The sequence below is a fragment of the Puma concolor genome, chromosome C1, assembly GCF_028749965.1.
Source record: "Puma concolor isolate L17-30 chromosome C1, mPumCon1.1.hap2, whole genome shotgun sequence".
In the NCBI taxonomy this organism is placed as follows: domain Eukaryota; kingdom Metazoa; phylum Chordata; class Mammalia; order Carnivora; family Felidae; genus Puma; species Puma concolor.
The window spans coordinates 14690122-14760213 of record NC_141674.1 but is presented as its reverse complement, the minus strand read 5'-3'; the positions used below and the strand labels follow the sequence as shown (position 1 = coordinate 14760213).

At 52.4% G+C, this 70092-nt stretch overlaps 3 protein-coding genes across 3 annotated transcripts in view; 1 reads left to right on the top strand and 2 right to left on the bottom strand.

The window, feature by feature from the left end:
• Nucleotides 1-19870: 19870 nt before the first annotated feature.
• On the bottom strand, nt 19871-21461 carry UBXN10 (UBX domain protein 10). Its single transcript, XM_025912698.2, has one exon. The coding sequence runs from the start codon at nt 21153-21155 to the stop codon at nt 20307-20309; it is 849 nt and encodes a 282-aa protein (XP_025768483.1). The 5' UTR covers nt 21156-21461; the 3' UTR covers nt 19871-20306.
• A 4741-nt stretch (nt 21462-26202) lies between these two features.
• Nucleotides 26203-46321, top strand: PLA2G2C (phospholipase A2 group IIC). Its single transcript, XM_025925334.2, is given in 5 exon segments — nt 26203-26325; nt 35088-35154; nt 35157-35220; nt 36889-36992; nt 44877-46321. Coding segments are annotated over 5 exon segments (525 nt in total). The 3' UTR covers nt 45044-46321.
• Nucleotides 46322-59659: 13338 nt separating this feature from the next.
• The window catches only part of PLA2G2F (phospholipase A2 group IIF), an 11286-nt gene continuing 853 nt past the window's right edge, over nt 59660-70092 (bottom strand). Inside the window, exons 2-5 of the mRNA XM_086715864.1 lie at nt 70006-70058; nt 67271-67415; nt 66258-66367; nt 59660-63975 (exon numbers count right to left, since the gene is read on the bottom strand). Of these exons, the coding sequence (XP_086571990.1) occupies nt 63764-63975; nt 66258-66367; nt 67271-67415; nt 70006-70058 (520 nt within the window). The 3' untranslated portion in view covers nt 59660-63763. The remainder of the gene's footprint in view (nt 63976-66257; nt 66368-67270; nt 67416-70005; nt 70059-70092) is intronic.

The window sequence follows — 70092 nt, the reverse complement described above, 5'->3', positions numbered from 1 at the left end:
CTCAAATGGCGCTCCAGCGCAGAGCCTGCACCAGAATCCTCTGGGACCTTGTCCTGGCAAAAACAGGGTACACACGTGGCAACCCCAGGCGATGCTGTGGAGTTCAGAGTCCAGGACCTGCCTTGCCTGCCCAACCTTCACCAGAGCTTTATGCCTTTAAAACCAAACGGCTTTTTGGAATATAAGCTCCAGTCCAGTTCCCGCTCTGCCCTGATTCAACCTGCAAAGTCCAATTGCACTGTCTCTGCCTGGTCCCGGAAGAGCTGCTACTACCTTTGCCTTTGCTGGGCTGGCCAAGGTGGGGTGGTGGGGGACCTGCTGAGCCAGTAATACTAATACCCGCGGGACTACTCCAGGTCCTGCCGGCCGCAGTCGAAGGCACAGTGCCATCTAGTGGCAAAAAGGAAAAAGCCCCCTCTGTTGCCTTTCTTTCTTTTTTTTTTTTAATTAGTGGAGCATCGTTGAAATAGTCCAAAGAATCAGCTGTCCTCATTTGATACCAAAGAAGCTGGAGAAACAGAGAAGGAAATAGATTTCCCAAATGTCACACAGCCAGCTAGAGGCAGCTTTGACATTACAGAACCCCATCAGTTGAGCCTTGGTTCAGCACTGTTGGCTCAATATATCCCACAATAAAGAAACCAGAAGGTGATAGAGCTTCCAGCTTCTGTTGAATGCCGTTTCAGACCTCTACTGATGTGGAGGCGAACGCAGGCAGGGGAACTCCATTATTTACTGTCCTATAGAATGCCTTGGCCAGACTCTCTCAGTGACGAGTGCAAGGCGAGAGCAAACTCGGCTGTCCGTCTTGCCACCCCCCTTCCCAAATCCGCCCTGAAACTCTGCACAGGATAAGGCCACATTCACGACACTGTGTCAGGGAGCAGGAGACGCCACTGGTTACCTGCGCCCTGAGGAGAAGAGAAATAGATGTGGGCTGCCGGCCCCAGCCGCTCCTGTGCTCTTTCCCTGTCTCCTCTTTGGAGAGCCAAGGTAAAGGTTGTGCCTCTGATCTCAAGCCTACTTCCTTCTCCCACCTTTTGGAAATTCCCCGCGAATCTAAGTTCCCGGTCCCCAGGGGCACAGGCTACCTGGATCCCAGCAAGAGGGGTGGGGTGGGGGAGGCGCTCGGCACCCTCGTTTCGTGCGTTCTGGGGACCGCCTGACCTTGATGAGAGCAGATTGCCGGGAGGAACCAAGCACCATGTGGGTTTCTCAGCCCATCTACAGCTAAAAGGCATATACACCGTGTAGACTGTTACCCGCGATTGTGGAAAAGGCACGCTGCATTATTCAGTGTCAGTTTGAGGGATGGAGGGAAAGGTGAATGCCAATGCCTAACTTCATTCCCTCAAAATAAAATCCTAAATGTTGACTCGAAACATATGGCTATGCTTTGGGATAATTGTCAGATTAGTTTCTCATGGGTTTCCTAAAACAGCAAAAGGATTTCTTGAGTGCACTCTCTTCCTTCTGAGTCCGGGCCTTCCCTTGACTCCGGGACCGGCACTCTGGCCAGAAGGTCGAGCCCACCATGCCCCAGAGCGAAGCTTGCTGGTGGAGTCCTAAGCTGTGAGCATGAGTAGGAAGTTGTGTGCTGTTAACCTTGACACATCCTCCTTTCATTTAATATTTTCAAAGCTGATTAGAGCAGGGGAACTTTTAATGCCACTTGCTTTTCTAACCCAGGGAATCTGGATGGGGGACTCTTGTGGATTGGAATGTCCTGAACTGGTCAGGATCTGACAAAACCTTCAGTGCCCAGAGCCTGATTTATCCCCAGGCCAAACATTCAGAGGTCTCTGGGTGACAGAACACCTACGGATGCCGAGTGCTGAAGGCCTGCTGTCTGGAAGCCCCCTGCCCCCCAGAAAGCCCTCCCCACAGTGAGGTCCTGCTTCCACCTGCTTCTAGAACCTCTCTGCCGTCACTGTCCTGCCCCCTAAAGTTAATTCTCCTCCAAAGCACTTGGCTAAAACCGGCCTTTGCTGCAGTGCCCAGGAGACTGTAGAAGCATAGATGGCCTTGCTTTTCAGCCCAACACGTCCCTGGAAAAGAGGCTAGAAAGAGGACCTTCACGACGCAGGTTGTATTTTCCCACAGGAAGCGTTATAATTGGGGTGCACTGTGCACCGGAGACCGGGCACCGAATGAATCCCAGTGACACCCGGCGGCATGTCATAAAAGGCAAACCACTGTAATCATCTGTCAGAAGAAAGGCTCGGGCCCTTGTCTCTTGATTCTGGCAGGGCCTCGGCTCATTACTCAGTGTTCCTGAACTAAACTGCCCCTCCCCGGCTGCACATGCTGGAGCCCCTTTCTTTCCTCTCCTGGCCTTGATCTTGAGGCTGTGAGCCCGCTAGTTGTTCCGCACGGGCCAGCTCCTCTTTCTTCACTGAATCCCTTTAACTAAAAGGCCTTTGAACAATTCACAATTTCCTATGCCTTCTTTTCCCTCCAGGCCCCACATCGACAATAGTGCGTGCTGTGACAGGGCTGTGACAGGCAGTGCTCCAGACGGTCATAACAGTGTCCCTCCTCCGGTTGTTGAATCCGGACTGTAATTAGCATGTAAAGAAAGTTCCCATTTAATGCACTTGTAGGTCAGAGCCCTAAAACGGCCTGATACATCCCAAATCCACGATGCCCCAAGGCATACCTTAGCCTTAAGGTAAATAGGGCATTCATTTATTCCAAAGATATGATGGGTTTCTTTCTAGATGCCAGGCATTTTCCAAGGCACTCGGGATATAGCTGTGAATACAACAGATAAAAACCCACATGGAGCCCTAGAGGGAGAAGTGGTATCTGTCTAAGGAGTAGAAAGACCGTTGGCTGGGGAGTCCGGGAGTCTGAGCCAGTCCACGTGCGTCCACTAACCAGCCAGTCCTCTCCTCCCTCTCTGATCTAGTCTCCTCATCTGGAGAATGGCAACACTGGGCTTGGTCCCAGGTAAGGACACGTACCTGAGACCATCTGAAGGCAGTTTGCTTTGCGACCCTCCTTATACTATACAACTTTTGGCTTCCCAGTCAAGAGCATAGAGAGCTCCCCTGCCTCTCCGTAAGTGAGGCATTCACACCAACTTCCCTCTCTGCCCTCACAGGTCTTGTCTGCTTTGATTGGTCTTAAGAAAGCAGAGAGCCTCTCCATCAAGTTAACCTGCCTGCCTTCCCCTCTTATCGCCCCCTGCATTCTCTCTGCCACCATTGCCATGTGGTCCCAAACGTCTTTCAAGAACGGTCGCATGAGCCCCTCTTCGAAGACGGGTTTTGTGGGTGGGATGCCTCTTTGGGGTCACTGTGATGCCTTTGGGGGCATCTGTTCCCCTAAGCATGCTCAAGGAAGCCAGTGAAGAGATCACAGGGAGGGATTCAGTACAGTTGGTGCAACAGAACCACTGGAAACCAATTAACAGGCTGAAAGCCAGAGAAAGGATGGGGGCCAATGAACAGGCGCCCCGTGGTTAACAATTACCAATGTGAGAAGGGACGGCCATGTAGGTCAGCTCTCAGCCAGGAAATCGTTTTACAAGTGCAAAATGTGAATCCCTTCTGGAAGCAGAATCTAGGTAAAGGTTTTCTTTCTATATTTGGGCTGATGACCACCTGGTTGCCTTGAAATTCCCCCTTGGTCTCTGAGACAGCTGGTCTTGCCTTCTACTTCCTCTCCAAAAGAAAATGGCTCAGGGGCCTTCTAAACCTTGACCTTCTAGTTGATGATCATGAGAGAGGGCTAGATTTTGCTTTATAAACTAGGTCTGGACAGGGTGCCCATATTGTACTCCCATATTTTACCAACACTGGATGTTTTCTGGCACAAGTGTGGTGGATCCTTTTGAGTTTGTTTTGGAGAGCATATCTTTTAGCATCCATGGTGCTGTAAAGATTTACCAGTTGGAGAACCCTAAAATTAACACCAACACCCAAGGTTTGAGGACTATTCTGGCAGGGATTTGGTGAAGCAGAAACAGGAGACTCCGGGGTTCAGATCCAGTTGGGTGTAAGATCCAGTCCCATAAGCCCTTCGGTGTCCATATGCAGAGGCTTAGGTGGGTAGGGTCACCGAGACATTTAACCTCCTAACTTGGCGTGGGCATAGGCTTTTTCTGTGTACAAAGTGCTTCTGCATTTACTAGCTCTTTGATTCCTCAGACCCATTCTGGAAAGTGGGCAGGGTAAGTGTTCACATCATCTCTACCGGGTAGAGGAGACGGAGGTTCACAAAGGCTCCAAGCATGCGTTTGCTGAGCTGGTATGTGAGTCAGACCTGGGGTGTGGGGGAGTCTCCCAGTGCTGAGGCCAAGGGTCCTTCTGCCACACCGTAGCGAGTTGGGGTGTCTTCTGAGAGCCCTGGGTCAGGCAAGGCGGTAGTACTTATGACAGCATGTTTCTCCTATCTCTCGTTAACCTCATTCTAGGCAATTCTTCAGGTTTACCAGTAACTCGTGGAGGCTGATCTTGATACACTGGGAGAGGCCTGTGGCCCACGGATAACCGCTTTCCTTCAGAGGCCAGAGCCACCGAACTCTGAAGGGCATTTTTCTTGGCAGTTCCTGACTCTGCTTCAAGGCCGGAGGGGAAACTGCATCTCTGAAATATCCATGGCTTCTCGGGGAAGCCACAGCTGCCATATGTCAACAGCTTGGGAGGCTGTCCTCTCTGGTCCCCACTCTCACGCAGCTTTGCACTGAGGCTGTTTTCCTCACTGACACCCTTGGCCTCTAGATCACGTGCAGCTATTACCAACCCTCAAGATCCTCTCTTTCTCAGGCACTGCACGGGGCAGCTCTCTGGCTTACGGCCCTAGCGACGGCTGGACTTTCTGTTGGCCTTCTCGTACAAGAACAAAGAACTGTTCTCCTTCCCCAACTTAGCAACACAAATCTGCCCGTGGAGACACCTGCTCACAGAGAGTCACTGCAGCATTTCTTAAAATGGTACACAAGAAAGTTCGCAAAAGCAGTTGTTCAGAATCCTTCTGCTCCTAGTTAACTTTGCCAGCGGAGTGGTCTTCCTAAGTTAATAACAGTAGAATCCTACATGGACTCATCTCCAACTGGTTGGACTTCCTGTAGCTCACACCTGCCCCCCCCACCCAAATATTGTCTCGTGCAGTAAATGCTTGGCATGAGCCAGTTCACTTCCAAGGCACTCTCTAGGGCCTCCTTAGAGAGGGGGGTAGATGTTAGGGGGCAAGGAATTCACCGATGTCTATTTATTTATTTATTCTAATGTTTATTTATTTTTGAGACAGAGAGAGACAGAGCATGAGTGGGGGAGGGGCAGCGAGAGAGGGAGACACAGAATCCGAAGCAGGCTCCAGGCTCTGAGCTGTCAGCACAGAGCCCGACACGGGGCTCAAACTCACAGACCGCAAGATCATGACCTGAGCTGAAGTCGGACGCTTAACCCACGGAGCCGCCCAGACGCCCCGAGTTTAATGTCTTTTTAAAACTATGGATGAGGAGTGTAACTGATAAGCACATTGTAAAAGCCACAGACCACCTCATTCAACGTTAGAGTCATTTCTCAGGTTGAGTTGAAATGAGAATCCCCAAAGAAAGGCCACTTTTATTTTTCAGTGTGATAAATACTCAGCAGACATTTTGATAAATAAAGAGCATTTATCAGCAGCCTTCCAAAAAGAAAAACCACCCTGATTTCTGGTGGGACGTGGAGGGGTGAGAGAGGTGGGGAGGAAGAAGAGATTTCTCTACATGATGTTCTTCGTTATCAAAATAGAGCAGCTGGTTTGGGATTTCAGGGTTCAGATGATTCTGCACCGTTCATCCCTTCTCTGCAAGGACCTTCTGTCATTCTGGCATTTGCTTACCCTTCCAGAGCTCCCCCCACCCATCGCCACCCTGCTAGGCTTGTCATGAGGTTGAAAGAGGGACTTCACAGAAAGCTTGTGATTCAGCGGGGTGCCTGGGTGGCTCAGTCAGTTAACCAACCGACTTTGGCTCAGCTCATGATCTCATGGTTCATGGGTTCAAGCCTTGCATCGGGCTCTGTGCTGACAGCTCAGAGCCTGGAGCCTGCTTCCGAGTCTGTGTCTCCTTCTCTCTCTGCCCTTCCCCCCTCTCAAAAATAAATAAACATTAAAAAAAGAAATAAAGAAAGCTTGTGCTTCAGCGCGCCTGGCACACCGCGCCTGTTGAGGGTATCCGTTGCCTGTGTTATTTGCAATATCAGCAGTAGAGGGGATGTGTCTCTTTCTGTGAACGGGGGAACAGAGGCAGAGGTCTGGGGGGATGGCTGCCCCCATGGCAATGGAAGAAGGCCTCCCTGCACTCAGGCTCATCACAAGGGACAATGGTAGAGAAACCCGGGCTGCAGGGTTGGGGGGGTGGAGGGGTTGCCGCTGGCCAAGGTCCAAGTTCTCATTAGTTCCACTGAGGCCCCCACCTCTTCTCCGTGCAAGCTGGAAATCTGGGCTGTGCTAAGACAGCGATGCTGACCCACCAGCATGATTGTAAATGCAAAAAGCCCCACACTGCCCTTTATAAAGAAACTTAGGAGCTGCCTCGTGGCTTGGAGGGAGGCCATGCTTTATGCTGCCACAGCCTTAGCTCAGGCCTCCCAAGCTGATGTTCCTGCTTCCGGTCTGTCTTCTCCTCGCCACCCTCCATACAACCACCAAGAGGCCTTTCCAGAACCGGCTTCTGGTCTGGTGCACGATACACCCCTGTTTTAAAGGACAGGCTCTCTTTTGCCCGGAGTGTGGTCCAGTCCACACTCCTTAGCATGACCTGCAGGGTCCTTTACAATGACCTCATCAGACACTGTCTCAGAAGGACACTCCAGTCACTGTGCAATTCCTTCACAGCAGGGCAGGCCCTTCCCCCCCCCCCCCCCCAGCTCCAAACTTCAGCACAGGCCCCTCCCACTGCCTGAGGCTGTTCCCTACCTGCTTCTCTGCCGGAATCATTCAAGACTCTGCTGCAGGGGGCACTCCTCTGTGTGGCCCTCCCTGACTTTCAAGCAGAGGTCCACACTCCTTGGGGAGCAAGAACCTCCTGCCTGGTGAAGGCACATACGTTTTTGGTTATTCACTCAGGAGCTGCCCCTCCCGCTCCGCACGACCAGCATTTCTGCACAGGACTTGGGTGCTGCCGAACGGTGGAGGCTGGCCGTGGAGAACCTTCTTCCAGATCTGGCACGTGCTCTCTGTTTCAGCCTCTTTGGGAGACATCGTGAACCATGGCACCAGAAATCATCCTAGCCATGGAAATTGGGGAATTGATGAGGAGATCTTAAATGCCATTCATCATTGCTGCGATCACAAAATGGAGAAATACCCAGAAATGGAAATGGTCTCTGAACTCCAGCAAGGGGTTCCCAGCTGGCAGTAAGACCGCAGAAGGTGTTTCTTCCTACACAGATTAGAGACGGGGGTCCCCTCTCCCCAGAGCCCACCCACGTGTCTGCCACCCCCGTGCTGGTCGTCACTGAGCATCAGACACCCGCGTGCTGGAAGGTCACTCTTCCTTTCTGAACCTCCACTTGCCTGGTCATCACATGCCTGCTGTGGAGGAACATCCTGAAGACCGGGGTTGGGGGGGGGGGTCTGCCTGTGAACTTCTTAGTAGACACGAAACACAAGTCAGTTCCATCCTCCGTCCACGCCCCCCTTCCGCTGGCAGCTCGCCCCGGGCTGGGCAGCAGCCACAGAAGATAAATTTTCAGCCGTGGCACAGAGAGGGGTCAGGCCAGGGTGGGGAGGGGAGGGCAGGAGCGAAATGCTCTCCTTCTCCTCTTAATTTTGCTGCCCAGGGAAAGCATCTGCCCACAGACACTTCGTAGCAAAGGGATCCATGGATGTCAACTCCCACGGTGTTCCAGTAGGATTTGCAGAGGTGGGGCCTTTGCTATACATTTCCGGTCAATGCCCAAGTGTCTGCTTGATTTAGTCACTGGGTGTGTCCTGGCCTGGGACTGGCCCCCGCTAGGTGGTGCCCATGGAGTGACAGAAGGGTCTGCAGGGTGGGACTGAGAGGGGGCACCATGGGAGGGGGACAAGCAGACCCCTGGGGATGGACTGAGAGCCCTGCTCGGGAGTGTACCCTCTGACTCCCACATGGCATTTCAGCTCAGGCCAGAGACTCTCCACCTGTGTTTCTTGCTGTTGACAAGGGTCACCGGGTGCCACATTCAATTCTAGGCACTTCATTCTCACCACCCTGGGAGCTCAGGACACTAACTACCCTAACTAAAAACTCTGGGAAACTGAGGCACAGAGGGGTGACCTGGCTGGCAGATGGGAGGCTTCAGATTGAGCCCAGGTGATCTGGCCCCAGGGGACATGTGCTTCAACACAGCTCATTTTGCCCCAGCAGCTTAACTAACTGTACATGGCTCAGATTATCCCTGCTTGTTTGAGGTTAAGTCAGCAGAACTGGCGCACAGAAGATATTCCCAGGAAGCTGGGGACTCCACTTCCTCTTAGACAATGCGCCTTCCGGTCGCCATTTTCAGGAGGCCAAACCCCAATGGGCCAGGGGTGTGCTCTGGGCGTGGAACATCCATTCACGTATTCAATATATGTTTAGCAGCCAGACAGTGGGGACCAGAGGCACAGACAGGCAAGGTCCCAGACCTAGTACCGGGGTTGGGAAAACAGCTAACAAACAAATCCATAAATAAGACAAATTCAGGTAATCATAAAAAATAAAGAGTAAAGTCAGGTTAATAGGGTAGAGATTGAACAGTATTGGGTGGGGAGGGAGGGAGAGGAGAGGGAGATGAATAAGCTTGTATAGGAGGCGGATCATACTGTATGAATTTTGACCTAAATACTTCCTAATTCTGTGATCTCCTTCAGGCTGAGAAAGTATCCTACGCACACCCGCCCGCCCGCCCATACAGCCACCTCTCCTGTTGTAACATCAGTTTGGCCACAGGCTATGCATTAAATAAGAGAAGACTCGTACCCGGGGGCGCCTGGGTGGCTCAGTCGGTTGAGCGGCTGACTTCGGCTCAGGTCATGATCTCACGGCTTGTGAGTTTGAGCCCCGCGTCGGGCTCTGTACTGCCTGGAGCCTGGAGCCTGCTTCGGATTCTGTGTCTCCCTCTCTCTCTGCCTCTGTCTCTCTCTCTCTCAAAAATAAATAAATAAACATTAAAAAAAATAAGAGAGAGAAAGAGAGAAGACTCGTACCGCAAAGATTCTGGGGCTTGGTCAGGCCATCTGTGCGCCTGGCTTGCTCCCCTGGCCCCAGATGCAAATGGCGCAGAAACGCAGTCCCATTCAGGCTGGGTAGCTGGCCACGTCAGAGGGCTCGACGGCAATGATCGGACTTAAACATCAGATCTGAGATTCTTGCAGAAAGGACCCTTGTTCATGCTTACAGCTTGGCAGCCGCACTTGCTTTTAGCAAACTCTCCAGTTACAAGTAATAAAGACCCAACCCCCGGTGCGCGGTGGAGTCAGAGAATTGAAAGGGTGCTGAGAGATTGCCTGGCCTCTGTCTTCAAACAGGGAATGTGTAAACCACCCGGGGCCCAAGGCCCCATTTCTATTCTTGGATAGATTCAAGGACAGGGATCGGGGCGGGGGGGAAACCCCAAAGTCATCAGGGTTACAGCTTTGTCTCGGGTCAATTCTCTGAGCCCAGGTCACGGTATTTTCATTCAGAAGCGGAGTCCCTGAAAGAGGCCTGAGCAAGGGCCAGTAGAGAATCTGATTACTTAAACGGTGGCCGTCTCAGCCGCAGACTGGGCCTCTGTTTTCGTGAGAATGTAAAATATTTCGAGAACAGGAGCCTACCTGCCTCCACAGCCCTCCCTGCTAAGAGAATATTATCTTAATGAAGGCAAGGAGACATGCGTTCTGCAATACGAGGACCAAGCCGACCGACTGAACCAATCTCTGTCTGCCAGCGCCACATGGAGCACTTGTGACACTGGGCCAAGTTCACTGGGGACGGCCTCGTTGTGGGACCTGTCGCTGTAAGCTGGCCAAGGGGCTTGGGTGACCCAAATGACTCGAGTTAGTTTTATGCCTTTGATGCTAAGCAGTGGTTTTGTTTTGAAAGCGGGATCTTTTTCATTTGGGGGAGGTCGGCACCTGCCACGTGTGGGGGCCCACTGCTCGGCGCCCAGAGCGGCCGGAGGATGAAGGAGTCACACTGATGTCCACAGGCCTTGCGGCTTGGAAAAACTGCTCCTTCCTTGGCTGCCTCTCTCCTCCTCGGCCCTCTGAGGCTTGGCTCCCACATCCCTTTCCAGAACCTTCCCCCATCCTCAGTCTGCGATCCCTTAACATCTAGTGCATCCGTTAGCTCCACACTCACTCATTGAGCACCTACTGTGTGCCAGGCACTGTTTAGACAGTAGCACTAATCCCACCATATTATAGTTCTCTGGGTACGATCTGCCTCTCCCCGCTGGACAGGGGCTCCTGGGGCCCAGTGAGCACATGTTCATTCTTGCTCCCCCAGGCCCTGGCCCAAAGCAGCTGCTCAGTAAATGGGGGAACAAATGAAGAGAGAAAGAATAGCAATAGAAGATGGGTAGTTATATTTATACATATTTTTGCAGATGCCAGACATGCTCAGTAAACATGACTTCAGCTGATTCTTGACAACAGCCCCTCGGGAAGCAAGTGTTTCCATTTGTGGGTGGGAAGGCTGAGGCAAAGTACGGCCCACTCAGTAGAACACGGGACTTTGGGTACCAGGTCCTGTGCTCTTTGTCCTCCACGTAGGACTGTTTCTTCTGTGAGAACTGGAGGGGGATAATGAGCTGGGGAAGCTCAGAGCAGAGAGAGAGGACTTCCTTAGAAGCTGGGGCTCACCCTGGAACCAGGCGGGTCCTGACAAGCGGGGCCCGTGAGGAGGAAGCCCCAGCGGAGATTTGAGAGAGGGTCTCAGGTTCAGAGGCCAGTCACTGGTCTGGCCCAGTGAGACAGGGGAAGAGACTCATAGACCACAGGTGTTGGAAGGGACCTTGAACTGACCTAGCCCAGCCCAGCAGTTCTCAGCCCGGCTGACCCTTAACATCCCCTGGGGGAGGCGAGGAAGTGGGGGCGTTCTAAACCCGTGGTTCCCAGGCTCCAACCCCAGAGACTTTAATTCCGAAGATCTAAAGTAGATCTTTTTAAAAAGCTTCAGAGGCTTTTGAATGCTGAGGCACCCCTTTTAAAAATCTGTTACTCGGAGGCACCTGGGTGGCTCTATCGGTTAAGCGTCCAACTCTTGATCTCAGCTCAGGTCTTGATCTCAAGGTGATGAGTTCAAGTCCCATGTTGGGCTCTGCGTTGGGTGTGGAGCCTATTTAAAAAAGAATTTAAATCTATCATTCAGTGTTTGCCTATTGGACACCGTCTTAGTGTTCAAAGGCAGTTTGAGAGGCATTTCCGGCCACGCGGAGTCACAGGTCTGTTGGTGATGGTCTGCCTTTGCCCGATGCTTTTCTGCCATCTGCACCTGTCCTGTCCCATCTGACATGCTTCTCTGCCTGAAAATGAAGGGATGGCCTCCAGGGTCGACTGTGAATGCGTGTGTTCATTTCTTCTCTCATGAACAGGCGTCTGTGGCTCATACCTTGACTTTCTAGAGGATGGGACTGAGGAATCTAGACTGGTTGATAACAGACGGCTTGGCTGGCCCAGCCCGGTGGGGAATGATCTGAACAGCATAGCACAGCCTGGACAGCAAGGACGCAGTTCAAGAGCATTTCAGAAATTCCCAGGGGTGTCTCCTCAGTGGTCCCCTTTCCAGTATAAATGGCAGTGGAGGCAAACGCTCTCAGTAGAGCGGACAGATTCCCTGCACTCACAGACTGGCCTTTGCCTCAGTCTGCCTCTCACATCTCTCCTGCCTCCTTCTAAAACCCAAATGAAAAGGCATTAGGAGACAGAGGCTTGGTAGCCCGGGTCCTCAGACTGAATGCTCATGGCTTTGACCAGGCTCCTGTGAGGCTAAGCATTCTAATATTCTTCCCAGACTACTTGTTGTAAATCAGTATGACTCTTTTCCGCCAGTTGGTTTCAGACTATTGCCAAATGAGATAAAAGACTGGTGTAATACTTACCACACATGGTATTTTTTTATTATTATTACTCACATGACTCTTCCCACTAGTAAGAACGAAGAAATTTATCTCTCCATCCTCCATCAATCTCCACGTGCTTTGGCTTTAATTGACGTGGAGTGACCCAGATTATGACAGCAAATGAACTGTACTTTAGGCTTTTTACTTTAACATTAAAAATAGGCTGAAAGACATGTAAACATTTTAATATTTAATAGCAATAAAAGACATGCAAAATTAGAACAAAACTTTGTTTTTATTCTCAACCAACAAAAGTACGGAAAGTTCTATCAAAAGCAGTAGCCTCGCAATTGTCAACGCTGCATTGGGACTTGAGATGCTTGCTATATAATCCTTTGGAAAGCAAAGCAAAATCCACAAGTTAGTTTGTTTGTTTTTTTACATAATTTGACCTACCAATCTCACTTCTGGAAATTGTCCTAAAGAAATCATTCAGGGGCGCCTGGGTGGCGCAGTCGGTTGAGCGTCCGACTTCAGCCAGGTCACGATCTTGCGGTCCGTGGGTTCGAGCCCCGCGTCGGGCTCTGGGCTGACGGCTCGGAGCCTGGGGCCTGTTTCCGATTCTGTGTCTCCCTCTCTCTCTGCCCCTCCCCTGTTCATGCTGTCTCTCTCTGTCCCAAAAATAAATAAACGTTGAAAAAAAATTTAAAAAAAATCATTCAAAGATGCACAAAGCTACATAAATAAAGATTCAAGCATTGGCTTCTATAGCAAAGTCTAGAAACACAGACATGTTCCAGAAAAGGGAAATAGGTTAAGAAATTACAGTACATCAACACGTTGGAATATTACTCAGCCTTAAAATAATCACGAGGACTGGAGAAATTTGGAAAGAAAAGATCTAAACCACTGTGTTTGTTAGGATTGCAAATGTTAAATGCACGTGTGTGCCTACTGGCAAGACAGTAATGTGCAAAACGATTTAATCTTTAAGAAAGAAATAACATATGTCAAGATATTAATAACAATTATGTCTGACTGAAAAGATTATGGATGATTTTTATTTTCCTCTTCAATCTTTTCTATATTTTCTAAGTTTTCCTTTTTAAAAAAATGTTTATTTATTTTTGAGAGAGAGACAGAGACAGAGTGTGAGTGGGGGAGGGGCAGAATGTAGAGGGAGACAGAATCTGAAACAGGCTCCAGTCTCTGAGCTGTCAACACAGAGCCTGGCGCGGGGCTCGAACCCATGAACTGTGAGATCATGACCAGAGCTGAAGTCAGTTGCCCAACCGACTGAGCCACCAGGCGCCCCTAAGTTTTCCTTAAAAAAAAAAAGGCAGGGGCACGGGGGGTGGCTCAGTCGGTTGTGTCCACCTTTGGTTCTGGTCATGATCTCACAGTTCATGAGTTTGAGCCCCGCATCCAGCTCTGTGCTGACAGTTCAGAGCCTGGAGCCTGCTTCAGATTCTGCGTCTCCTTCTGTCTCTCTCTGTTCCTTCTCTGCTCACACTCTGTCTCGCTCTCTGTCAAAAATAAATAAGCATTAAAAATTAAAAAAAAAAAAGGCACATGTTTTGTTTTGGGGACAGAGCACAATGGATTCCGTAAGAGTGAGCCTCTCCTGCGTGGAAAATTGATCAACGATGACGGTGAAGCAAGTTATGGGTTAGCATTTACTTTAATACTGTTTTTACAATGAAAGTGAGTGCTACTTTTTAAAATAGTAAATGGAGGATATCCCCAGAAGCTGACCGCTTCTCATGACAGCTGTGGCCACCACTCTGGTCTCCATCTTTTACTTGGATTATGGAAATCATAGCTTCTACTTGGGTTTCCATCTTGTAACTCTGCCTGTTTTCAGCACGGCAGCCAGATCGCTGATCGGAACACATGTGTCAGGTACGACTCCTCTGCTCAGCCCCCACAGTGGTTTCCCTGTATGTCCAGTGACAGCAGGTCCCGTGTGATCTGTCTCCCCACCCTGGTGTCTGATGGCTCTACCCTCCCTCACTCCAGCCGCCCTGCCTGGAAGGTACTAAGAGGCTGGATGTACTCGCTCCTTCTGACCTCTGCATCCCCTCTGCCAGGGACAGGCTTCCCCCACCGATCTCACTACCCCCTCACCTCCTTCAAGCTCTCCGCCCAGAGGCTCGTGTCAATTCCGTCTGCCTTGACCACCATATGATGTCTCATCCTCCACACACACACCCCATGCTCTCCAGATCCCCCTTAGCCTGCTGTTTTTCCATTTTCCATCACATGTAGTCCTTTCCATCACACTGTATAATTTGTGATGCTCATTGTTCTTTTTCTGTCTCCCCACGTGAGAATGTAACCTCCCTAAGGGCAGGGATTTTTGGTCTGCTCTGTTCATTGATAGACCTAACAGGTACCTGGCATAGAGGTTCTTAATATGTATTTGTTGAGTGAAACTGTCACAGATGACTTGAATGAGATGAGGGCCTGAGGGGAACTCCGTTAAGAAGGCAAAGAGCAAGGCTGGGCCCCGGGTGGCTCAATGGGTTGAGCGTCGGACTTTGGCACAGATCATGATCTCACGGTTCATGAGTTCGAGCCCCGTATTGGGCTCTGTGCTGTCAGTGCAGAGCCTGCTTGGGATTCTCTGTCTCTTTCCCTCTCTCTCTGGCCCTCCCCCACTTGTATTCTCTGTCTCTCTCAAAATAAATAAATAAGTTTAAAGAGCACACATTAAAAAAGAAGAAGAAGAAACAAGGCCCAGGCCGGATTGGGGAAACTAATAAACGCTCTGTAGAGTCTAGATCCAGAGGCTCTGAGTCAGGGTTCCCATAAGTCTGGGCTAGGCTGACCCTGTAGCACCCCAAGGCTGGGGACAGGGCTGGAATGGGGGCGGCAGGTGATTCCCAGGCTGAACCTCCCAGTTGGGAGAACGAAAGTTACCACCACTCTCCCACAGTTTGTCTGCAGGTGGCCGACCACTCTGGTCGACAGGGGCTGGGACTTGAGCCGACCCGGGGTGTCCATCAGAGCAGAGTCGTGACCCCTACCTCTCTGTTAAGGGGGCAGATGTCAGAAGGTGCAGTTCTCAGCCGGTCATAGAGAGGACCAAGGCCCCGCCGCACAGATCTTCTTGTTGTAAAGAACAGGGGGGGCGTGAAACTCATGAAATTGGGAAGCTTTGTTAATTAGGTCAAAGGACAGTGGTTTTATTTGCCCTCCTAAGAAAAGATGCATCCCCAATCAGCTGCTGGATTTGAATGAACGGAATCGAGGCAGCAGAAAGGGAGAAGGGGCATATGAACAATCTGTTAACTGGAGCAAGGATTTCTTTCCTTTTTTTTTTTTTAAACGTTTATTTATTATTGACAGATAGAGAGACTCAGAGCATGAGCAGGGAAGGGGTAGAGAGAGAGCGGAGACACCGAATCCGAAGCAGACTCCAGGCTCCGAGCCGTCAGCACAGAGCCCAACGCGGGGCTCAAACTCACGGAGTGTAAGATCATGAACTGAGCTGAAGTCAGTTGCCCAACCGACTGAGCCACCCAGGTGCCCCTGGAGCAAGGATTTCTTTTCTTTTTTTTTTTTTTTTTAACGTTTATTTATTTTTGAGACAGAGAGAGACAGAGCATGAACGGGGGAGGGGCAGAGAGAGAGGGAGACACAGAATCGGAAACAGGCTCCAGGCTCTGAGCCGTCAGCCCAGAGCTCGACGCGGGGCTCGAACTCCCGGACTGTGAGATCGTGACCTGAGCTGAAGTCGGATGCTTAACCGACTGAGCCACCCAGGCGCCCCGCAAGGATTTCTTAAGTAACCTTGGTCAGTAATCAGGTCCTGAGGGTCAGATGGTAATGAACTGATTTTGTTGAACCTACGCATTAAGTGAAATAGTGACATTTTTCGTTGCCCCCCGTCTCAATTAAAGCAATTAATGGCTTTGGGATTCTCTGTACATTTTATCCCAAAGCGTTCATGCACTTCCTTCCTATGGACATTGCCACTGGTCAGGATTTATCCCTGCCCGTCATGTGTTTGTTGCTGACATGTTTGTTTGCTTGGTTTTTTTTTTTTTTTTTTTTTTTTTTTGCAGGAACAATCCACAGTGGTGAGGTGGTCAAGTGACATCCACTTGGGTAAATCCCAACCTGCCAAACTGTCTTGCCCTTTTCTCCCCCCTTAACTGCTATGTGTCCAGAATCTGACACCTCTGGTGACATCTGTGGCTACTGTTCTGGCCCAAGTCAACATCATCTCTCCCCTGGTGCCTGTCCATGGCCATAGATCGTGTCCCCTCTTCCACCCTAGCCCCTGCAGTCTGCTCCTAACACAGAGCCACAGTGCTCCCCAGAGCACAGCAGACCTTTGGAGCCAGGCTTGCTTGACTGCACCCGCCGGCATGTCTCATCTGTTGTTCAACCTCCTCGGATAGGATTCAAGTGCATCCAAAAATATCTCCAGAGACTTGATCTTCCACATAAATTGTTCAGGAGCACCGCTGCTTCCTCTATGGTTTGAAGGTAGAGGAACACAGACGGACGTCAGAAGGGGCTGCCAGAAACTGCCCTAATCGGGAAAGGAAAATGTCACATCACCAGTGTAGACGCAAAACAAAACACCCAATTTTATTTTTATAATGTGAGTTGCCGTCTTGCGTGTTAGTGAGTCACCCGAAGTCGGCTCCGCTTGGATTCTGTCAACTCCTCCGCGGTGGCCTCTGACCTTCGCTGGGTTTGGGTTAGTTCAGGCTCGGGGCGAGGGTGAACGGGCTCCAAACTTTTCACTTCCTGGCGGGGTACTGCTCAGTAGACTACGGAAACAGATGTTCCTGTCTGCTTCTCAGACGGACTCCGAACAAAGTAAAATCATCTAGTTTTCTTCGCAGTTCTGTTTAAAAGGTAGGAACGTGGATCACCTTGCCATCTAAAACACTCATCTAAAACACACCTCAAACTATGGGAAGCTGTGCCTCTTTTTATCTTAACTTCTTGTGAAGACCTTAAAAAAACTGGAAACGGGAACTTTTTTTTGCCTCTTGGGCAGCATGGCTTCATTTGACTCCAGAAACCCACTGGAGATCGTGGCAAGAGCACGGATGAAAGCAGAGCTTAGTTCCTGGAATGCCCACTTCTGTACCGCATGGCGGGGATAGTGATTTATGCTTAGACGTCACGGTTTTTCATTGAAATGGAAACCACAAGGCTGGTGTCAACCTTTTTGTGGAGTGTTTTGTGTGGGATCTCTGGGGTGACTGCCGGCCCGTAGTCATGCTCATGTACATATCTCTTCATCAGGACTTCCCTGGCTTGCCGGCTGTTGGCCAGATCCCCAGGTACTTTCAGGGCAAGGACTGTTGTGTTAAAACCACCTGCCATCTGTTGGTGAAAATTTTTTGGACTCTAAATGATGAGTCACTGATTTCTCCTGCTGTTCCTTCTGCTGCCAGGACTGATTTACCTCTTGGACTACATCAGGAGAAACGCTGGGAAAACTGGCCCTGAAGCTTTGTCCTATGCAAAGTTCATGTCCCTGATGACCAGACTTGCTGGTGCCATCACCAGAAAGGTGGGGAGGACCTCCCTTTGCACTTCCACGAGGTGGCAAGGAGACAGCAACAACTGGTCTGGTCCTCACTCCAGGGTCTTTCACGGGGAAAGCTAACAGCCAGCAACTTCAGCCGGGTTGGGCTGGAGTTGAGAGTCAGAGGCCGTTCCACATTTCCTTGCCAATGCTCTCTTGATAGGGCACCTAATGCCTGTCACCCAAGGGTTGGCACAAGGTAGGTCCTCAGTGACCACTGGTTAAACCAATGAGTGAGGTCTGTGACCACAAAGTGGTCACCCAAAGTGCCAAGCCACCAGAAGTAGGGCGCTGGACCCAGTTTAGCCCACTAGGCCAGGGTGCCCAAGTGGCAGTGCCATCGGCAGAACCACCACTCTGAAATTCTGATACAGTGTCTGCTCTTGCCAGCCTCAAGAGGAGAGTACTTGGAATGATTTGCAGGAGAAGTTCAGGAAGACTTCTCATACAAAGCTTAGTGCTAGATCATATAAACGGAAAGGAAAGGCTACAGGAAGGGTGGGCACCCAGGGTGCCTGGGGATGAGGACTTGGATTTCACAGCGGAACCCAGTCGTTTCCCAAGAAGCTCAGGTTAACGAACCCCTCTGTCCACTAGAGCGTGGTAGCCCAAGTCCTGTGCTAAAACAGAAGATACGCTTCTCTGCTGACTCAGTTTCACACAAATCGATTTTTATTGTAGCCTTTCATCCAAAAAAAAAAAAAAAAGTTGATTAAGGTGTCTCAGATCTAGCTTTATTCACATGTCCTAAAATACCCTAAAATATTTCTGTTTCATGCCTTCCACTTTGTTTTTGCCACCCCCAAATTCTAGCTAAATAGCAGCACACCCCTAAGTGCAGAAGATTCTAACTCCCTCGAGCATGCTCCGTCTCACTGAAGTTTTCCAAAGATTTCCTGCCTGGAGAAATTACCGAGTCCCAGGTGGGTGGGATTTTATTCTTACACACAGAGTAGGTGTGATTTTGTGGGAGGCTCTTCTCCCAGCCTCCTAGATCAGAGGCAGATATGTGCCTGAGTCCTGGGTGGGAGGTGAAAGTCCCGTACTTTCCTGTACTGTGATTACCAGGCTTGAGCCGCCAGTCCCTTCTGCCACGGTCGGTGATTGGGAGAGGGGACCAGTTGCGTGGGCCTGCCCAAGGCCCTGAAAGCCCCAGCTGACCTTTGCAGCCGAGACGGGATTGGGAAATTTTACCCCGTGTTCAGAAATAACCCACTCTCCGGTGATCTGGGTGGTGTGGGATGCAGTTAGGACAAGGCGAGCCTTCTTGAGAGGAAACGGCGTTGGTGCTAATCTCCGTGGCTGAGTAGCGATTTGCTGGAAGTAACGAATCCAGCCACGTTCCTTATCTAGGCACAAGATGCACTTGTTGCTGAGGCCGAAACACTGATATGCTTCTAGAACTCCTGCCTTCTCTGTGGACCCAGGAGCAGAGGGAGCACATCAGTACTCGGGGCTTCATGATGGCTGAGCTCTTGAGGGACATGTTTCCCTGCTCTGAAGGGTGATTTGGCCGTAAAGAGGATCCAGATGAGAGGTGGAAGTCTCGCTAAGCTCCCAATACAAGAGAACTTTGGCAAATTGTCCGCGTTACCACTTGAGAGTTGGAAAACCAACACTCTATGCTCTAGAGCACAGCTACGGGCTGAGGCATTCAGATGCACTTCATGCCAATCAGACAGACCCTTAGGCACGTGGTCTCTCGGAACAGGTGCAATACAGTGACACCCGCCTGAGGCACCCTTGTCCCCTGGAGGTTACCAGATCACAGAACAGGGGCACCGCTGTCCTCGCTCTAGGGAGTCTCCATGTTTGAAGTAGATGAGACACCCGGGAGATAAAAATCTGTATCCACACCCAGATAAGCCAAGGGGGCCTTCAGCGCAAACATGCACAGACTTGTAGATTTATATGATTTAAAAACAAAAGATTCCGCGAGTGACAAAAAGGGAAATCAGAAAGGGAAATCTGAAAGGGCAATCAGATTACACTGGCCTTTCTGTTTGGGAAGAGTTTTGCATACATAGAGTAGTTACCAATATTTGCAAACCTACTTAGTCTCTATTTAAAAGTAGCTACTGAGCTAATCCATGGTTGTGGACGCAATTTACTTTCTAGCTCCAAGACTATTTCAGAAATGCCGATGTGTTGGGGGATTTGTATTAGCAAGTCTTTCCTCTGAAGCCACATCACACAAACAGTAATCCCCAAGAAACTCTAGCCACCCGATCCCAGCACAGTTGCTGCTTCTAAGATAGCATCAACTGCCAGTTTCTTAAAGATGCTTGCAAGAAATACAAATGCCAGTTCGACATTTCCTGAGCCCTGGTTATTTACCAGACTAGAAGCCTCTCTGGGAAGTGTTTAATCCTGCATCAAATACAGAAAGGCAAACCACTGGCTTCAAGAGAGGGAGGGTTCGTTGGGAAGGCAGGCAGGTGCTCCTGAAAGGACCCAGAACTCTGGGGAGGAGGAGGCCTGGTCACAGCAGTTTCAGGAACGTCCCTGGCAACCTGCCGGTTCACTCCAGGGGTGGGAAGGATTGAAGAACTGGAGGAGAACCTTCTCAGTGCCCCGGGTGCATGTACAAATTTCGCTGCTTCCAAAGGAGATGCCGTGGAGAGGGAGCCCCAACGATCACAGCGGCAGCAGGTTCACGTGGCACTTGGAACCGAGCTGCCTGGGAGGTCACAGCACCCAAGCGTGCCCGTTACTCAGAGCCCCAGGGCCCCAGCTGGGTGGCTGTGGGCTCAGGGCCACTCCTCCCCTTCTTCCTGTGAGATGCCCAGCACCGACTTGTGGGGGATCCTGCACTCCTGCAGAGACTTGGTGAGGTCAGAGAAACGTCTCCGGGGCACCTCCATCGTTTCAATGCTGCAGTGGTGGTAGGCAGCCTGGTCCTCGTGTTCAGCCACGGCCACAACGCTGGATAAGTCATCAGTTGGCCGGAAATAGCGAACGAACCTTCGGCCCGACGGCAACCTGACCGCAAGCAGCAGCCGTGGCTCCCCTTCTGATGGCTCCTTCAGGTCTCCAGCCCTGGAGGAGGCCTGTCTCCTGGCTCGGCCAATGGCTTTCCTCTCTGGGGAACAAGATGGAGCTCTGGGACCTTCTTCACTTGTCTTCACAGTGCCGGTCTCCTCCTTTCGGTACAGAGCCTGGGTGTTGCTCAGCTGCAGGGAGCTGGCCTTTCGAGCGACAGTCTCCATGGCCCCCTCCTCCAGCGTCTTCCTGTGGATGGAAGGAAGGACTGGGTATTTATTGAGGGAAGAGGAAGCCGCCAGGGGCACCTGTTGCAGCAGCTCAGGGATCTCATCGGGAGCTCCCGGGCTTGGAGATCTGGGTGCACAGGCTCCTGGCTTCTGGCTGCTTGGCGACTCACAGCGAATGGCTGGAGGCAGAGAAGCCGGCGCGCGGTGAGAGCACAGCGCCGCGTCCTGCGGTTTGTGCCGACTCGGCCGCGTCCGTCCCTTGGCGGATTTGGGCCTGGTGAGGTGCATGTTTATGGAGTCTGGCTGCCAGATGAAGCTGTCAGCTGCTGTGCGGCCAACAGCGTTGCGTTCAGGGGGAGTTATGTTCACCGGGGCTTCCGTGGCCATTGCTTCTCAAGACCCCTAAGGAAGCAGGAGAAAAGAAAAGAGAAGCCGTGGATGAAACTTCCTGGGGCTCCCCGATCCAAGCCATTCACACCACCACCCCCTTCCCCCGGGTGCCAGAATTAGTGCCAACTGGCTGGGAGTTAGCTGCTTCCCTCTGGATTTCTGGCATGGGAAGAGGGGCACTGGCTGCAATTCAGTCATTCATTCATTCATTCATTTCAATTACTTGGAAAAAAAACCATCAGTGAACCAAGAGTGACGGAAGACAGGTGTTGAGCCTACAAGTAAATAGATATTTTCAATGAGTAATAGTTGCCGTGAAGAAAATAAACAAGTGTGCACTAGATGGTAACTAGGGTGGGAGACGAATTCTTATTCTTATGGGGTTGGGGGGTGGGGTGTGGACTTTAAGCTGAGAGACCAGACTGATGAGAAGCAACAGGTCATGTCACAATCTACAGCAGGGCTGGCTAACTTGTTTGGGAAATGTTTTTGGCTTTGGGGGCCACGTGATCTGTGTTCCAATGACTCAACCTTGCCATTTTAGCCACTGACCCGTTTCCCCTTGCTCCCGTAGTCCTGACTTTTTTCCTGTCTACCCACAGCTTGACCTTACTTCAGTTTCCTTCCTCTTGCCTTTTCTTTCAACCTTGCCAGGTGGCTGTGCACAAATCAATGTAAAAAAAAATCCTCCCTCCACTGCCCTCACTTTGTCACCAGGTGGGGAGGGAGAGGGGAGGGAAAAGGAAGAACAGTGCTCCCACGCACCCACCCCCAGCACCCCCTGCCCCCGAACCTCCCCACCTTGCTGATCCACCCATTGGCTAGAATTCACAGGGAGGTACGTGGGTTCTAGACCAGAGGTCAGCAAACCTTTTCTGTAAATGTCCAAACAGCCAATATTTTCAGTGTTGCCCACCATAGGGTCTGTCACAACTATGCAAATCTGCCCTCTTAGTGGGACAGCCACCACAGAGAGGATGTAAATGAATGGGCGTGGCTCTGTTCCCATAAAACTTCATTTATGGACGCTGAACTTAGAATTTCATATAATTTTCATGGGGCACAGGATATTCTTCTTGGTTTAGTTTTTTCAATCACTTCAAAGTATAAAACCTAGTCTCGGCTCGTGAGCCACACAAAAACAGGCAGCGGGCCAGATCTGGCTCGTGGGCCATCATTTACCAAGCCCTGTCCTAGACCAACTCCCCAGGGGACTCTGGGCACTTGCAAATTCTACAGGTGCATGAGCCAGAAAGGCAGAGCAATTGCCCTAGGGTCACAAAGCAGAGCCTGAAATAGAACCCAGGTCTTGTGACACCTGGTCCTGTTCTGGAGGACCAGGCTTCGCCTTCTGTCTTCCTAGCTACCTTGTAACACTTTGAGGGCCTCAGTGTCTGGGTCTCCCGCTAGGGGTGCTCGTGAGTGCTTAGCAAAACCACACAGAAGGTGGGTTCCCCAGAGGCACGGGCATTTCTGTGTGCGGGCCCGAATTGCCAGGTCAGGTGTCCTTCCTCACCATCTTGGCGGCCCCTTCATTAACACAGTTACCACCACCTGGTTACATCCTTCCCAGGACACTTGGATGTCTCAGACTCCCCTCCTCCCTCCGAATCCTGACCACCACCAACCACACTGCTGTTCTGTGCCCACAGGCTGACCAGGTCTCTCTCCACCCTCTAAAGACCGTCCGGTAACTGCCCAGGGCCTCACGGTCCCCAAGAAGCAACGTGTTTGGATGCAAAGGACACAGGACCTGGTACAGTAAGACCTGGGTTCTATTTCAGGCTCTGCAGAGTTAGCTGTGTAGCCAGGGGACAGACATTCTCCCTTTCCGATACATCTCTTTCTAATCTATAGAATTCGCCATCTGAGTTTGAAGACATTGTGTAAATACCTCTAACATCAGTCCCTTTATCTACAACACGATGACAGTAATATGAGATAATGTAACCACGGCTGTAGGCACCGGGCTTGGCGTATGCACGGTAAAGGCTTACTAGGTGGGAAGGTTCTTTTGCTTGTGTTTTTGGTTTTCTGTCTGTCCAGTGCTTTCTCTTATTTTAGGTCCAAATGCCTTACCTGTTGCTTCAGAGCTTTTTCCCCAGGGGGCCCTTGGTGGTTCTACTCCTAGTCACCTCTAACCCACTGGGCAGATCATGGAACCCACACCCGCCCCGCCCACCGCCCAGAAATACTGGAAGGTTGATTTCAATGAGCTGCTGCCTATGAACTTGCCTCAAAAATGCAAAATAATGCCTTTCTAATACATGCCTTCTGATTCCACACTCTAATTGCATCCTTAGCTCAAACTCACTCAGAGCTACCTTCGTCACACGATCCTGAACGATGCAATGCCCGCCCCGCAGTTTTCCATTCTAACGTTACCGTTCTGTGCATGTTACCAATATTGCCAAATTTTAGAAAGAATCCTCTCCCTCTCCGGCAAAACCAAAACCAGACAAAACACAGTCTTCCTGTATATTCCTGAAGCTCTACTCAGTTCAAAATCTGCCCTCTCTCTCTTAATGTAAAGGCCTCTGTGTTTGTTCTAGTCTATCCACAGACTGGGTCTCTCCACACTTCTAGCTAGGTTTTCACACCCAATCTGGCTGCCGGGAGTTCAGGAACCTTCTCCCCGGCACCAAAAAAGTCTGCCCATCTCCTTGTTAATTTAATCTATTTTCTGATCAACTGTGAAGCGTGTGTGGTCCCTCCCTCCACCCCCCCCCCACCCCCCACCCATTCGCTTAGTTCTGAAGTCTTTCCCTTGCAATTAAGCAGCTCTGCCCTTGAACTCAGGATGACAGAGGGGGTCATAACTGTCCAACTGTTCTGCCCGAGATAAACTCCAGCGAGGAACCAACTCCCCTTCTCGGCCCACCCTCCCCCCTCGAGGAGTGGCTATTAATTTGCCACAGCTTCTACAGAATTATCACAGACTTGGCTTCTCACTCCCACACATGCCTCGGGAAGGTTTAACTGTCAGTAAGTTTGGTAACTTAGAAACCTCTTCCTTAACAACTTTGATGAGGAAAAGTCATGTGTTCTCCCAGGCTCCTTGCTGGATTATTTTTAACAGTATGTGCATGCACTTTCTATACCTTTTGGTACTATATAATTATCCATGTTCGGGGGGGGGGGTGTCATATTCAAGACACCCTGGTCATAAGATAACATGACTGCGAGCTATCTCAGAGAAAAACCTCAATTATGACTAATTCCTATAAGCCCACTCATGGTTATTTAGAGACTAACACCTCCTTCAGGTAAAACCGTTCCATCGAACCTGCTTTCATAACCCACTGCCTCCTCCCGAGTGCAGGGACCATCTGTTACATGGAGGGAACACCAACTCTCCCCAGCATCTACCCCATGGAGAAGGAAAGTGGGGGAAACAGGTGTTTGGGGACCTGGTCCAACCTTGCCTTTGTTCCCACACTTTGTGCCATAGTCCCGGGCTCTGCCCACCCCCCTCGGTCCAGGAAGGTTTGTGCAGCCCCCGTCATTACGCCTGCTCAGCTCCTTTCCCCACCTCTAGTCCTGGCAGATTCTCAACCACAAAGTGATTTGACAAGATCTAGGCGTAGGCATCCGTCAAGCTGCCAGCTGAATAGGCAAGGGGCCTGTTTACTTAAACAGAATAGCTGCGCCCCAGAGGCCAGCGAGGAGTCAGGAAAACAAACACTGATAACTGTTTCCAGGGAATTGCCAAAGAGCAGGCGCCCATTCCTTGAGACTAATCGCCAAATCAACGGGAAACAAAGAACGTGTGATGGGAAAGGCGGAGGCCATATTCCTGCTTTCCAAGGGAGCCGGCCTCGCATCACAGGGTCAGACCACCTCCTATCACTCACAACCCAAATCGAAACCCACAGTAAAGGCAATAAAATATAACCACCCACATACCATCTGCTGATACCCATCAAGGATGCATACATTTGAATTGGTCTTTTAAAAATGTTTATCAGTTAATAGTATCCCCTGCCAACCCCCAGCCCTCCCTGGCGGGACTTGCAGGATGAAAGTGCTCAGAAGAACTAACAGGAGACAGGGGTTGGCCTGAGCAGGACAAAACTCTGGTACTATTTCCACTTCTACCCCTGACGAAATGATCAGAATGGACCGTCCCACGCACAGTGCCTTGTTTAAAAGGGGGAGTGGAGAAACTGGACCACAAGCCACCAAGTGATCAAAGGTTTGGAAAAGGCAGTGGCGATGGTTGCAACAGCAGTGTGGGGAGGGGGTAGGTGGAGGAGGAGAGCTCAATTATTTCCAAGTACTGGCAGCTCTAGAAGAAAACAAACTGGAACGGCAGAAGCAGGCATTTGGGGGAGGGGCAAGGAAGCAAGAACGTCTAGAAAGTGAGAGGTGCCTTGGGTCTGGGGGAGGCTCTGATCTGGTTCCGGTCTCTCCGTGTGTCCCTGTGGGTCTGCGTCCCCGTCCGTACTGCCCAGCCAGGAGGGCACGGCCCGCGCTTTCCCAGGAGTTGTCCCATTCCAGCAACGGTGAGCTGGGCCGGGCTGGCTTGGTCCCGGGAGTCGCCGCTTCCCCCCGCTTCCCCCCGGGGCCCGTCCTGTTCCCCCGAGGGCGCCGCCGGGTCGCCGCAGGGTCGGGGCCGGGGAGGCCTGCCTCGTCGCCGGGCGCGGGCACGCTCACCTCGCCGCTGGTTCATTAGCCACGGTCGCCTGGCCACGTCCCGCTGGTAAACAGCCGGCGTCTCCCCGGCAACCGCGCCGGAGGGGGCCACGTGCTTCCGGTTGGGCGGCAAGGTCGCGCGGTTGGGGGGCCTCCTGGCTCCTCTCCTGGGGGAGGTGACCCTTGGCCTGCGGGCGCCGGGCAGGACAGCGTTCTGCCTGCTGGCTTCGGGGCAGGCCCCCACCCTCTCTGTGTGACCCCGGTTGGGGAGAAGCTGCTGGACTGATTCCTGGGAGCCCTAGAAACTCCGTGGCTGCTTTTAGGGCACCTGTTGAGTTGGGCCACTTGTCTGCCTTGTGTGTCCTCAGTGCAATTCCTTCAGCACCACTTCCGTGACCCCCATTGCCACATGAGCATCCCCATTCCCCGTGGCATCTGGACCCTTGTTATCAACCACATCTGCCCCTGCTACGATGACCCCCACCCCAACCACCACCCCTATACCTCCAGCAACTCCAGGCTAGCCTACCACGTTTGTCTGGAAACTCCAGTCCATTGCCTTCTGGGCTTTCCCCCTGCAGACCAACCTGCTTCTGCCCTACTCTGTCCAGCCCATCCATGGTCCTTTACCTGGGCCATTATCGCCCCTGCCCTTGTCCCACTGGTCTCTTCATCCCTCCCATCTGCTGAAACTCCATCAGTCCACCTCTACCAGGGTGCTGACGAATCCTTGACCCACCACAGATGTTGCCCTAATGGAAACGTGTGGTCTCCAACCTCTACCGGACCCTCAACCCCCACTCAGAAATCCTTCCAACTCCCCCCAGTTCAGTTGTGTCTCCTTTCTCCTCCCGGGTTATTGCAAACCTTGTCCTCTCTCCTGAAACCTCTCCCCTCTCCCCCGCCCTCCTCCCACTCAGAAGAATCCTTCCCTCCTCAGAGACAAAGTAGAAGCCATCCTATGGAAGCCTTCTTGGTGCTCTGACATCAGATTACACACTTGCCTGCTTTCCTTCCTCCCTCCTTCTCCAATGGGAGGAGACCCGTCCTCTGACTCCGTCCAAGACCTCCAGCTCCTGCAGACGACCCTGAAGCCCATTCCCCCCTGCCACAGGGCCACACACATACACACCCTCCCCTCACTCCAGGCCTTTGCTCCCGCTGTCCCCTAGGTCTGGAAGATTCTTCCCCACCCTCCCCGAACTTCGCCTCCTCCCTCTTTTTCCCTAATGCCCACTTACCCTTCAGACCCCAACTTGTCGGATGAAGACTTGCTTCCAAAATGGACTTAAGATAGCTTTAGAAAAGGTCCTTACTGGTCTATTGCCTGCCTGCCAGGCACAGCACTAGACTCTTGGAACATACAGATGAATAACTTAGTGACTCTGTTGTTGGCAGATAATGTTAATCGACATCTAAGAACCAGATTACCGGAGGAAAGAATTAGGACTTATTACCTGGCATTGTGGCCAAATATGTACTATCTTGTCCATCCTGGACGCATGGACACAGGATTGCAATAGGGTCCAACTCTGACCCTCCTACAAGATATTCACAATTTGGTGGTGGTGGAGGGGGGCGGGGGGGGGCATGTCACACACCCAAAGTTACAAATAAGATTATTTTCAATACAATTTGAGCCAAGAATGGAAGAGTGGGTACAGGCTGGACATGATTATGTGCCAAATGATTGTCGCAGACAGGAAGTTCTTTGGGCCTGGAGGGGCGGTGGATCATCTGGGAAGTGGGGGGTGGGGGTGGGGGAATCATTTCAGCAGTGATGTCTCTTCCCTTCTCAGAAAAGCAGCACGTGATCTGTGGGAGCTGCTGGTGGGCAGGCCTCCTGCTAGGGTCACCCCCTCCCCCCACCCCCCACAGCCAGGGTGGTGTCTGAGGCCCCAAGAAGGTGCAGGAGGTGGCGGTTTTACGAGCTGTTGGCTTTGAAGCTCCCGGCTGGTGGCTTAGTTCTTGTAAATGATTCTGTCAGAAATATCTAAGCAATGCTCTTAAGGCCTTCAACGCCCACCCAAAAAAGATTAAAGTAGATCCTTCATCAGCTATTTTAATATCACCTAAGAATTATGCAATCTTTTGGAAAGTCAGATTGGCTTCTCACCCCCTATGTGTGTTTGTGTGTGTGTGTGTGTGTGTGTCCCAGTATCCAGTAAAATGTTGCCTATGCCCAGGGGCTGCTTAGTATTTAGTGGTATGTGCCCTTTGCTCCCTGGGGCCACGTAACGCACGGTGCCAGGGGAGGCTGGAGGGAAGGAAAGGAAACCAACCAGCCAATTGCTGTGCCTTCCAGCTCTTTAAAGAGATTGCTGGCTTGGCTACTTCTGTGTCCTCTCTTTCTTTAAAGAGCATGTCTTCAAAGGACAAACCCTATAATGTCTGGTCTCTGGCACACGAATGGATTCTCAGTAAACGTGGCCAGAGGTCTCTGCCCTGAAAAATTAAATGTGGACTCATCCTCCTTCCCAGCCACGGTTTCCTTTCTCCCCAGCTTGTTCCCCAAATGGACCTTCAGCCTTTTCTCTCTAGGGTCATGCCTGCCCCATCCTGCTTCCTTCCTTGAAGTTAATCCAAATTTATCCATCCTTCAATGTTAAAAGTCACCTCTTCCATGAAGCCCTTTCCTGACCACCTCCTCCCCACCCCCAAACCTCATGGGCTTTTGCTGATCCCTTCTGGTCCAGTGGAACATGCCCAAGATGGCACCATGCACCCTCCCCAGGCAAGCTCCTCTTTCAGAGCTCTCGTCCAGAAAGGCATCATTGGCCTCCTGTGCCATAGAAAACTGACCCTCAGGATCCTTCAAGTTAATGAGTGGCAGAGCACTTTCCAAACCCTAAACCACCTGCTTCCAAAGCCCACCCTGTGCCCCACCCCCACCCTGGCATTCCCGCATGGCACCTTTACCTGTACCCACCTATTGTGCTGGTCGTGAGGTTGCAGGCATGGCCCCCGGAGTCAAGGCTTGAGTTTGAATCTCTGCTCCACCCCTTGGGTAGCTGATTACACTGCTCTGGACCTCGGTTTCTACCTCTACAGAATGTAGGGCGTAAGAATGGGATTGCGGTGGGGGTGAAATCAGATAATACATGTAAAAGTCTTAGCACAGTGCTGGGCACGTTGTGAGTGCTTGGTGAGGGTTAACGCTCATTATCATGTTGGTTTCATCCTACAGGGTGCCTCTCCTTCCGTAGGTTATGAGCTCCTTGAGGGCAGGAACTTGCCTGTGTCTGAGCCCCCTGCTTTGCCCACACAGTGCCTGCTTCATGGTAGGCGCTCAGCAAATGAGAATAAAATTAATGAAGAGGCAATGCTGATTCCACAGTGGCTTTTCCACTGAGAGACCCAGCTAGCTGCCATTTGGTGTTCCCCAGGGATATGTGGTTTGAAGTCTAAATGACCTGCCCCAGGGGCTGGGCTGAAGCCAGGAGCTTCAGTTTCTCAGCAGCTTGTCCCCAAAGAGCACTTGGCCTCTTTTTGAACTAGCAACTTCTAGATTCTGGAGTCTATACCCAGTGTCCTATTCTGCCCTCAATCTCATCAGATGTGTTGATTGAGACTGTGGATAATCTTTAAGTGGAAGGAGGACTGAGTGCATGCTCTGGTGGAGAGAGCTTGCCTCCTGATGCACCAGCTTCCCAGGGGGACCTGCAAGAGGGAAGTTTCCAGGTAATGAAATTTACCTCTGGAAGTGCCGCATATTATTGGAAAACATCCATAAATGCGCCTACTCCCCAGTCTTCTTGAGCAGAAAATATCAAACACGGTAACTCACCTTGGCTACTGTTGACCAAGGGCTTTCAACTTCAGGAGCTTGTTGAAGCTTGCTGGCGGTCCGCGGGAGGCCAAGACCATTGTCTCCACCTCACAGATAATGAAGCTAAGGTTCCAGGAGCTTAAAGGGCTCTGCTAGGGAGTGATGGAGGCTTGCTCCGACCCCCTTCTCCGACCTAGAATCTCAAGTTCTTTGCTCTGCACCTTCACGGTCCCTTCCACGATGCAGCCTTTTCTTGGCGACCGGAAGCCAATAACTACTTCAGGTGCACTAGTGTTGATGCGGCTAGAGCCGTCTGTCCCTACACTCAATGGCCCTGGGTTCATAGGCCTGGTCATTTATCGTTGTGATCACTCCTCTCTCTCCCTTGCCTTCCCGGTTACGGCTGCCACTGTAACTCCCTTCCCATTCAACTGCCGGGTCCGAGAAAACAGAAGCTGACACCTTTTGCTGGAATGGTGTCTAAAATAAGATCGTTTGTGGCAGCTGCTTGGACACTCGGGTCGTTTTAGTTTTGTTTTCTCCTCTGTGTTTTGGGTACGTACAGCCCTTAGCTCGAGGACCCACAGGGAAACAGGAGAACAGCTAAGTGTTAGGGACGCCACCTTTGGAGTGGACACACCTGGGGTGAGTCCCGGCTCTCTCAATTTGCGGGGCCCGATACCTCCGCCGGGCTCTATTCCCTGGTGGATAAACTGGGGTTGATCTTCTAAGCCTCATCGGGAGTGCTGAAAGAGGATTTTAGGAGATAGTCCACAACCCATGCTTTAGCCCTGCGCTGGCCCTCAGCAGGTTGTAGTTTTGCTTCCGTGTCTGTAACTCGAAGCATGATCAGACTCTGATCATTCATTCATTCATTCATTCCTTAAATGCTTGTTTACTTCCCATCTCTCCGTGCCTGGTTTCCTTATCTGCACAAGAAGGGTCATGGCAACACTTCTCCAGCTGGGGGACATGAGGACTTAATGGGTAAATAGACATGAAGTGCTCAGAAGCCACGCAGGGGGGAGAATAAGTGTGACACAAATGTTACCATCCTCACCATCAGTACTAGTGTGCACTGGGGCCTGTGCGGGCCAGTCAGGCACCAGGGACAAAGAGGGGAGCAAAATGGAATGATCTTTGACTTATGCAATGTGCAGCTTCCTTCCTCCTTATTGTCTTCATGGGGGGAAAAAGCCGAGCCATGTTTCATCATTGTCTACGTAAGACGAGTTGATGGGTCTGAGAGCATAGCTCACAGAGACCCACCAGCTTGCCGGCTGCTCTCCTAGAGGCTGGCACTGGAGTCCCTGATGGGCCCCCTCCTGTGTTCTCACCCTTCATCAAGTCCCTAGGCCTCCGGCCCTGTGCTCTTGGTTTTAGTTCGGCACAATCCAAAGCACCTGCAAATAATCAGTCCAAAGGAGAGAACCATGGCCGTCTTGCCCAAGTCACGGCCGTGAAGGCGGGTGTCTGTGAAAATGCTCTGTAACCCTCAAAATGCCACACGGGCGAGAGCTCTAGGCCGCGAGCCTGGATTCGGAGGTTGGGACCAGAGGTGAAGTCCTGGTCCTGCCACTTGGCAGCTGTGTGTCACTTGTCTCTGAGCGCTTGCTCTCCACAGCTACCAAGTGAGAAAGCGAGAGGCTCTTTCTGGTAGGGTTGTATGAGGAGCAAATAAGAGCAGAATGCAAATTTAAGGAAGTTCAAGGCCCCCTCAAACACCTCCTTTTGGAGGTGGGTTCACTGCTTCTCCCTCTCCATGGGCTTAGACTGGCATCCCTGGACACAGATCTGCAACAGAGAAGTGCATTCCCAGGAGGCTCCCAAGAAAGACACGTGTCGGGAAGTGAACAGGGCAAGATTGGAGGGAAGGAGGAGTTGACACACAGACACTGATTTCACTGTCGGTAATGCATCCAGGTCTCTTTCTTTGTCTCTCCAAAGCATCATCACCTGCTCGTGTAAAAGACGTGCGTGCCTTCTTCATGGACTAAACCCTCGCACGGTTATTTTTGCAGACTCAGAAGAGGAAAGGGAGCCAGACTGTAGAGATGGAACCTAATTTAAAAACATCCATGCAGCACTTGAAACAGAGGCCAGCTGGGACCAGGGCTGGTCAGGGCCAGGCCTTCCAGCATCCACCAGAATCTTGCCAAAGAGGGTCAAAAGTAGCAAAGGTGCCTGATGACCCCTCCCCCGCCAGGGCTCTGCAGGAGGACGCTCACTTTGAAGTTTTCCTGGGAAACTTGGTCACAAAGAGTAAATCTAGCCAAAGCCCTGTACCTGCCAAATTCTCTGGGCTCAACGGAGCTACTGTTCATCCTCCAAGTATCAGATTTAGCCTGATTTCTAATGAGCAAGACCATGGGTATTTAAAGAGAGCTGTCGACTGAGCAGTGGGGGCTCCATGGAATGACGGGGGACCCTGAGCCCACGTCCTCCTCTGTTGTCCTGTGGGAAACGGGCCACAGATAGGCACCCTCACCGTTGCTCATAGTAACAAGAGGGGTGTGTTTCGCCATCCTGGCGTTTGACTGCACTAAGTGGGTTTATTTGCTTTGTGTGTGTAGGGCCTCGCAAGTCTGTGACACTGGGGGCTGTCTGGGCTCGAGGAAACTGTTCTGACTCTGTTTCTCCATCTCTGCAACAATCACAGAGACTCTCAAGTTGTGGGGATCAAATAATGAAACACCATGAAGACCTTATAGAAAACAGCAGCTGGCATTTAGTAACTTCTTTTTTTTTTTTTAATTTTTTTTTTCAACGTTTATTTATTTTTGGGACAGAGAGAGACAGAGCATGAACGGGCGAGGGGCAGAGAGAGAGGGAGACACAGAATCGGAAACAGGCTCCAGGCTCTGAGCCATCAGCCCAGAGCCCGACGCGGGGCTCGAACTCACGGACCGTGAGATCGTGACCTGGCTGAAGTCGGACGCTTAACCGACTGCGCCACCCAGGCGCCCCAGTAACTTCTTAATAAATGCTTCAAATTACTGATAGGTACCTGACACTCACTGTGTAGGAGGGGCAGCCGAGGTTCCGAGGGGCTAAGTTCACGAATAAGATCCCTGAGTCTCAAGGAGGCAGACACGGGCTGGGGAGAAGGGGGCACCATGCAAATGGGGCTAGACTTCCTGGCACTGGATTTCCATCATGGACCCTAAATATGACTTTCAACTTGGGAACAGAGGAAATGCTGACTTCTCAAAATCAAAAAGAGAAGAGTGGTGGGGCGGGGGGGAGGAGATAAGGTTGCCAAAAAAAAAAAAAAAATCCCTTTGCTCTGAGCCCTGCGCTGTGATTGGGGTTTCACACCCACATGGCCTCCCCTCTTCTTGGTCACGTTCAGGAGTTCATCTGGCAGACTCCTCGTGAGCAGAGGAAGGTGTGACTGTGGTGCCTCCGACCCCCCAGATGTCCTCGGGAATGAAGGCCATTGGAGTTCTCGTGGTCTTTGCCTCCTGCCGTAAGTAGTAAGGAGCTGGGAGAGCTCCGGGGTGCTGTCCTCGTGTCTGGGCGTCTGTGTCTTGGGGTGGCCCCTCCTGAGGTGGCATCGGGTGAGGGGAAATCAGGTGTCATTCAAAAGAGACTCAGGAGTGGAATAGGTTCCCACCAAACTCCTTCTGCTTCTGTTTCTTCTACAAAAGGGGGTGGTCCCAGCCTTAGGACCTCACAAAACTTCTAGAAAATCAAAGGTTGCTAACTATTTGCTAGAAAAAGGGCCTTTGACTACTGTTTTACCACACGCCCCCTCCGGGACCCTTTTTTATTTTCCTTTGGATGCCCGTTGCCTTTAAAGTCTTGTAGATGCCAGAACAAAAACGCAGACCTGTATCTAGCTAGTTTAGGGACAATTAGTTCTCATCAGAAAGGCTCTCTTGTGGTGACTTATGGAATCATGGGTGATTACAGGTCATTGCTACCAGGAGATCAGATAACACCACTCCGCAAAGTGAAAAAGAGCTTCACAGGAAACAGTGTTGGAAACAGTTGTTGGAAAATTCTTTGACTCTGCTCTGGTTAGTTTGATTAGTAGAGATGTCTCCAAATCCGTTTCGCTGCTTCAACAGTGTAGCTTTCGGGTCCCTAAGTCGAAAGATGTCAAAAATGGAGTTCCCATTTTCCCTCAGTCAGTGGTGGAATTGGCTGTTTTCAAGACCATGGTGGGGGGTGGGGGGGTCCACGCAGGGAGAACCAGTTCCCTCCCTGGTGTCCCCCACCCCATCAGCGCCTGAGGCACCCCTGACCACAGGAGCTTCCTACCCCCTCCACAGTGCTTCTGCTTTGGGACAACAAAACCACAGGAAGTCTCCTGTGAACGCCTCCCAAAACCCTGTGTCTCCATCTCCGTTTTCTTCAAGTTCATGTTTTTCTGTTATTGTATGGCAAAATTAATATATGCAGGTAATTAAGAAGTGAAACGAGTGAGTATAGACTACCAAGATGAAGCCACTTCTTGGGGCGCCTAGGCGGCTCAGTTAGTTAAGTGTCCAGCTTTGGCTCAGGTCATGATCTCACGGTTCTCAAGTTCGAGCCCCGCATCCGGCTCACTGCTGTCAGTTCAGAACCCGCTTCGGATCCTCTGTCCACCCCCCCCGCCCCTCCCTCCCTCTCAAAAGTAAATAAACATTTAAAAAAAAAAGCCACATCGCATCCCTCCCAGACTCCAGTCCTTCTCCTACACCCAGATGTAACTAACCACTCTTAAGAGTTTGATATACAACCTTCTAGGCTTTTCCGCACACACATTTTGAACATTTTAATACAAAAGTAATACATGCTCATTATAAAAAAAAAAAAAGACAGCATAAAAGTGTATAAACAGTGCCTATCTTTTTCTCCACCTACTTCCTCAATCTCACTGCCCGGAGATATTGCTATTAAAAGTAGATGTTTTCAAGACATCTCCCCCGTCAGTGGATATGTAGGTGGTGTTCAATTTTTTTCATACCACAGGGGACGCGCTGCAGCAAACATCCCCCAGAATATATATATTCTTTCCCCACTTTTGTAAACATTCTGTAGAAGTAAAAAATTGCTGGGTCCATGTGTATTTGCCATTAAAAAAAAAAATAGACTGAGGGCATCTTTTCTGCCTCTCAAGTATTTTGTTTCTCCTGCGAGATTGTAAATGCCTGATGATATTTGGAGAAACTGGCATCTCTAGCTTTGAACTTTTCCCGTAAATGTTGCATTAGACCTAAGGGTGTTTCTGCCTTAGATGGTGGATTTGGGGTTTGTTTGGTTTTTTTTTCCACTGGGGGTGGGGAGTGGGGGGAAGACCTAGTTGACAGTATTGTCCTGAACATCGTGGAAGCTGGGTTCTCATCCCGGACTAGCAAGAAACTGGCCATGGGACACGGTGTTCCAGCCATATTGTCTTCCCCACGACGGGGGCTGGTGATCCCAGCCATGCTCAGGCAGCATGTTTGGGGGTCTCCTGAGGTCCCGGATGCAAGCCCTCTAGTTGCTGGTATTGTTCTCACTGCACCCCGCCTTCTTTCTTCCTTCCTGCCCTCCAGCGATGGCCCAGCTTCTGGCAGTTTCAGAGGACGGTCAAGTACATCACAGGGCGGAGCGCCTTCTTCTCATATACGGATATGGCTGCTACTGTGGCCTTGGGGGCAAAGGGAACCCCGTGGATGACACTGACAGGTGAGTCCAAAGCGCTCATTGGATTTGCACTGAAACCGGTGCCCGAAGGGAGGCAGGAGGTTAGGACGCTTGTGTTGCAAGTAACAGAAGCCCATGGATGGTTGGCTGTCCTGTAGCCGCCATCTTGAAATCCTCGTGTCTGAACAACGTGCCCTGGATTCCCGTTTTGCACCAGACCTCGAAAATTATCTAGTCAGTCCTGCCCAGAGCTCCAGAAACGTTTTCAGTTCTCAGACGTCACAGCAAACATGGTCTTCTCTCAGCAACCCAGTTTTTTAGGCTTAGAGCACAGCAAGACTGCCCTGCTGTCTCCCGGGCCTAATTCCACATTCGGGGAGAGAGAATCCCAGTGGCCCAGTTTGCAAAAGTTGTCCATCTGGGCGAGGCCACATGGCCCAACGTGGCTGCCAGGCCTACTCCTTGGCGTGGGGGTGGGGAGCGCGAGCCCCAAGAAAAAGCGGAGGTTGGGGTGACCTGGAGAGGGTACGGGGAGACAGGAACCAGGATAGTTTGCACGTCGTGTGTCTGAAGAAAAAAGAAGCGAGGTGTTTCTTGCCGCTTTCAACCCCACGTGGATAAATACGTCCCTGCAGTGGGGCCTCAAATGTCGCTCCTGGAGCTTGAGTCCTCCGGGCCGGGCATGGAATAGTCCAGCTGGAGGGACCCCAGAGCCCTGCGGGGGCACTGACACCGATGAAGTGCCCATCATGGGCCGAGCACCGGGATTGGTGATTCGCACACAGGGCCTACCTTTAAGCCTTGCATCCAGTGGCCAAGGCAGTGTGGCTGTCCGTATCCTACAGATGGCGACTGTGAGCACCCACTAAACCAACGTGGCAAAGCCAAAGACACAGCAGTCCCTGAGTGGCTAGGTCAGGATTTGAACAAGAACTTGCCTGGTTCAAAGTCCCGGCTCTTTGACGCTCTGTGCCTCCCCTTCCGAGACCAAAGGCTGGCGAGAATTTTACCACCGTTAGACAACAACGACAAACAGCAGAGAGCCCACTTGCAGGTGGGGATGGCGAGAGGAAGGACCGAAGTGTCTGGCCCAGAGCATCTTCTTTTCTGTGTCTTAGAATCCAGTCCCCGGTCTCTGCTTTCCTGCCCCTCGTGCTCTGGTTGAGGCATTCCGAGCTGTTTTCTCTTTGTGGATCTTCTCCCTTCCTGTCCCCGGCTGCTCTCAGCACGGTGAGAACAAGGACTAAAGAGTTACGGGTGTTTTTGCTGACACCTGTCTCCTCAGGGACTGTCACAGTGCTTGGCACATGGTAGATGCTCAGGAAAAAGTCATTACATGAATGACTGAGCCACACGGACCTAGATTTGAGCCCCGTGTCTATCATTTGCCAGCTGTACAGTTTTGGGAAATTCCCCTCTTGGAATTCTGCCACCTCCTCTATGAAATGGGGACAATGATCACCCTTCACAGGGTTACGCTGAGGAGCTAATGGGATAGCAGAAGGTGCCAGAAAGAGCTCACTAGATGTTAGTGGTTATTTTTGTAGTTTCAATATTTTCAGGAACTTACCTCCTTACCCTTCAATGCCTTCTCATGCAGGGGAGGAGGCGGGGGAGTCCTTTCCGGTTTCCACCTATGGTCTTCCCGCTGATTCCCCAGGGCCCACCCGCCAGGGAAGCCCCTCACCTCTCCTCTGCTCTGGCCCCCAGATGCTGCCTGGCACATGACTGCTGCTATGAGAAGCTGAAGCAATTCGGCTGCCAGCCTGTGCTGAACAGCTACCAGTTCCACATCGCCAATGGGTCCGTGGCCTGTGAGTAGCCCTCTCTGTAGGGAAATGGCTTTGAACCTGGGCCTTTCCTTAATGTCTGCCTCCCGGCAGAAGAGTGCTTTGAGACGGAAAGTGACCATTCTAGGAGTCAAAGCTTCTCGGGAGTCTTTGCTTGGTCTCCGGTCTCTCCCGTCCAGCACCCTCTGGGAGCATGGAGCATGGTGCCTGGGGTATAGTACCTGCTCAATAAATAGTGGCTGACTTGAGACGACATGGAATCTTGCAGCTTCGCCTGGCAACCGTTGCTGTTGAGAACATTCCTCCTTATGTCTGTCATGTGTTAACAAAGCAGCTCGGCTGTCTTTCAGTTGAACAAATATTTGTTAAGGGCGACTCCACGCCAAGCGCTAGTAGGTGCCATGGGGGACACAAAAGTAAATAGGAGGGGGACGGGGAAGAGAACTCACATGTCGTTGAGGCCATTCAGGGAGGAGAGCAAAGGACAAGGGTGGGCAAGTACCGAGTGTCCCACACGTGGGGCGTGGCCCCTAATATCCCGGGGCATGTTCTGGGGCTACCGGGGTGTGGGGTTTGTGTAGGGCAAGTTTGAAGAGCAAGCCCATTTGAAGTCACTGGGCTGTAGCCTTCTCGCGAATGCCGTTCATTCAGGTGGAACCAGTGGTTTGAGTGCCCCTCAGGGCGACTGGCCTCCTACCCCGCCTTGTGGAGTTGCATGAACTGCTTTCCTCCCCGTGTGTATTCGTGCTCAGCTGTGAATGTGTTGGAGTCCACCTGTCTCCTCCCGAGGTCGGGGAACCACCACCTCCCTTCCCTTCATCTCCCCCTTAGGGAGGGTGCTCAGTGCCTAGACCCCAGGGCTCCCCAGTACCCCCCCCCCACCCAGGGCCCCAGCTCAGGACACACCCAGATTGACCAAGCAATACAGCTACACGGTCTCCCTGGTCCAGTGGTGAGACCTGAGCCATGGGGAGCTGCTGGTGGCTCAGATCCCTGCCATCTGAGGCCAGATACAGCCTGGTCTGTTTCTCAGCCTTCACAGCCTCTGGCCCCAGACACACTGTTGATGGGGAGAACCCTCTTTCCAGCATGAGCTCAAGGAGACTTCTGTGTTGGAGCTCTCTGGCCATGACTGTGCTCACACCTAAAGCAGTGTCTCTTCTGGGAGGTCCCCAAGGCCACGTACAGGAGATGGGACAGGATCAGGACCTAGTGGAGGGGCAAGGAGAGGGGGCTGGAGGAGATTACCCCGGAAGTGTTGTTTGCTTTGGCTCACGATGCCCTCGGAGGGAGGGACAGAGTTTCTGACCACCTCTCCCCACCCCTCTGGGCCCCACTTGGTGGGATTGGGGGCGGGACAAGCCTGGCTATTGGCTGTAGGGGGGCACACACAGAAAAAGTGCCCCTGGCTCTTCTCAGCCTGGCACATGGTCCTGCTTTCATATGGTTCCTTCTCATCTCTTTTCGTCTTGATCATAATATCTGTCATGTCAAGTGTTATCTTAAAGTGGTTGAAAAGTTCTCCCTTTTAGAGGAAATACATTTGAGGACCTCTGTCTTCTGATGCCCCCATAAAGTGCAAATACCAGGAAAGAAGGGAAAAGATGCCCTGAGGAGGGAAGTGGATTTTCAGCAGATGCAGCCTGTGCGCGCTGTGGTCGCAGCCCTGGAAGAAGCCTCAGCCCTTTGCACCTGCTGCTACTGCGTTCTTTTTTTTTTTTTTTTTTTTTTTTTGAGCATCTTCTTTAGCACCTCTGTTCCCCCTCCCCCGTGAGGCCAGAGCCGCAGCCTGGGAGCCCAGGAGACAGAGAAGAGTGACCTGGGGGAGAGCCCGGAGCCCCCTCCCCCGAGGTGGCACACGGGAACATCTGCTTGGCACATGCTGGGCAGCGGTAGGCGGTGTGGGCAGGGACTGGGCACTGGGCTGGGAAGTTTAGGGTCTGGGCTGTGCTTTCCATAGATGCCGCCAGGCAGTTAGCGGCTCCTGAAGCTTGAGCAGGGCCCCCGCAGTCCAGAGCCCCGCTTAGGGAGTTAGCACTGGGGTGGGGTCGGGGGACATCAGTATCCCCCGCCTCAGCTGACCCAGCCGGTGAGTGCCAGGTCGACCCCCTGTCCTCCCCACCCCGCCTTGCCAAGCCCCTGCTCTCAAGAGTGGGGCCGGGAGCTGAGTGATCTGGGTTCTGATCCCGGGTCTGCTGCTGATACGTGCTGAGCCCACAAACCAGACACAGGAACATTCACTTACTTGCCCAGCATTGCTTGAGTGCCTGCTGGGTGCCCCTCCAAAGCCAGCGCTGTGTGGGGGCCAGGTGCAGAGCAAGGCAGCCTCGGGTCATGCTCTCCTGGCACACTCCAGAGCTGAAAGCGCCCTTAGAGACCCTCTAGACCCACACCTTATGGTAGTGACAGGGAGACTAAGGCCCAGAGAGGGCAAGAGTGTGATCCGAGTAACAGGCAACATTAACACGCATGTGTCTGGAGCCTTTCCAGTGCTCTGGAACACAGTGCTTGGCCTGAGTTTTCTGGGCCTCAGTTTCTTTATCCATGAAATGGGTATAATAGCAGTAGCTGTGGTCTCTGAGCATCGGTGACATGTGCATTACATACCGCACCTTGGACCCCTGTGATACACCCCTGGGGTGGGCATGATTATCAGGAAGGACCCTGAGGCTCAGAGAGGTTAGCGGAGATGGCCGAGGTCACGCAGCCAGGAAAAGAAGAGTCACGATCCCGACCTAGGCCGTCTGCCCCCAGAACCAGTGTCCCTGCCTTACACTGCCCTCCCCAGCGGCATGGGGCTGCCAGGAGGGTGGCAGGGGGGACACACTTGGTTGGAGGGCTCACACAGATGCAAATCTTGTTGTCCTGTGGGCAGCATGCTCGTGAGGGGGCAGAGAAAGGCAGATGGTCTCGGCTCATCTATAACGCCCAGATCTTTCTGTTCTAGCGCTATGGACCCTGCTAAGAGGCCCAGAGAGAGCACATACCTCGGGGTCTGGCAGAGCTGGGTCTGAACCCCAGCTGCACTCCTTCTAGCTGGGTAATTACACAACCATCCTGGGCCTCAGTCTCCTCGTCTGTAAAATGGGGATAAGAGTCTGCCCTTCCTAAGGTTGCTAAAGTAACCCCGCTGAAGGGGCTGGCCCATAGCAGGTGCTTAGGTAGTGCCTTTCCTTTTAGAAGCTGAGACTTCTTTTTGCATCAAAGTTTTCTTTTCCCCTTCGCTTTGGTGGAAAAGCACTGGGATTTTCTTCATCACTGTTAGGAGATTGCTCTGAAGCATTTCCTCTGCACCTGCATCCCCTTGCGCTAACGTCATTAACTCCCTAGAGAAGAAAAGCTCTCCCCCCCCCACTCCGGTTACTCTGCAGTTCAAAGAGCTGCCTTGCAAGGGTTAATGCCCCTCCCCTCCCCCCAGCCTCCAAGTTCTGAAATCCTGTACCAGAGCCTGGTCCCCAGTTGCCTAGCAACCAAGGGCTGATCTGGGATGTAGTTGGTGAGCAGGGAAGGGGAAAGGAGAAAAACAACTTGGCCTGTCCGTGTCTTTAAATGTCACCAGAAGATCCGTGCAGAGAAAGGCCTGGAACCCAAGCCTTGGGGCCAATTTGCCAGGTGGGGAAGGCTGCCCTCGGGCAACCAGGGAGGTCATTATCCCTCCTTTGACTGGGCTTACATAAGCACTTGGAATTTGCAAGGGACTTTAAGATTAGCCGCGGAGGCGCCCCCTCCTCCACCCACACATGCATGTGTGGCTTGTGCAGGGGCCGTGGGAGGCCAGCCAGGTTCCAGCCAGAGGCACGTCGGAGCCTCCGCCCTTCTCCCTCTGCCAAAGAGGGAAGGTGAACATGAGAACCACTGGAATTTGCAGTTTGCAAAGATCTTTCTCCATCACTGCTGAATTGATCCCTCACAACACTTCTGTCCCTGACACATCACCCCTTTTCCTCTCCTAGCATTGGTCTCCACCTGAAATTACCTTGTCTTAGGCTTCCCCTCTCCCGCCAACCCAAATGTGAGTTCCGGAGAGCAAGGAACAAGCCTGTCCTGTGGGGGCGTGGGGGGCACTCATCCTCACTGGAACCCACAGAGAGGGACGCCCTTGGAGCTAAGTGATGTGGGGTCTGCTTGCTCAGACCTGTACCCCCAGGTCCTAGCCAAAAGCCAGGCACATGTTAAGAACTCAGGACCTGTCGGTTTGACGAGTGAATGAACGAAAACCTCATGAGATAGTTAACATAAGTATCTGTTTCCTGATTTGAAAGCGGAGGACACAGGCTTGGGGACACGCAACTTGCCTAAGGTTCTAAAGCACACACAGGTGGTGGGTCTGGCCCGAGAACCGGGCCTCCCGGGTCCTGGGATGAGGACCCTTTCTCTGACCCACAGACGGTGAGCGTCCAGGCAGGCAAGCTCGTGTTCAGAGCTGAAGACGTACGATGAAAACACAAACTCCCTGGGCAGAAAGAGCCTGCCTTCTGGGAGGAATCCAGCTCACAAAATATTCAGAAGTAAAGTACACTCGGGTGTTGACCAGTGCTATGACAAGGTGACAGGCTACAGAATGATGACAACAGAAGGAGGGAAGGCTGGCTACTCCAGGTGGCCTTTGGCTAGTGTGGCAGGAGCAGAGGCAGCGGGTGGCCGGGGCTGGTGTCGCACAGGGGAACGGGTTCCTTCGTGGGGCTTGGGGGAGGGGCAGACAGGGAAGGAGCTCACCGCCTCCTCCAGTGGCAGGGGAGGCTGCCAGAGCATTTGAAGCGGGAAATGATAGCTCTAATGTTGCTCTAGAAAGATCACTCTGACCACTGTCCGGGGTGGTTGGGGAGCAAGGGAGAAAAGGTGGGGTGGTGTGAGTGAGCTGCGTCAGGAGCACTGGGGAGAAGCTACCACGGATGGTAAAGTGGAGGGGAGAAGTGCCAGATATTGGGTGTCACGGAGGTAAATTGTCAGGGCCTGCTGATGGGCTGGATGTGGGGTGGGAAGGAAAAAGAGACTGAATCCAAGGTTCTGGGCCAGGGCGGCCACAGGTAAACTGTCGTCTATTGAGTTTCTGCAAATGGGGAAGAAACAGCTGTGAGAACACAGCAAGGAGTTCAAGATGCGAATCAGACACCCACCAGTGAGGGAAGTCGGGTGGACCTGAGCACATTGGAGTATTGAGCTCAGGCGGGACACTGGGCTGGGATGAGAACCCGAGAGTCATCGGCACTGTGATTGGTATTGAAGGCCCTGAGATCGAACCAGAGACTCGAGAGAATTTGGAGAGCAGGGAGGAGGCCTGGGATGCAGGGAGGTGGCAGCCTCGGCAGGAGGCTGAGTTCACGGAGGGCAGCGATGTGGAGCGTCCTGCTTCATCCTATTTATGGGAGTCTGTCGTGGAATGAGAAAGAATGCCCTGAAGCCATGTTCCTCTCTCATGCCTCAGTTTCCCTGCTAGCAAACTAGAAGATGCAGGAACAGATTTGGGTTTGTCTTTTGAAAAGATGGCTTGCAAACAGGGCATTTCTAGCCTTGGGGCTGCCTCTCCTTTCGGGTCTTAACAGGTCTGGTCCTGCCACGGCTGTGGGATGCCCCAGGAATGAGAGCCCATGCCGTCGACCCCTGCTCGGGATCAGTTCCAGCAGGCCTGGGGCCCAGGGGAGCATCAGAGGTCACACTGCGTGTCAGGAGAGGGTCCTACTCCGTGCATTGGCAAGGACAGGACAAAGTGAGAAAGGGACGGGAAAGTGAGCGAAAAGACAAAGGAGGTGTGGAGAAGTGAGACGGTAAAGAAGAAGAGAGGAACAGAAGACAGAGATAACCAGGAGGCCAAGGCAGAGTGAGAAAGGAGTCTCACTTCAGGCTTCCAGAAAGACAGCGCCGGGGTGAGTGACAGCACAGGGTGCCAGGCCCTTTCCGGAGGAGAGCCAGGCTGAAGGGGGCAGGGCCCTGCACCCTGAGAACACCAGCCACGAGACCAAGTGGCGGACCCTTGGCCCCTGCAGACTGTGGCGGCCACCCGGGAGGGAAGCAAGGGGCATGCTCGAGGCGGTCGAGGCGAGAGACCCAGAGGGGATGGGGCGTGGCTTGGGAGGGGCTCCCGGGGGAGCTGGGGCCTGGAGGATCCTGGAGGATGCTCACAGATGGAAAGGGGGAACACGAGGGCAAAGGTGACCCAGGTGTCAGGGAGGGTGGGAGCGGCGGAGCCCAGAGCCAGGGGCGCGAGCATTCCTGGCCCATTTCCAGTGGGTGAGTGGAGGGCGCAGCTGAAGCGTGGGGTGGGTGTCGACGTGCCTTGAGAAATCAAGTCTCCAGGGAGACGTGGGAGGACAGCTTGCTGCAGGAGTTGGACTTCGGAGGGAGAAAGGCAAACAAACAGAGGACAGTCAGCACTGGATCCAACTTCAAAGGGCTCTTCTTCCCGGATGCACCACTGCCATCACCAGAAGCTCGTAGGGAGCACTCCGTGCATGCCGCAGCCAAACCACTCTCCCTGTAAACAGGGAACTGGGGTGCAGTTCTCTAGAAAGGGGAAGCCACAACCACACACACACACACATACACACACACACACACACTCACACACACACACTCTCACACACACACACACACACACACACACACACACACACACACACTTCAGCTCCAGTAACTAAATAAAAGATCCCCATCTAGTGGTAGCTCGGCCAAAGGGCAGACACTCGATCCCAAAGGCCCAGAGGGGCTTCATTCGCTTATCAGGGACTGTCGGTTGAGCACCTACGATGTAAGGAGCATTTGCTCCTCATGCTGGGCATACTGTGACGGACGAGACGGGCAAAGCCCCAGCCTCACAGAGCTCACACTCCGTTGAGGAGGGATAGGCGGAAGCAAGTGAATACTCAAGAGACGTGCGGGTTGTGCAAAGCACGTTGGAGGCAATAAACGGGGATGCGCGGGAGGGGGGCTCCTGATCAGGGGTCAAGGAGAGCCTGTCTGAGGAGGGGGCATCTCATCCCAAACGATGAGATCCTGGTGAGAGGTGCTTTAGACAAGGAGAATGGTGAGAGCAGAGTCCCAGGACAAGACCGAGCCAGGCCTGTGACAAAGTGGCCAGTGTGCCTGGAGCAGAGCAAAAGGCCATGGCAATGGACCAGTTGGGGAGGCTGGATCATAGCAAGGCTGCCCTGGAGACCCCGGTGAGGATTTGGACGTCCTCCCCCAAATACTAGGAAACCCAGGGGCTTGAAGCAGGAGAGTGGCCCTGATCCAGGCTGCAGTTTAAGAAAGTCCCTGTTTGTTTCCTCCCATTAGGGAGGAAGAGCTGGTGGCGATAGGGATGGGGGGGGGGGAGGGTAGCGGCCAAGAAGGTGGAGACAAGAGGGCGGAGAGCGAAGTATTTTGAACAGAGAAATCAGCGGCGCTGGCTGTGGACTGGATGTGAAAAGTTGGAAGGCGGGTGGGGGGAGCCCAGGCTGCTGTTCGCTTTCTGGCTTGAGTGGGAGGTGGTGCCGTCTGCGAGCTTTGAGCGTGGGTGAAGGCCGGGTTGGTGGGTGGGGGGAATGCTACTTCAAGTGTTCCTTTTTGAACGTCTTAAGTTGGAGATGCCTCAGGTGTCCCAGCGAGATGGCCACTAAGCAGCTGGACATAGGTGAGTCCTGAGAGAGGGGTCCCGTGCCCTTGGCCTGCGCGCTAACTCAGGGCGCCCCTCCGTGCAGCCCCCTCCCCCTGCCCTCCTCATTTCCTTCCAGGCTTCTCTTCCCTCCTGTCCTCGTAGCATGTCCGGGTGTGACTGGGGACACAGCAAAAGGACGAAAGAAAAGGACTCCCTGTTTCTTCCCTTTCTGTTTTCAACCCCCAACCCCTTGTAGCAAGCCCCCTGTTCTCCGCAACCTTAGGACCAAACGGAGCCCCCCCCCCCCCCCCGGGTGGCCCTCTGTCTCTCTGCAGGTACACGTGCCCTCGGTCCCGGTGTCAGCTGTCTCTGTGGGCTGCGGGCATGCGAGTGTGACAAGCAGTCTGCGTACTGCTTCAGAGAGAGCCTGCCCACCTACGAGAAAACCTTCGAGCAGTTCTCCACCCGGCCCCACTGTGGGAGGCATAAACTCCAGTGCTAGGCAGCTACAGGCCCCTGGCCGGTCAGCAGGTGTTCCGGAGTCACCCTCCCGGGAAGCCTTCTCATGCCGTCCCCAACAGGCTCCAATGGTGGCTGCAGCCACCATTCAGCACAGGGCCTAGGGTACTCCTTCGTCACTCGACACCAGAGGGCTGCAGACCAGCAATGGAAAAGATAAGACCCTGGCACGCGAGGGAGGGAGACTGCCTGTTCACATGTACACAAATAAATGACGCTTTCTGATAGTAGTAAGTGCTAAGAAGCAGTACAGCAAGGGGACAGGGTAGAGAGATGTTCCCAACCCCCATCCGGGAATTCCCAGGAGGGCAGAGGACCCAGGATCTGCCCTAAACTCCCCCTCCGCCCCCACCCCAAAGTCAGGATGCAGGGCGGACTTGGGAATGGGGCACACGACCCAGATCCAGCCGGGGACAGAGCAGGGACCCTGCAAAACAGGGATCCAGCCAAGGATCCGAGAAGCATGCTTTGGACTCTTTTCTCATTTGCTTGGGTTCTGCTCTCTGAAATCCCTCCGGTGGCAAAAATTAAGGCCACTTTCACCTCTTAAGAGACAGAGCGTGAGAGCAGCCACATCCACTCCACGTGGATGTCGGGGCCAGGAAGACGTCAAAAAGTTGGGGAAAGATGGCCTCGGAAGAGTGCGTCAGAGGGACCCGACATTTCCATCCGAGTTCAGGAGGCCCTGGAGATATCAGACTCCGATGCTAACGAACACCAAAGTCGCCTGACGTGGGCGGATTCTGTTCTTTGTCACGCCCACGTGGCGTGGTAGGTTGCAAAATCAGCCGCACAGCTGTCCTCTCTGGAGGCTATGCCTCTCTGTATCCTTGCCTCTCGTAAAGGAACGCTCGGCGTTTCCCATCAAGAAGTAGAGTCTGCTCCTCCCAGTGGTTGAATCTAAACTCTGCGCTGACCTCGTGAATTACTTAGGTCGACGGAACGTAGTGGAACGTACGAATGGTCGGTCTGCCGGTTCCCGAGCCCAGGCCTCAGCAGGTCGGGTCTCAGGACACGTGGCGCTGCTGAGAACAAGCCTGGGCTGGCCCGCTGGCAGACGGGGGCCAGAGTGTCAGTCCGGCTGTCTCAGCTCAGACCTCAGACATGTAAAAGCACCCAGCCAAGGTCAGGCACGCCCACTCATTGCCGACCATGACCCACGAGAGAAGCTAGCTGGAACCAAGGCAACCACCCAGCTGACCCCAGGCTAAGTGGCCGATTGCAGAAGTGTGAGCTGCATAGAGGCTGCCGTTTTAAGTCACTAAGTTGTGGTGTGGTCTGTTATACAGTCAGTACTCGCCGGTCTTCATTCACGGCTCGCTGAGAACTGTGACCAGTTCTCCGCACTGCGCTGCACGGGGAGGCCACAAAACGTTGTGCACGTGGCCCCTGCCCCTCACCTTGTAGGTCTGGGAGGAGAAAGGCTGTGATCAAATATAATAAGGATGAATGCACAAACGGCTGTAATCACACAGTCATCCAACAGACGTTTATTGAGCCCCCACTACGTGTCAGACACAGTGCTGGGCAGTAACGATTCAGAGATTTAAAGAAAACAAACCACATCAGGTCTGAATATCCTGGGGAGAACTTCGAGAGCCATAGCAGCTTTTAGAAGTTCAAGTTCAGACACTTACACTCTGGATTGGGTGATGCTGTCACTGATGTGAGGACAGAAAGGGAAGCCACGGGCAGGTGGTCAGCAGAGGGTCTGGGAGCCATGGCTCCTGGGCTCTGCTTTGCTCAGCTGGCAGAGTCCAGTGGTAAATTCGTCTGCCTTTCCTTCCTCCCTTCCTCACTCCCTCCTCCCTTCCTCCTTCCTTCCTTCCTTCCTTCCTTCCTTCCTCCTTCCTTCCTTCCTTCTTCCTTCCTTCCTTCCTTCCTTCCTTCCTTCCTTCCTTCCTTCTTCCTTCCTCCTTCCTTCCTTCCTTCCTTCCTTCTTCCCTCCCTCCCTCCCTTCCCCCCTCCTCCCTTCCTCCTTCCCTTCCTCCCTCCCTCCTCCCTCCTCCCTTCCTCCCTTCCTTCCTCCCTTCCTCCTTCCCTTCCTTCCTTCCTTCTTCCCTCCCCCCCTCCTCCCTTCCTCCCTCCCTTCCTCCCTTCCTTCCTCCCTTTCTTCCTTCCTTCTTTCCTTCCTTCCTTCCTTCCTCCTCCCCTCCTCCCTCCCTCCTCCCTTCCTCCCTTCCTTCCTTCCTTCCTTCTTCCTTTCCTCCCTTCCTCCCTCCCTCCTCCCTCCTCCCTTCCTCCCTTCCTTCTTCCCTCCCTTCCTTCCTTTCTCCCTTCATCCCTCCCTTCCTCCCTCCCTCCCTCCCTCCTCCCTCCCTCCTCCCTCTTCCCTTCCTCCCTTCCTCCCTTCCTTCCTTCCTTCCTTCTTCCCTCCCTCCCTCCCTCCCTCCTCCCTTCCTCCCTTCCTTCTTCCCTCTCTTCCTTCCTTTCTCCCTTCATCCCTGCCTTCCTCCCTCCCTCCCTCCTCCCTTCCTTCCTTCCTTCCTTCTTCCCTTCCTCCCTCCCTCCTCCCTTCCTTCCTTCCTTTCTCCCTTCATCCCTCCCTTCCTTCCTCCCTCCCTCACCCCCTCCTCCCTTCCTCCCTCCCTCCTCCCTTCCTTCCTTCCTCCCTCCCTTCCTTCCTTCCTTTCTCCCTTCATCCCTCCCTTCCTTCCTCCCTCCCTCACCCCCTGCTCTCTTCCTCCCTCCCTTCTTCCCTCCCTCCTCCTTCCCTCCCTCCTCCCTCCCTTCCTCCCTCCCTCCCTCCCTTCCTCCCTCCCTCCTCCCTTCCTTCCTTCCTTTCTCCCTTCATCCCTCCCTTCCTTCCTCCCTCCCTCACCCCCTCCTCCCTTCCTCCCTCCCTTCCTCCCTTCCTTCCTCCCTTCCTTCCTCCCTTCCTTCCTTCCTTTCTCCCTCCCTCCCTCCCTCCTCCCTTCCTTCCTTCCTTCTTCCCTTCCTCCCTCTCTCCTCCCTTCCTTCCTTCATCCCTCCTTTCCTCCCTCCCTCCCTCCCTCCCTTCCTCCCTCCCTCCTCCCTTCCTTCCTTCCTCCCTCCCTTCCTTCCTTCCTTTCTCCCTTCATCCCTCCCTTCCTTCCTCCCTCCCTCCCTCACCCCCTGCTCCCTTCCTCCCTCCCTTCTTCCCTCCCTCCTCCCTTCCTTCCTTCCTTCTTCCCTTCCTCCCTTCCTTCCTCCCTTCCTTCCTTCCTCCCTTCCTTCCTTCCTTCCTTCCTTCCTTCCTTCCTTCCTTCCCTGCACGTGCTGTAGTGATTGCAACAAGAGGAGCTTGAGATTGACGGGCATTGGTCAACTTAAAGGCAGGTGCTTACAGAAGGGCAGGTGTGCAACTAGTGGGGCTGGGTCCCCTCCTAGAGGGGTTCTGGCCACAGCAGAGGCCAGCTCAGGACTCTAGATGTAGCTAGCCATGTGCCACGGAGGAGGAAGAGAGCCAAGGCTGCCTTCAGCATGGGGCACGGGGGATCCAGTGAGAGATCCAGGCTACCTTCTTCTCCCTGGGCATTGACTCCTAATGTCTAAAATCGAGGGAATGGGCCCGTGCTGGCATCCAAGCCCCACTCAGTTCTGAGAGGTGCAAGGTGCGACTGCAAAGGGATGTCATTGACTTTCACTGGGAAAGCCTGCTCTCTTGGAAGGACAATCACTCACCCATCAACAAGTACACTCTCAGGGCCTACTCCAAGCCAGGCCCTGTGCTAACAGCAGAGAAATAAAGATGCGTCAGACTCCAAGTGGCTCTCAGATCAGGGGAACACAAGTCAACAGACAATCACAAAGCAGGCTGGGGAATGTTGGAACGGGGTCAGCGCGGGGTGCAAGGACACCATTCGGGGAGGCCAGGCCAGGCTTCCCAGGGGAACGCTGGGGGTCTGACATCTCATCTGCAAGCCGAGACATGAAGAAGAACTCCGGGCAGATGGATGGCAGGTAATCAACATGTGTGCAAGCGAGCGCCTCTGCCACCTGCCTCTCCCCGTCTTCGCGGAGGGGCCCCTCCTCCATCTTGGGCCCCCCCAACCCCCCCCCCCGCACCAGCCAAAAATCTGCATGTCAAATTCTTTCTCTCATATCTCACATCCCACATCCAATCTGTTGGCTCTCCTTTCAAAATAAACCTAGACTCTGTATGTATTTATAAAATACTTAGTAAAATGCACACATTAAAAAAAACATAAAACGAGAGAGGAAACATCTAGCATCTGACCACTTCCCACCACCTTCACGGCTGCCATGTTGGTCTGAGCCAACATTACCTGGGCCATGGCAAATGCTCTTCCTCATTCTCTCCGCCTCCACCCTTGGCCTCTGGGATCTCTTCTCCACACAGCAGCTGGTCTGCACAGAGCCTGACCTCTGGCCATGTCCCTGCCCTACTCACGTCCTCCAGTGGCTTCTCATTTCCCTCCAAGAGCCAACGTCCTCCCGGTGCTCGGGAGGTCCCCACGCCCCCTACTTCTTGACTCACCACCTATACTCTCTCCCCACACCACGTGAACTACTCTGGCCTCCATGCTGTTCCTTGAACACATCACCCTCCCTCCCGAGGACTCTGCCCTCTGCCTGGAAGTTGCTTCCCATACAGCTCCCTCCCTATCTCCCCCAGCTTTCCTGGAATCCTACCTTCTTCATAAAGCTGACGCCAACCACCCAGTCTAATACCTCCCACCCCCCATTGGCATTTCCCATCTCCCTTGCCCTGCCCTTCCAGTCCTGCCCTTCCAGTCCTCTTCTCTGTTACTCAGTGCACCACACAGTCTCCTATGCTTGTTTGTCTGCCCCGCTAGAATGGAAGCTCATGAGGGCAAGAATCTTTGTCCTTTTTTTTCTTTTTTAATCATTGATGTCTATGTTGAGAGGGACAAGTGGTCAAGAAAGAATGTGGAATGCAAAGGAATTACAAGTCTCTCAGAGTGGGGAGCGTGGAATGTGGGGAGTGGTTTTCCAGAGCCAACGAAAGTGAGGAGGTGGGAGGGCTGGGCTAAGGCGAGCCTTATGGTCCCCCTGAGAAGTCCGGGCCCAACTCTGGGAGTAACGGGGGTCCCCACGTTCTCTGCAACCCAAACCAGTTCCCCCCTGCGTGGACTTCGGCAGCACAAGCATCTCAAGCCCCAGAGTCCTCACGGGCAACCTAGACGCCCGAGACAGTGGCAGGTAGCAACAGGGAGGGCACGCGTGGAGCTGGCAAGGGTTCGGTGACGTTCCTTCCCTTCGCCACTTGGCCCTGTTGGAGGGAGTGCCCCGCCTCGAAGGGGACAGGCTCTGAATGTAGTTGTATTTTTACAACAGCTCTCTATAGCTTTTCCCTGGCTGTCTCTTGTTGTCTGGTGAAGCTGTCAGCCGGTGAGGGAGGTGGGGTAGGGGACACACCCTCCGCCTTGGGCAGGCGTTGGGCTCCGTGCCCTACTGGGGAGAAGCTGTCACTGCTTTGGGCCCACTGTGCGCGTGTGGGCTGAGTCTGTGGAGTCACTGTCCCCCATTCCCGCTCCTGGGGTGTCTGTGAAACTGTGAAAGGCATAGGGACGAGCAGATGTGGAGAGTGAGGCATATGGCCGCGTGGGCGTGGCTGTAGGTCTTAGAGGGGGGCAGCGGGCCGGGTGGCGAGCGAGGTGACTGGGTTTCTGGGTCAGCGAGTGCCCTGGCTGGGATGGGTCAGGCACTACTGAGCTCCCTGGGAAGTGGAGTCACATCTAGCTGGGAGAACGAAGCAGGGGCATGGCCCAAGCCCCGGGACCCTGAGTGGGGAGAATGCGCCTCCCTGCCCACCCAAGCAGTCTCCGGGTAGCTACCCTCGAACACAGAACACCCGACGCATCTTCAGGCAGCTGCTGTGCAAAACTCCAATTTGTCTCAAGACCACACAGCTAACAGGTCCAGAGCAGGGGACTTGAGCCCAGCGCAGCCAGATTCCGTCCCCTCCCCTCCAGCTGAAGGCTCCCCTCAGCAGGCTTGTCCCAGAAGGAATCCAGAACTGGAGCGACTTAGAGGAGGGGCAGTAGCCAAGGAGGCTGCTGCAAGGGGTTAAGTACTTGCCCTAGAGGGAGGCCTGGGTTCTGGTTCGTCCTGCAGTTTCATTCATTCTTTCATCCCCTGCATGGATATCCAGCGTGGGAGACTGGGCTGAGCACTGTGGATCCTGTTGGAGTAGGAGGGGTTTCCCCTCAATGAGCTCTCGCAGCCCAGATGGGGTCACACGGTGATAACAGGACAGTGAGGGGCGGGGAGCCCAGATTCAGGCACACCTGGGGGCACCCCACCCAGACCGGCTGGTCAGTGAAGCCTTTGGACCTACCAGAAGTGGGAGTTAGCTGGGCAAGGCAGGGAGGAGGGGAGGGGGCTCCAGGCAGAGGGACCAGTCTGAGCAGAGGCCAGGAGGGAGGCTGGTGCTGGGAGGATGGGAACAGAGGTGAGTGCAGAGCAGGCATGAAGCTGGAGGGGGGCCGGGGGTAGGGGAGAAGAGGAGGACAGCGAACCATGAGGCTGGAGAGAAAGTCCCTGTCTGGGGAACTGGAAGGAAGCTGGAGGAAGGATGACCTCACCCTCACACAAGACCCTCTTCTTTCTGGGTCTGATTTCCTCAGGGTATCGAAAACCCAAATTAGGGTACATCTGCCCCTTCCAGAGGCTCTTTCTCATCCACTGTCTTATTTAAAATTTTTTTTAATGTTTATTTATTTTTGAGAGAGAGAGACAGAGTGTGAGCGGGGGGAGGGGCAGAGAGAGAGGGAGACACAGAATCTGAAACAGGCTCCAGGCTCCGAGCTGTCAGCACAGAGCCTGACTCGGGGCTCGAACTCACGAACTGAGAGATCATGATCTGGGCCGAAGTCGCAGGTGCCTGCCTCTCGTCCATTGTCTTATTGTTCATCAGAGGGGTCCCAGGAGTTATTCATCCCCATTTCACAGACTACAACAGAACTTCCAAGAGGACAGGTAGGCTGGAGCTCGAACCCATGTTTTCTGATTCAAATCTCTTATTTCCCATTCCAGTTCTCAAGAGGAGGGGGCTGCCCGGATGCTGTCTGAGAGAAGGCTCCGAAGTCAGGGTTCAAACCCTGCTTCCTCTGCATGACCTTGAACCTCTCCTTTTATAATCAAAGCTATTACCGGCCCCCACCCCACAGGGTAGCTCAGAGGATTGAATGAGATAGCACACACAAAGCTCCAAGCACAGTGCTTGGCATACAGTAAGTGCTTAATAAACCCCCGCTCTCCATACTGGGCCCTGACATCCTGAGAGCCTGGACAGCCTGCCCAGGCAGAGGTGGGTGTTCCAGCCGTGTGGCTGTCGGCAGGGCCCGGTGCCTATGAGCCTCCACGTCCTGAACTTGGCTTGTTGTCACCGTTGGTGGCATCAGCTTCTTGTTAGAAAGCCACAGCTGGGTAACTGACAGCCAGTGCTGCTGTGCCAACCCCTGGGGAGGAAAGGGCCGCCTGTCTGCATGCACAGTCCGGTCCTGGGCATGCAGGGGTGGCGGCTCCCAGGCCCCACTGAGACCAAGGCTGGGCAGGTGCTAGGTGCCTGGATGCGGGTTTGGGGTTAGAAGTGCTACCCAGAACCTTCCTACTGCCTCTGTCCCCTCCTCCCTCTCTGCCTCTCTCCCTCCCCACCTCACACCCATAAGCAGGGAGCCAGGTTTTCTTGCTAAGCCACCGCTTCACTTTGGCCAGGTTTCCATTTGGGGGAGGATGTCCCCCATGAATGTTCACTAGCTCCTTCTTCCTTCTACTTAACTGCTTTTTGCCCATCTGGCCCCAAGGACTTTTGGTCTCACCCACCAGCCAAGGGCACTAGTCACCAGTGCTGGCAGTTTCCATTCCCCACGCCAGGCCCTGTGCTGGTGCATCCGTGGCCTCATTTCATCCTCAAACCCCACAATGTGCTCTTCATCATGATCCGCATTTTACAGGAAAGAGAAATGGAAGCTGTGTGTGTGTGTGTGTGTGTGTGTGTGTGTGTGTGTGTGTTGGGGGGGTGATGCGCTCAGGGCCATGTGGCCTGTGAGTGGCAGAGCCAGGGATGCCCCCAGTCTGCTCTTTGTGGGAGATGGTGTTGATGGCACTAAAGGATGGCAGAGGTGATGCTGAGCATGTCCTGTGCCCTCCTGGGCATCGCTGGTCTGGGTCCCTTAGCAGAGGGGCAGGGGGTGTGGAGTGCGGCATGGGCAGTGACCTAGAATGACCACTAGGTGTCACTCGAGGTCTAGAAAAGAGTCGGCAGCCCCTCCTTGGAGGGCTCTGAAGAATGGGGTAGGGGGAGCAGTGCTTCCGGAAAATGCAGAATTCTGACCTAGATCTGGGCAGAGATGCTGATGTGGAAACTCAGAACTGGAGAGAAGTTCAAGTGAAAACAGATTTCCTTCAAGAACTATCGCAATAAGGGGAAAGAGAACTCAGTATAGAACTGGGCTCTGCTGAAGCCAACAAAGGAAAGTCAGGATGTACAGCCAAGACATCACCTGGGCAGGGGGTGGGAGGGTGGAGGGGAGGGTGAGGAATTTGACCAAATATTGAGGGTTGGGTGGGGGTTCTTGCTAAAGTGACACAGCAGAGTTCTTTTTTTTTTTTTTTTTTTTTTGAGACAGAGAGAGACAGAGCATGAACGGGGGAGGGGCAGAGAGAGAGGGAGACACAGAATCCGAAGCAGGCTCCAGGCTCTGAGCTGTCAGCACAGAGCCCAACACAGGGCTCGAACCCACGGACTTGGAGATCATGACCTGAGCTGAAGCTGGACGCTTAACCGACTGAGCCACCCAGGCACCCCGACACAGCAGAGTTCTTGCTACATGGTGGCAGTGTGGAGATGGACTCAGAAGCCCAAAGGTCAAGTTGAGGAGAGGTCTCAGAGGACCCTGACTAAGGTTTGGTCAAGGAGAGGGTCTTGATCAGTCCCCATTCTTATTCAAGGAAAGAAAAGACATTCTCCTTTCTGAACAGCATGAGTCCGTTTCTCATCAGTCTCTTTGTTCAGAAGTGACCAGCAGAACCATCTGTTAGACTTGGTCTTAGTGGATGTTTGCTAGACCCTGCAAAGTACCAGCCATTTAAATGAGGGAGATTTCTGTGCACATCAAAGAAAACCAAATGGCCAGAGGAGACGATGCCTCATCTCTGCGTCCAGAAGGCAGCCGATGGAGATTTCTAGATGCTGAACCTGGAGCATCTTCAGATGGTTGAAGTGAGGACAACAGAGGCAATCCCAAGGACTTCCTGGTTTGTGGCTGGAATGTCACTGGTGATGGCGTGCTCATCAGTGTTCCGGTCACACCTATTTCTTCCAGAAGAACATGGAAGCGTCCAGCCTCTGCTCACAGGGCCTCTCTAGATTACTCCCAATAAGTACCCCAATCTGGGCATGGGGTTTAGTTCTCAGTGACTCCAGGTCAGCAAGAAATGTCAGTTTGGAGAGTTGTGGTTAGATCTCGGAGGAAACTAGAAAAATTGACAGAATATGTACTTGGCAGGATCCAGCCCGGCTTACAGGTAGGTAACAAAGTAGACAGGAAAATGGAGTTTCACCAAGGGGGGGAGGTAAAAACAACTCAAAAGCAATGAATAGAACTATAATTTAATAACCCACGAGTATGTGCCATGGTTTCCCATTGAAACATTGAAAACCCATCACTATAGTCACCCTTCTTTTTGATTCCTGTTCACACAATATGTCTGATCCCATTAGATTTGGCATGAGTTTTCACGCAAAGGCAGCAAGAATGGCGATTGACCACATAGGCCTTTTTGACTTTGCTTTGTTGGAATCTTTCATAAGGGAATCTCAGACTAGACCTTTAAAAGCTTCTCAAGGCTAGGAAGCAAAGCTAAGAACTCACAGCCAGACTTTTCTGGCAATACCTACAGATTTGGGTGAATTCCACTCCTCTCAAGGTCTCAAATATATTCCAAGATTCCTGGGTGGCAAGGAAGTGACCCTCCTTCCCCCCTCAATGCTGGGAGCCTGTAAAGCCAGGTACGAGGCTCGTTTTTCCAGGAGAGCTTTGTAAGCATTGGCTCCATAAATCAACTCTAGCTGCTTACATTGTGTTTCATGCACCTAATTCTCAAATATGACATGCCAGCCAAGGCCTTCGGAATATAGCCAGTTTCCAATGATGTTCCATCATAAGGAAACTGATTCCTACTGAACTTATGCAAATAATTATATTGCCACAAAAATAAGAATACTCAATATGAGTTTCTATATTCTTGAGGGATCAGGTAGGGAGAAAAGATACCTGTTGTTTCTGTTTGCAAAATTACCATGCACTAAATTGCCATGACTTATAGATAGCTTGAAATAAGAGGGAAATGAGTTCTTTAAATCTAGAAAAGTAGAACATTAAAAAACAAAACAAAACAGTACTGTTCTAAGAGAAAACTGAAATCTTCCTTCACTGGTTAATTCAGTCCCATGTAATTAATTCTTGTTCTCCTTGATCTTGTGTTAACAATATGATAAACTCATTAACTTCTCCGCTAGTTCTGGAAACCCTTACTCAGATCAGTGATGTGATCTAAAAGTTATTCGATGTCATCAGAAGGCTGTTTCCCAGAAAACCTGTCCTAGTCTCTTCCAGGAGTTTCTGAAGGAGCTCTCGCTAATGAAGATTTTGCCTGCCAGCTGATTGTGTGAGCTTTCAAGAAAGCATCAGAGAAAAACTTACTCTCTGTAAATGACAAAAGGCTTAAAATGGCCACTGTTAAAGATCTGATGAGAGTTCATTATAATGCAATTAACTGACAAAGGAATGTACTTTTCTCTGGGCCATAGGACCCAAGAAGATAATAACTAGAATGATGATGGATGATGTTATGCCAGGACATCTCATAAGCAGCAAATCATTGACAAATTTTCATGTACTTCATGAAATTTCTGAAATATCTTTTTAATGTTTATTTATTTTGAGAGAGAAAGAGCATGAACACAGGCATGAGAGTGTGAGCAGGGAAGGGGCAGAGAGAGAGGAAGAGAGAGAATTCCAAGCAGGCTCTGGCTGTTAGTGCAGAGCATGACATGGAGCTTGATCCCATAAACTGTGAGATCAAGAGTCAGATGGTTAACCACAGAGCCACCCAGGCACTCTGGTTAAAACACTTCTGATTTGACAATGCCTGCTGTACAATTCAACATGTCAAGGAAACCAAATTATTTTCCACATCTGTCTTTTTACAAGGGGAAACATCAAATCCTTGGAGATTTTCCAGGGACCCAGTTCGAGGTCAGTTTAAGATCAAAATTTCATTTAGGAGTTGATTTTGGGGGAAGACAAAATTGTCAACCATGTAAAAACAACACAACACAAAACAAAACAAAAAAAACCCTAGCTTTTTTAAAAGTGAGAAGTCTATATTCTCTTCAATAATCAATAACATGACATGGTTAGTGTAAGCCCACGAAATTATTCTGATAAAACAAAACCTTTGTGTCCTAGGTAGCTTTACCTAAAAGGAGAAGAAAAATCTTCTGTAGTATCTTAACAGAGATCAGACCGATAATCCAAGAAAACTTTGTTGTTTCAAAAGAAAGAAAACCAAATTCTAATTCTGCATCTGTACACTATGAGTCTCATTTTTAAAGCCTTATAAATAAATCAGTTCAATCTAAGCCAGCTTGACCACACATTAAATTCCTTTTCCACAAACCCTCCACAACTTTCTGTAGTCACTCAAATGTTTTGTTTTTTGTTTTGTTTTGTTTTGTTTTGTTTTGTTTTGTTTGTTTTTGTCCTATATTTTCCTCTTTCTCATTCTAGAACAACTTTTAAGCAATCTCTGAACAGTTTGTACATTGAAGAGAGAATTTCTCTCCTTTTTCCTTAACAGAAATATATCCCACATTCTTCCATATTTTATATAGTTTTTTTCTTCACCCTTATTATTCCTAGAAATTTCTATCAGTCATTTATAGATATTGATTCAAATTCTTAACTGTTAGTAATCTTAAGTTCCAGTAAAAACAAGGAAATAGACAACTGCTTACCGTTTGCTATAGAGCAACATTCTATTAAGTCAGTAAATTTTGTGAATATACCGTCTCACAATTTCTAGAAACATTTGCTTCTTCTAGTATGACCTTTCATGTTTATTAATGGACTCAAAGATATTTTCTTTATACCAGATAAAAATAAAAAGCCAAAATATATGAGCCGAAACTTGTGTTTAGTAAATAATGTCTTCGTGGTTTATCTGGCTAAGAAATGATTTAGGTATTTAATGAATACCTGCTGCTTAATTTAATTTAGCATAACTCTTAAGATTGCAAACTACTAAAAAAAAATCTGGACACTGTTTTTAGGTGGGCATATTCTAACATTATGCAAAACTAGCTAGCATTTCAAGCTATTTCCCTGTTAACTATTTTGACAGCCCATGCAAGCTAGACAAGGATCATAAAAACAAAAGCCTAAAAAAGTTAAAGACGCAAGTTTTCTTTTACTGCTATGCTTGATCTACATGAAGTAATGGATATGAAGCAATTCATCTTGACAGCGCGTTTACTTATACATTTGTTCTTAGGTTCAATTTATAATTTGTATAATCTTAAACATCTAGTAGGTATGACAGTCCCTTATTTAACTGCTAGACCCAAGTTGAGATAATCACAGGGTGTTGTATGTAAGCAATGAACCATGGGAATCTACCCCCAAAACCAAGTGCATATTTTACACACTGTATGTTAGCCAATTTGACAATAAATTATATTTTAAAAATAATAAGTAAATACTTAAATTAATAAACTTTAAAAAAAGATTTGTTCAAATCATATGAGCTTGAAAAATATGTGGGTTAGTTTCTATAATTCGGGGTGTTTTAGGAATACTTAATTTCATTTTAATGTTTTGGTTTTCTTTAAGTAGTTTCTACACCCAACGTGGGGCTTGAATTCACAACCCCAAGATCAAGAGTAACATACTCTACCAACTGAGCCAACCAGGTGCCCCTCTAGGAATATGTATTTTTTAATATTTATCTATTTTTGAGAAAGAGAGGGGGAGCGTGAGACGGGGAGGGACAGACAGAGAGGGGGACAGAGGATCTGAAGCTGGCTCCAAGCCGTCAGCACAGAGCCAGATGCAGGGTTCGAACTCAGGAACCCTGAGCCAAAATCAAGAGCTGGACACTTAACCGACTGAGCCACCCAAGCACCCCAGAATACTTAATTTATAGAAGTGCTGATTTATATCTAAGCCATTTTGAATAGAACTCCATTAAGGGATTTCATAAATTAATTTGATAATGCCATCTTGAGTAGAAAAATACCACATCATACACACACAAACTGACATGACAGAGATCTTCTGGGTTTCACTCTAAAATTTTAGCCATGAATCAGTAAAACGTAGTGACGCAAGCTCCCTGGTTGATATAAAATAGTTAGATCTCCTCTTTATTCCATTATATATATATAATATATATATATTATATATATATATATATATATGTATAAAACTTTATTTATTTTTGAGAGAGAGACAGAGTGTGAGCAGGGGAGGAGCAGAGAGAGAGGGAGACACAGAATCCGAAGCAGGCTCCAGGCCCTGAGCTGTCAGCACAGAGCCCGATGTGGGGCTCGAAACCATGAATTGTGAGATCATGACCTGAGCCGAAGTCAGACTCTCAACCAACTAAGCCACCCAGGAGCCCCTCCATTTTATATTTTTTATCTGAATTGGGTTTCTGGCAGATGGGACGTTAAGGTTGTTTATTCAATGAGAGCTGAAGCTTTTTACCAATGTTTGTGGAGGAGACTTTTAAGCTTTTCAGTTGCCCTGATGTGTACTTCTCAGGAGGCCATGGAATACATTTTAGGGGAGACACTGAGGGGACATCAGCAGCCACCTGGATGTCTCCAAAGCCCATAAGTGGATAAAATATCCCAACTATTTCCAAAGAGCATTTTCCTTCTTAGTTTCAAGTAGTTGCTTGAGAGTCCCTTGAGAACCCATGATGGGGGAAGGGAGCTGAATATTCAAATGCCCAAAGGAGTGGAATAGGGGAAAATTCTGGCAAAAGGAGACAGAGGGAGGGAAGAGGCAGAAGTTTGAAGGGGTCCCATCAGCAGATTCAACGGACCTACCTGAAGGGAAAATCAAAGGCTGTAGGAGGGGAGATGGGAGAAGCGAGGTCTTGGAGCAGTGAAGTTACAAATTCGGCAGAGGTTTGGAATGAGGGGCTTCAGGCAACTGAGAAGTTTCCTTGGAAGAGGCAGGATCAAATAGAATAGAGAGGCTTCCCAAAGAGCCAGGAAAGATATTCCAGTCTCGGGAGTCAGGGAGGGAATCCCCACTCAAAAGAAAGCCAGGAAGAAAGACTTTGAGCCCAGTAGGTATCTGTCAAACAAAGTACTCTCATCCAGCTTCACAGAGCAAACTCAGAACCTTAAGAACCAAAGCCTTGTCTTTGCTGTACTTCAGTGGACATTTACCTGGAGCACTGACTCAGGAGTTGGGCTCACAAGAGATCCCCGGTCAATTACTCAGGACTGAAGACAAAGGCTCCCAGACGTCCACCTGGGGTCCCGGGGTGAAACGACCAGGGTCTAATGATGAATCTGATCTCGTGCAAGTCATAGCACCGTGGCTATTAGAAAACAAGACCCAGGCAGCAGTTTAAGTGGTAAAAACAGGTTTTATTCAAGAATGATCACAGCAGGGGCCAGGATAGAACTGGGCTCAATTCTGAATACAGTTATGAATCCTCACTTTTCTTAGGTGGGGGTTTATAGCCAAGGAGTGGGGAGGGGAGCTGGTGGATGGAAGATTGCTAAGAGGGTTGGATGATTCTTGCTAAAATGACCCTAACAAGATTCTTGCTAAAGGCAGACCTGGGTGATCAGGAACCACCTGGGAAATGGTGGAGGGTGACAAACTTGACCAGATATTGAGGGCAGGAGGGGATTCTTGCTAAAACTGGGCAGTGCTCAGATGGATGCGGAAACCCTAAGGTGTAAGCCTGGTTGGGAAAGGTCTCAGAGGATCCTAACTAAAGTTTGGTCAAGGACAGAGTCTTTGTCAATGGCAGCTCCAGACCAGTGGAAGCCAAGTACAATCCTTCCTCAAGGCTTAGCCTAAAAGATCTCACTAACTTAGAAGGAGTCCTGAAGAAGCAAAGAGCCACCCAGATTACAGAAGCAAGGGCCCCCTCCTCAAAACATGTGACCCGCCCCTCTTCCCCACCTCCAAGGACCTTGAACAGGCCATCCCAGCCCCACACCTTATCCCCTTGGGGGCCCCTTCGGGACTACCAAGGACACACTTGGGGCTTCATCCTCCGTGCTCCCCATGACACTGCTTGGCACCATATGTCAAGGTTATCACATGTCTGCCTCCCCCTACCAGCCTAAGGTATTCCTGCAGGTAGAGTCTGTGTCTGATTAAAGGTATCCCCACCAAACCTCCTACACCATGCCTGGTCCATAGAAGACCATCAGTATAGGTCCATTGAATGAATGAACCAATGGATGATCTTGTCCCAGAGTTTTCAAGCTTTTTAAAAAAATTACTGAAGAATGTCTTTTCTTCTTACAGTAGCTCAGGTGAAAGCTCAGTAAATAATACAGGAAAAGCAGAGCTGTTTAATTGAAGATTGAGGTGGGGAGGGGGAGCAGAGTCCCAGGGATCATCCCAGATGTGTCCAGGAAAGCACATGGCTTTGGGGAGCACCTGAAACAGCTATTCTGGTCCCTCTACACATGGGGAAACTGATGCCCACAACAAAGAAGGGACATAAGTCAGAGAACGTGCTAAGACCAGGACCTGGTGTCCTGCTGGATTCTCGGTCACTGGTCCCACTGTCTCCAGCTGCGCCCGCATCATCGTTAAGAAGGTGCAAGGAGATGGGGCGCCTGGGTGGCTCAGTCGGTTGAGTGTCTGGCTTCGGCTCAGGTCATGATCTCATGGTTCGTGAGTTTGAGCCCCACGTCGGGCTCTGGGCTGACCGTTCAGAGCCTGGAGCCTGTTTCGGATTCTGTGTCTCCCTCTCTCTCTGCCCCTCCCCTGCTCATGCTCTGTCTCTCTCTGTCTTAAAAATAAATAAAAACATTTAAAATTTTTTTTAAAAAAAGAAGATGCAAGGAGGGATAGTTACAAGTTAGATGCTGAGGATTCAGACACAGCCCCATCACTTACAACCTGTGTCACTCTGGGCAAGTTCCTGTTCCTCTCCGGGCCTCGGATGTTCAACAGAAAAGGATGGGGTGGAGATTGATGCCTGACAAGCACCCACCCAGCCTAACAGTTATCATTGTCCATCCACTGGCCCACACCACTTTCCTGATGCTTGTCTCTCTGCTGGAGCAGGGCCACTTTGCCCAGGGTGGGGGCAGGAAGGGATTCTGCTTCCCCCTGAGCTGGAGACCCTGGAGGGAGTCTCTGTGCCCTCCCCTGATGCCCGGCCAAGGAGGACCAACAAGAGGGAGCTGAGGCAGGAGGCCTTTATGAGATTGACGATGGGGTGCCAAGTCCTGTGGAGGACCTCTGGGGTCACAGCATCTTGGACAGGCTGGGGCAAGGTGAGGGGGGCAGGGGGAGGCGAGACTCCTCGGCCGCAGAATCTCATCCCAACACACTGGCCCAGACTCTCTGGAGTGGAGGTGTGTGCAAGGTAGAGGGGCGCAGGCAGAAACCTGTTCTCCCACAGGTGCGGGGCTGGGGCCTCTGCAGACCCCATCTTCTAGTGGACTGTGGCTGCCCCATCCTGGCTCCACCCTGGCTTAGGGGGGCTTCAGCTCAAAGATAAGGGACCAGCCCAAGATGGCCAGAAGAGGTTAGTTAGTTAGCCAGGGTAGAAGATGTTAGCGGGAGCCTGGGTGGCTCAGTCGGTTAAACGGCCAACTTCAGCTCAGGTCATGATCTCACGACTCGTGAGTTCGAGCCCCTCATCGGACTCTGGGCTGACAGCTCGGAGCATGGAGCCTCCTTCGGATTCTGTGTCTCCCTCTCTCTCTGCCCCTCCCCTGTTCACACTCTGTCTCTCTGTCTCTGTCTCTGTCTCTCTCTCAAAAATAAATAAAGCATTAAAAAAAAAGAAAGAAGATATGAGTGATGAGACACACTGGGGACCACAGCCACCACACCAGGGCCAGAAGGAGGTGAACGGTTGGAAGGGCCTTCTCTCACACATAGTGACAGCTGACTCCAACCACCAAATTCATCCTCAGTCCCCAGGGCTAGCGTTCTAGAAGCTGCAGCAAGGCGAGGCTTCTTCCCAGTCCTGCTATTCTGGGGGAAGATGTTCTCTCCCCACCCCCACTCCTCTGCTGTCTCCGCCTTTCATGACTGGCCTTAGTGACAGTGGATCTACAGGCCCCTCGCAGGGCGGGCCAAGCTTCCTGATGGCTGAGGGTGTCTGGGCGGGTCTCAGCGCTGTGTCGGTGTGTCCTCGGGGTGAGGCAGGGCACGCTGGCTACTTGGAGGCCGCTGACCTTGAGGTCGAGAGGCGAGGCAAGGCAGGAAAGGGGCAGGTGCACCTGGAGAGACAGCAGTACTGGCACAGAGTCAGGAAGCTGGCCCCGCGGGGGCTGACTCTCTTCCATCTCTGCCCACAACCCTCAACAGGAACCTGGGCCCGAGGGGACCCCTGCACCCCAAGGCTCCTTCACCCCACTTCTCCTGCCGAGACCCCTCTGGTCTGGGCATCTCGCCTTGTCCGGCTTCTCTCCCACCGTCTCCCCTCCCTTCTGTCTTCATGCAGTTCCCTCCCCACTGCCTTCTGGAATCTTCTCCAAGCCTCCTGCCTGGACCTGGACCCTCCTGCTTTTGTTTCCCCTTCAGGGAGGTGGGTCCCAGCCCTTGGCCTCCTCCCCACTGACAGGGCTTCTGAGACCAGAGTGCAGCCTTGCGTCTCCCTGGCAGGGAGAGAGGGGTCTGGGGTCCTCCCACCCACCGGCCCGGCTGCTGCAGGAGGAGAGGCACGGGGGTGGGGTCCGGTGCACCTCAGAGCAGTGCCGTATGGCTGGGCCGGGTTAGCAGGGAGGTGGGGGGAGACGTGAGGGTGCTGGAGACATATTTGTGGCCCCGTCTTGGTCCCCATGCACCTAAGGGAGTGCCACTGGGCATGGGGGTTCTGTCAGCGCCCCTGAGCCTGATCTGAGGCCAGACCTTGTGGCTGAGACACTAGCCCTGTGGCCCTCCTGTGATGTCTGGGCCTGGACTCATGGGCCACCCTGCCCTTAAGGGGGCTCTAGAGAGCCACTAGGCCCTCAAAGCAAGGAGCACCCGGGGTTGTCCCATAGGGGCAGCCAAGAGGCCCCCAGAACCTCGGGACCAGCACTCTGTGTCTGGGAACCTGTCTGAGGACACACCAAGCTCTGGGGCTGTACTGGCAGCTCAGGATCTTGGTCTCTAACCTTGACGGTCAAGCCGAGGAAGTCAGGCTGGGGCCCGTGGCAGAGACCACTCAGAGGAGCCACCTCTTTTCCTCAGGCCTTGCCCTCCACACTCAAGAGAGACCCCAACAGGCTACATGTTTCCTGCCAAGTCTGGGATCAGCGGTAGGACATGGTCACGCCCAGTGCTGGGCTGGAGGGGCCTGGGAGCCACAGTCAGGACCCAGGCCTCCCTGAGTCCTCTGGGGCCAGTCCCCTGGAGAGTTCCAGGGAGGAAGCAGCCAGAAAGCCCTGGGCTCTCAGTCTTCCCCCATCTCCACCTGGTCTGCCTGTCTGGTCCCCAGAGCCAGAACCTCCATCCCTCTTGCCCGTCAGCCCCGGGGGGCACTAGGGAGGTGCAGGGGGAGTGGGGGAGATGTGCCTGTAGGCCGCCTCCTCCAGGGGCGGCTCGTAGATGCTGCAGTTGGGCGTGGGGCCCTGACAGTAGATGTTGAGGTAGTTGCGATGTTTCTCATTGTACGTCTGGTTCCGGAGGCACAGAACCACGTTCTTGTCACACTCACAGGTCTGCTTGTCACACTCGGTCTCGTTGAGCTCACCTACGCGGGGGAGAGGTTCTGGTGGGTCTCAGAATATGGTCCCCTGGTGGGCAGCACTAACGCGCTGGCAGTTCGCCCCAGGCCTGCGGGCTCAGAAGCTCTGGGCCAGGCCCTGCAGTTGGCATGATCCGCCATCCGGGTGGCTCTGGAGCATGTTTCCATCAGAAGACCCTGGAAGTCCAACCTGTCATCTTATAGTCGGGGAAACGGAGGCCCCGGGGACGGGTTTACCTAAGTCACACAGCAAACCCAAGGTGGACCCGAGATAGACACTCGGGTGTCGGGGACTCCCCACCCTAGGCCTCCCCCTTCCATCACAGAATCGCGGGACACCCACCCTGGAGGGAGCTCGTGGTGAGGAGCCACTGAGGAAGGACTCCTAAGAGCTTACCTCAGGGCCTTTCCCACGAGCGAGTGCTGAAGTCGCCCGAAATCGTCTACCCTGATAGCTGTCAACCTTAGGGGGCGCATTAGGAGCCACTGGGTGGCTTTCTGAGACAAAGACGGCTGGGCCCCAGGACCACAGCTTCAGATTCAGTAGGTCTGGGTGGGGCCTGCTAATCTGCATTGCTAGTAAGTTCCTAGGGGATGCCGATACTGCAGATTCGGGGAACACCCTCTGAGAACTGCTCACTAGCTCGGTGGTTGGCAGACTTTTCAAACTTTCTATCAGCAGAATCCTTTCTCTCAAATGAAACTCTTTGCAGAAGGCCAACATATCAAGCGGCCGAAAGAGAAACCACTTAAGCTGTGAAATGGGTTAATGGGACCAGCTGAACCACTCAGGAACACCCCCCACCCATCACCTGAGTCCAGGAACCCCCAGAACCCAATGTGAAAACCCCCACTTGGGTTCGCCCACCACCCTTTGAGGATTCTCGAAATGCATTAATGAGGGGACACCCCCTCTCCCAAGCCAGCCCCTCCACCCCACGTTTGAACAGCAGAATATGAGGACCACGGTGCCCTGGGTTCCCAGGGCGCCCCAGATGCACCCAGTTCACCACCAGGACTCTTCCCCAGAGAACAGAAGACTTGGGATTTTTTTTTTCTTTTTTTGCAAAGCTGGGCTTGCTTGCTTTTAGTGAGGGGTAGTGAGGAGAACCTGGTGAAGACAAGGAAACAAAGGGAGCCAGGGGCTGCCCGTGGGACTGGACCAGGGGACACCCGCCGCCTAAGAGGAGGCACACGGGGACACCTGGGCCATTAATGTGGATCCGCACCTCTCAGTTGAGGAATGGCCCAGAGCATCCATGGTAACCCCACCGGGCCTGGTTCCCATAGCTTGAATTCCTAGAAACACTGAGGGTCTTGGGATGAGGCCACCTTCTGGTAGGGTCCCAAGGACAGAACTAGAAGGGAAATGTCTGCTCTGATCCAAACCCTTCCATATATCCACGGGGAGACTGAGGCCAGGCAGGGAAGCACCCCATATAGGGTTACACCGCAGGAGATGCTGGCAGAATCCAGGTTTAAACCCAGACCCATGTGTCACCAAGTCTTCCCATCGCCTGATGATCTGGTTAAAAACAGGTTCCTGGGGGGGCGCCTGGGTGGCGCAGTCGGTTAAGCGTCCGACTTCAGCCAGGTCACGATCTCACGGTCCGTGAGTTCGAGCCCCGCGTCAGGCTCTGGGCTGATGGCTCGGAGCCTGGAGCCTGTTTCCGATTCTGTGTCTCCCTCTCTCTCTGCCCCTCCCCCGTTCATGCTCTGTCTCTCTCTGTCCCAAAAATAAATAAACGTTGAAAAAAAAAATTAAAAAAAAAAAAACAGGTTCCTGGGCCCTCACCCAGGCCCACTGAATCGGAACCACTCCCTAAGCTCTCCGAAGCTTAAGAATCAAGAACTAGGACAGCAGCCTGCTGATTCGGGCTTGGGGGGATCAGAGCACATCAGAGAGACGTGCTAGGGCCACGGCTAGGGTTCTCAGAGTTAACAAACAAAAACAAGAGGCCTGGCTACTTTGAGTTTCAAACAGTAAATATTTTAGTATAAGTATGTCCCAGTACTACATGAGATATACTTATGCTAATTCTTATTTTCATGCCAATAGTCATTGTTTTTATGCTAGCATTTAATTTTTAGTATGAGTATGTCCCGTGCAATATTTAGGATATACTTATGTGAAAACATGTTTTGTTTACCTGATATTCAAACATAAGTGGGCATCCTGTATTTCACCTGGCAACCCCATGCATGGGCCCCCCGAGCAGCTAGGGGCACTGGCAGTCTAAGCCCTTCTCCTGGGTGGGGGAGGGAGGAACGGCAGGGGAGGGACTCACTGCAGGTGATGGAAGTATTGTTCTCGATGGTGTATTCATAGTGGTCCACATAGGGGTGGCAGCCCAGGTCGAAGAGCTTCTGGTAGCAGCAGTCATGGGCGTGGCAGCACCTAGGGGCAGGTAGAGGACAGCAGGCCCACATAGCCAAGCTTGGCCCATCTCCCACCGGCAGAGACCCCAGTCATCTGTTTCGGTTCCTTGTGGATCAGACCTTCAGACTGAGGCCCAGAGAGGGGCAGTTACTTGTCTGAGGTCACATAGCCAGGCAGAGCCCAGCTTCCCCCCTTGGAGCCCTGGCTGCAGGAGGCAGGAGGTGGGAGGCGTCAGGCTGTCCGATGATGTGGTCAGGATGGGAAGGAGGGTTAGGACTAAGTTGGTGTCAAAGGAGCCTGAGCCTATGAGGAGGCCATGCCCGGCTGGGCACGATGGCCAGGGAGAGACAAAAGTCTGGAGGGTTGAGTGGGCATTGGGGGTGGGAGACAGGAAGCAAGTGTAGTGTGGCCATCCCCATCCCCTCTGGTAGAGGAAGGCAATTAGTCAACATGCATTTATTAAGCCCCCCCGTGATACCAGACTTAGCGCTGGCTGCTTTTGGGGAGATAGGAGCAGAAAGTTAAGCCATGGCTTCAGTCTTCAGTCTGATGGAAGAAACACAGCCCTCCATCAGGGCCTCTAGGGTGATGGGAGTGAGAAGGGTCACAGCCCTTGCTCGTGTTGAGCATGAGCTGTGCGTCTGTTGCTCTCACGTGTGTGGGGGCAGGTCAAAGTTTCCTTCCTGGCGAGACTGGGAGTTCAAACGCCTCCAAGCCCAAGACTTGGAGATGCACAGTAGAAACCACCCAAGACAGTAGAGGAGGACATGGGTCAAGGTCAGGCTCTTGGTCACAAACTCATTGAACCAGCTTCATCCTTTGGGGAAAGGACCCTCTCCCATGTCTCAGAAATGGAGACCAGTCTGACCCTCACTGCCCCCCTCCCAGGCCTGACAGTGGCCCAGGCACTCCGGAACCTACCAGTCCACCTCATCCATGGGCAGCCCGTGCCCTCCTAGTCCACAGTAGCAGCCGTAGCCCACGAAGGACAAGATGGCACTCCTCCCTGTGATGGTTTCCACCATGGACTTCAGGTTAAGCAGGCTGCTGCGGGCCGCGGGCAGGACTGCAAGAGAACCAAGGGGGTGCTGTGAGCTCCCTGCCTGGTGGGGGGCCCCCTCCTGTCTGACTGTCCTCCCCACACCCCAAGGCCAGGGAAAGGAGGAGAGAGGGTGGGCAGAGAGGGAGGAAGGAAGCAATGTATAAAAAGCCATGATATCTGAGGGCCCTTAGAAGGAAATAGCTATTACTCTTTACTGAGGGCTTCTCTGTGCCAGGTGCTGTCCTGAGCCCCTTCCAGGCATTAACTCATGGAGTGCTATTGTTGCCCCCACTTTACAGATGAGAAGACTGAGGCCCAGAGCTTACCCAAGTAACTTCCCCAAGAACATCATCAAAAAAGTGGTAGGGGTGGAATTTGCACCCAGGCAGTGAGGTCCCAAGTGACCGATCCACCGTAAAGGGCTTCAGAAATGCCACGTGCTCTTGTGAACACAGGGGTTTGATTTTGGGTACTGGGCTTGGTCTGGCTCCTCTGCCCCCAGTAGGAACTCAGTGTCCCCAGCGCGGTCCTGCAGCTCGGGCATCTCACGATGAATCCAGAGACAACGCGGTGGTCCGGTCATTCGGCGAAGACAGACAGACACACACACACACACACACACACACCCTTTCCCTTTGGCCATGTCTCACCGGAAGCAATAGGTCAATGACCCCCTTCCCACACCAGCAAAATCAGCAGCCTCCCCGCACCTGCCAGGTGGGTCTGCCCCAGCGACATACCCTCCTCTCCCCTCCTCCCTGCCTCTTCACCCCGGCCTGTGTTGACTCTACATCTGCTCCTGGCTCCCTGCTGAGTCACTCCGGGGCCTGGGGCTCCAGTCCGTACTGGGTGAGGCCAACCCACACACGGAAGAGCCGCTCTAGCCCCACTTAATGGGCCTTGGGAATCCCGCTCCACCTGAGCCTTCCCGTTTATTGGCTTTGTGACTTTCATCATTACAGAAAATAAGGAGCAAATGAGAGAGGCAACAGGGAAGGAGCTGGGACAAATGACAGGCAACTCTAAGAGGATGGTGGAGAGAGAGGCACATGTCTCAGGTGGGGTCTGAGGCAGGGAGAGGGAGGACCCTGTGTCCAGTGGACCCAAGCCCATCCCTGAGCTGCACAAAGACGTGAGGGCCGTCGGTGGGAGTAGGACAAAGGGGACCTTAAGTGTGTCTCCCGACCCTTCCCCCACTCTGTGCTGGGTCCTGCAGCCGGAGGGAAATGTCAAGCAGCTTGGGAGTCAGATCTGGAATCAGACCTTGGGAGTCAAATGCAGACAGCCCTGGGTCCGCAAACAGGTCTCTCCACGAGGCCTGCGGTGACCACGCGGGCAGGTTGCATAAGCTCCTTGACCTCAACTGTCAAACCGGGGACAGGGACGGGGATGGGGCGGCGCCGCTCTCCTGCTGGGCACTGCAAGCAGAGGCTGTGAGGAGGGAGCACCCTCTGTGAGCTCTGGCCTCCCGCAGCCCAGCTGTGCAGGTGTTTCCCCCAGGGGACAGCTTCCCGCCCCAGGGCCCTCTGACCAGCAGCTGCACGCAGGGTGGGATGTTACCACGCGAGCCCTCCACACTCACACACGGGGATACACACTCGCCCACAGAGGCCTCGCACACCCGCACGCCACACACCCGCCAGTGGAACCACACTCACGCGTGCGGCGCCCACGGGGAACCCAGGGAGCCGAGGCCACGTCCACACTCGCACTCCAAGCAGAAGAAAGCGAGTCGGGCAGACGCCTTAGCGGCCAGCAGTTCGGGCGGAACTCAGAGGCTTGCTGTCTCAACACTCGCTTCAGCTGTCAGGTCAGCCAACCATTGTCACCTCTGGCCACGTTTAACCCTTATTTTGTGCCCAGCGGTTCTTTCTTTGCCCCAGAGCAGGCTGCGCTCCGGCGATATGCAACGGGCCAGATGAAGAGTCAGTGACACCTCTAGCCCAGCTTCCACCTCCCAGAGGCACCTGCCACAGAACACCTGGATGTGTGATGGGGTCACATCTGTGTCAGGAGCCTCAGCTGTCCCCGACCGGTGTTCCCCAGGAGCACAGGCCCTGGGAAAGGAGCCCCCAGACCTTCCTTGCTGATTTCTCGCACACTCACACAGACGGCCCTGGTATACACACACACACACACACGCACGTGCACCTGCAGTTAGTACACACTTACACATTTTTTGACGTGTGGAGGACACACAGACGTCACTGTGCTGAGACACAACCCCCCCCCCCACACACACACAGATACATGTGTATATCCACACCCAAACCCATTGGCTCTTGTCTCAGGTACACATGTACACAAATACTCTTATCTACACAAACACCCAGGTTTTCCCGGGGGCGGCCAGACGCCCAGCAAACACTACCATTTTACGATGCTTGCTCAGCCCGGGGCCCTGCCGCCTGGGAGGCTCGTAAATGCCCACGGCCCTTGGTGTGTTTATAGTCGGCAAACAGCCCCAGGTCAGTGAGGGCCTGACAGGGGCCCGAGCTGGGAAGCAGGGGCCCAGAGAGAGCCAGTCAGTGGATGGAGAACCTAGGTGTTCAAGGTCACAGGAGCAAGTGGGGGAGGGGTGAGAGAGAGGAGTCTCCCCAGAGCCTTTACTCACCGCTGCCGGCCAGGACGACCATGGTGAAGAATTTCTTCATACCCAAGCTGGACCTGAGAGAGGAGAACATCCAAGCCCCGAGCCCGT

Coding starts and splice junctions, on each gene's coding strand:
- UBXN10 (XM_025912698.2), bottom strand. CDS start 21,155: ATGGCCACGGAAGCCCCGGTGAACATAACTCCCCCTGAACGCAACGCT.